This window comes from Camellia sinensis, chromosome 15 (assembly GCF_055761805.1).
Source record: "Camellia sinensis isolate YWXY chromosome 15, ASM5576180v1, whole genome shotgun sequence".
NCBI classification, from domain to species: Eukaryota; Viridiplantae; Streptophyta; class Magnoliopsida; order Ericales; family Theaceae; genus Camellia; species Camellia sinensis.
In genome coordinates, this window is record NC_138975.1 from 31,176,429 (window position 1) to 31,248,517 (window position 72,089).

At 41.0% G+C, this 72,089-nt stretch overlaps 1 pseudogene; it reads right to left on the minus strand.

The window, feature by feature from the left end:
* Positions 1–11,346: 11,346 nt before the first annotated feature.
* LOC145812899 (protein FAR1-RELATED SEQUENCE 8-like) lies at positions 11,347–41,044 on the minus strand (annotated as a pseudogene).
* Positions 41,045–72,089: the final 31,045 nt, after the last annotated feature.

The following is a 72,089-nucleotide window of genomic DNA, read 5'->3' on the forward strand; positions in this document are numbered from 1 at the left end:
AGCTCGGGCTAAGGCCTGGTTGACTACAGATAACTCTTCCTCAAGTTAAGCCTTCCTCTCCAGCAGTTGAGTGCAAAATTGGGAGACAGAGGAATATTGTCCCTTCAGCTCTGATATCTCAGCATGTACTGTTGAAACAAAGTCCTGATCTCTGACCAATTTCTCCTCTGTAGCCTTGGCAGCACAGCAAATATTGATGTAGAATTCAATAGTAGCTGCTGCCTGAGATAGATGACTTGAGACAGATATGCCGAATTGCTCAACAATTTTGCAATACTAAAGGAAGCCATTCCTTATTATAGGTCTCTCTAGGGCCTCGAAAGGAATCCTTGAAAAAGATGTCAATAGTTCCAGGCAGTTGTCCAAATCTATCAAAGGTGTAGAAGGCTTACTATTGGAAGAAGGACTCTGAAAAATTTCTAGTAAAGAGTCAGCCAAAACTAATGGCTCAGCTTCATCATTGGCTATTGGAGAAGTAGAGGGCATGTCGAAGAGACTGGCTAGTCTCGCTTCAAAGATATCTACCTCATCCGTGGACATGAGGGGTGCAGAAATGGTAGTGGTGGAAGGCACAGAAGACTGCATGGGGATAGGAGAAATAGGTGGAGTATCTTCAGCAGTCTCTATGGTCCTAGCCACCAATAGGTCAAGAGAAGAAGGGCTGGAAGTAGGTAAAGGTAATAAACCATGGGTTGGAGAGCTACCAGCACCCTCTGTAGGGGAATCAGCTACCATCAGAGATGGAGCAGCAGGTGGAACTTCCTTAGGAGGAGAGGGAAAAGCAAGGCTCGAAAGAGAAATGAATTGAGGGAGATCCAAAGACAAGTAAGGAAGATATGGATTTAATCCAAAAGAAAGAGATGTAGGAATGCTTGGCCTCAAGGAGGATACATTGAATGTAGGCCTAGGAAGTGGGAGCATTATCTGAAGAGTCCTCACATTTTGCATCTGTTCAACTTCAACTGAAACTAAGGGAGTCCTCATTGGAAGAATAGGCTCAGTAGTTGTTGTTGCAAAAGAAGAGAAGTACCAAGAATAGGCTCAGTAACGTCAAGTTCAACACCAAAAATTTGATAAGAGGAAAACAGTAAAGGCTTGAAAGAAGTTACTTGTTTCAAAAGTGATAGCAGCAATGGGAGAGCTTCGGAGGGAGTAGTGCTCAGCAATGTGTTGCCTTCTTGCAGCCTCCCTCTGGATTGCATCAGCAACAGCAGCTTCATCTCTTAAGAATTGCTGCTGCCGTCTCTTCTCAGCTCTCTCAAAGACAATTATGGCCCTGGAATGTTCCTGTTCCATTGCCTTAGCAGCCATCTCATGAATAGGGTCTTCGACGAAGTCAGAAGGAGAGACAGTCATTTTCCTTCTTTTTCTTATTGGTGCTGACATTTCCTGTTCTTTCTCAACCTCTCTCTCTTCAAGATGGGATTCAGACTCTTCAGGGGCAAGTTCTTTTTCTGCTACTTCGGTAGCTGTCCCAGGAGTAGGGTCTTCGACTGAATCAGCAGAAGAGACAGTCATCTGCTTCCTCTTTTTCCTCTGTAATGGTATCTCCTGTTCTTTCTCAATCTCCCTCTCTTCGGTGTGGGATTCAGATTCTTCAGGAGTAAGTACCAGTTTTCTTTTCTTTTTCTGCTGTTGTTTGTCCTTGAGAGCAGCTAGAATTTCAGTCCTCTTAGGTGATTCTTCTTGTGGAGACCCTGCACTAAAATGTATGAGTGTAAAGGAAGCAAACAAAAGAGTCGAAAAGAAAAGTGACCTAAAAATACTTACCCTTTTTTGAAGCAGCTCTAGTGACTCTAGCTGGAGGGTGTGATGCTGCAGGAACAGTTTGGGCAACTGTGAAAAAAGAAGGCATGTTCTCAGCTGTTGTTGATTTAGCCCTAGAAGGCACTCCTAACCCTATCAGTAAATCGTGAGGGTGTGCTGATAGGCGCACTTCCATATTGACTGACCACCAGTTTTGGAATCTTTTCAAAACCAAGCCATAGGGAAGAAAGGGGACAAATGTGAACTCATATAATTCTTTCAGCAGTCTGAATGTAGCTGCCTCTAGCTTTGATCTGGGTATTCTCAGGTCTCTGGCCGTAAGATGGACATTCGAGAGACTGCAAAGTGGAACAGGAATCCCCTGAGTGAACCCAAATTGCCTGGCAAACCGAGAAGGGCAGTACACCTCAGCTATACATTTATAAGCTCGAAGGTTTAAAGTGCCAATAAACAGCTCCCTTGGTAGCAAAATAGAAGCCCGCATATCTTTGTGAGGTGAGGTGGAACACTCTTTATCAGCCAAAATGGTTTGCAGCCAAGCAGGTCCTTTGTTGGCATCAAAGGGACAAAAGAATGTGGGAGATAGAGAAATAGGGAGTTGGTGAAAAAAGGTGAGGTAATAAGCAAAGGAAGCAGGATAAAGAACAATCCTAGCATACTTCTCCCCATAAGTGCTAGGGTCCTGAACAAGGAATCTTAAGCATTTGGGATGCAAATCAGTGAAACAGGCGAAGAGCCAAAGTTGGAGCACCCAAAGGGGACCCCCTTGGTTCACATCAAGAGGTTTCTCACAAAATTGGGAACAGGCTCTATAAACATGGCCTAAGAGGTAAGGAGCCAGGGCTATACGTTTTTTTAAAACAAGTGCCTTCGCAAGTGGAGCGAACTCAGGCATAATCCTCTGAGATAATGTACAAAAAAGGAATTTACACAACCAGTACAAAATGAAGGAAAAAAGTTTTCTATCTCTCACGGGACCTACCATTTTATTTTCGGCCTTTACAAAATCACTGTAGGAGGAGTTTAAGGGTGGAAGGGAGAACTTAACAGGGAGGTCTGGATAACTGGGAGTGAAAGGAGAGCCAAGGGGTGAAAGTCTTAAAAGATGGCAAAATATCAAGAACAGTGGGAGCCATCATGCCACACCGAAATTGGAAAAAATTGAAGGCCATGTTCCAAAAACAAAGAACAACAAGAATCAAGAAAGGGTCTTCAGGAATGATAAACCTGGAAAGACGGAGGGCATCGAGAATACAGAGCTCTTGCAGGTCGTCTTCTCGCGCAGGTATAACTCTGTCATACCATTCTTCCCATTCAGCTCTCAATGTTGGCCAGCAGCGATGAGGTTGGGTCACCCTCCAATTTCCCCAATCGAGCCCTCCTTCGTAGAGAAGAAAATGGTCCTCCAGCCAAGGGTATAAAGCTGGAAGTTGAGCAGGAGCCTCTTGAAAGATGGGGCCCAAGACATATTCTTGTTTGTTGCTGTGGCGTGGGACGAAGAGACAACCGTCTATGGCGCTTGACTCACCAGTTGTTAGCTTGGCGATCTCTTCATCGATGCATTTTTTTAAAGCCATGGTTGGGCTTATATGATCACCAGCAAGCACTTTGAGAGAAGAAGAAGCCATTGGTAATAAGCAGCAAGGAAGAGGCAAGGAAGAGAGGGTTAACAGAGGAGAAGGGTTTGTGTTTTGAACGAGCGAGTGATTTCAGAGTACGAAATAAAAGGGTTTTAAAAGCCTTTGTGTCTGGAAAATATATTGCATAATTTGTTAAGTACTAAAAGTACGAATACGAAGAGTTTGCTTCAATATTGATACTTTTGGAGGGAAAAATACAGCCCAGATGATAATACCAGCTTCGGAATAAAATATTTGTCTTCGAAACCAGATTTTGGCGCCAAAAGTCAAATAACAACGGCTTCGAAACTACAAAGCCGACTTCGAAGCACATTCCATACCTAATGGGTGCAAGAATGCTCAAGTATTCATTTACTTCAAAGGGATTAAAGACCTGTTTTAGGTTTCTCAATAAAGGTAATGTTCTTCGAAGCAAAACTAGAGATCCCTTCAGAATGGAAATTAGTATTCAAAACATCAAAACCAATAGTTGGTTTATATATATCCAAAAAAATTGTCTTTTCAAACTAGAATAGTGTAGCCCTAAAAAGGGGTTTCCATATTTTTTGAAATTATGGACTGTTGTTCAAAGCAAAAGGATCAATTTAAAACTGATTGATCATATTAAATCATTGACCATATGTTGGTTATGATTGAAACAAGTTTTGAAGGGTAAGGCTGTCAAATTCGAAGCATGGATCTTGAATAAAAATCGTCAAAAACTATTAACTGCATTCCATAAATTGGAAAAGTTCATAGTCGTTTTTGTTAATGTTCATTTAAAACGATTGAGTCCAGGTTCGAAGGATAAGATTGTTCAGTTCGAAGCTCTGAAATTACTTTTAAAGACAAATGGAGACAAGATCAAACCATACCAAACAAAGAAAAGTCTTAGTGGTATTAAAGCAAAAGCAGTTACATCGAATGGCCCTATTTGGGTATAAACTCAAGCTCATAAAAATAGGGAATGGAATAAATAACAAGATCATGAAATTTAGTCCAACTATGATCAATGAATTTCTGTTCTTTCTTTATTCTGTCCTCTATTTCTTCTAACATTGGCTGCGTGAGTTGATGTGCTCTTACTTCGTAAAAGAGCTCTTCAGCCTTTATTTCGAAAGCTGTTTCTCTCAATCCTTGTTCTAATTCGTCTATATCCAAGTTATCCCAGTACGCAAAATCTTTATTCTTGAAATCATTGAATTCTTCAATGAAGTTCTCTGCTTCGTACTGGGTATTAACTCGAAAGGACGAGAGTTGGTCTAAAGATTGTGTGGTGGCCATAGAGGTCCGATGCCAGTGGAGAAGCAATGGAAGTTGGTCCAAAAACATGTGAAGCTTTGCTTGGGCGAGGGGATTGAGGACATGACCCTGAGTCAGAATATCACAAGCCCATCGAAGGTTCTTAAGAGGGACTTCGTCCTCAAGAATATTGAAGGGCAAGTGGGAGAAAGCCGCGAGCAGAAGTTGAGCTTGCTTTCGCTCAGCCGGAGTAGGGGAAGGTGGAGGCTTGTAAGGTGGAAAGACCTTATCCGTGGAGAGGACAAGCCTCAGTCTCTCTGTCTAGCAAAGATTGGGCGGAGGAAAAGGTGTGGATGCTTCTATTTCAGGAGAAGAAGCAAGGGCAGAAGGAACAAAGGCATTAATATAATCAAGCCAGTTAGAAGAACAAATCTTTGCCTTCTGGGCTAAGAATGATGGATTGTACCCTTGTGCCTCTTCTAGATGTCGGGCAGGGTGCACTATCTTTGTAGGCATGGAAGATGTATACCATGCCACAAGCAGATTCTCCTTCAAACTGCGTCGATGGTTAATGGGCACGTAAGGATATACCACCGAGCTTCGCTTTGACCAATTTGCCCAGCCAGAAGCCCCAGAAGAGGAAGAAGTTGTAGCCTTATCCCATGCAAAGGTTTGTGAAGAAGAACTTCCCATGTCCATATTTGCGACTTTCTGAATCAAAGGATTGAGAGTAGTTTGTTCGTAGTCCAAGGGTGAGGCAGAAGAAGAACTTCCCATGTCCATATTTGTAAGTTTCTGAATCAAAGGATTAAGGGCAGTATGTTCGAAGTCCGAGGGTTGATAATTTGCAAAGGCATCCATGACCTGAATATAGAAAGGGGGATAAAGGTGGGTAATTAATGCATGGAGGTTCTTTCGAGGAGGAACAACATCGTCATATGACTATTTGTGTGCTCAATCATTGGAGGAAAAAATTGATTCGGCCATTGTAGGCGTCCCCGAACGCCCCGGGAGGGTGAGTCCCGTTCCGTTCATTTTGGGGTCACTACAGCTCGGACTCGATTTGTGTCACGGTTCTTAATCTTGAACCAAAGAGTCCAAATCTGGCAAATCGTTTTGAGAAACAGATTTTTTAGAAAAAGAAGTGCCAAACATGGACTGCTTTGCCAGATACAGAGTCGCCACCTAAATATTTTTTATGGGGGAATTTAGGAAACCCTAACTCGGTGCCGAAGGCCACATGTCCGTCATTACCGGAGTTTCTCGGCTCGGGAGCTAGGGTACGATTGGGGAAGGTCAGCTATGAGCACCCCCTCTCGCTCGATCCGAAGATCGGCCTCTACTAACCGTGATATCCGTTTTTGAAAACATTATGTGTTTTTAAACCAATTATTAGCCTAGCGTTACTATGTTATGCGCGCAGCAAACAAGTATAGACTAGATTGTCTAATTTGGAAATAAGCATTGCATATCCGTTTGTCTTAAAAAAGTACTTTGGACTTTGCTACTCGCAAGTAGGCTAAAATACGAATTTCAACGAGTTTTTCCAACTCAAACCATCCAACCTTCACCCACAGGCATTCAAACAATTTATAACACATAAGCATCTAGCCACATGGTAAGCATGCTATCATGTTAACATTCACACGCATGCGAGATGCTAAAGCGAAAATACTTACATCGTACTCCATGCCAAAATAATAAACTAGTTAGCAAACATGCATGTCCTAGTTCATGTCAAAATGACTAATGCAACACAAGCAAAATGTGATTAGGATGGGCTCGGCTAATCTACGATGACATGTGAAATGCTACAACTAACACGTATTCAATTTGAAAATTGAAATACAGATGCAGTTAGAATGATGCGCCGAGCCCGGTGCATGTAAGACAAATGAATGAATGTACGCATGCATTGCATGAGGTATGCTAATTTAGACGTGCCCTAATACTAACCATCAAAGCAGGTAAATAAAAGGGAAGAAAGAAGTGGGGATTGGAAGACATACACACCACTCACACACACTTATTACAGATTTGCCCTCGCTCGGAGGGACCAAATAAATAATACAAATTAATTAACTACGCAAGCTAATTAAATATTACAAATTGCCTAATCAGTTAACAAACTAATTTAAACTAGGAAAAGCAGTAAACCGCCTCGGGAGGAGAGCCAGATGCAGCGCATGCTCGGGTCCTGCTCGGAAGTGCATGGCCATGCATAGTCTGCCTCTGTTTTCCCTGCTCTGCCCCTCTGAAGACTGCCAAAGTCTCAAGGATGCTTCTCTAGATACTGGGAATCACCACCGGCTGAGTAGAATTACCACCGGCAGTGAATTGTGGTCACTGGCACAAAATGAATCCATCGGCTGGTAGTTTACTGCCGGTCGGCAATGTATACTGCCGGTCGGCAAAGAATGCCTGCAGAACCTGCAACTCACAGCAGCAGAGGACAAAACTTGCATGGCAATATAATTCAAGCAATGTATGCACCAATCATGTCCCCTATCATGTTTGTGACTCAAAAGGGCATGTGTCTCGATTCTCGAACCGCCAATCACGCATTTCCATGTATGACGGCCCAAAGAACCAAGTGTGCAACTTTCATGTCAAATGAAATGCAAACCAAACAAACGAACCAAGGCCCAATTCCTATCACCAAGTCAAGGAACAAGGCATGCATGCAAGATGCAATGCAACCTAGGCATGCAAGCTAAGGATGCAACATGGCATGGCAAGACACTTATGCAAGCATACAAGCAAACAATGAGGCAATGCAAACTGATGAAAATGTGGACTTATACATGATTTAGGCAACTCTAAATAGGCCTAAAACAGTGGCCAAAAACCAAGGAATTGGGATCAAACATACATACACACATGCAAGTAAGTTGGACCAACACTTAGGCATTAAATAAGCAACTCTAAGGCACACTTGAAAAGGGATATCATGGACAATTAGCATGCAACATAAGCTCTAAAAATCATGTTAAAACATGGTGCCAAATCAAGCAACAAGGCAAGCTAAACATGCAACAATGGTCCAAGCATTCAAGGCTCACCAAAGAGGCAATGGACTACACTTAGTACAACCACACATGGCAAGACTTAGGCAACCAAAAACAGAGTTTTAACACATGAAACTAAGCCCAAAAGACCAACTAGATAGCATCTAGGTGGTTTGAATTTAAAAGCATGCATAAATGCTAAAACATGGAGCATGCAAGGCAAGCTTCCAAAGCTTCAAAGAGGCATCCAAGGCAAACACATGAGCATGTCAAAGGGACTGAAATAACATGTAGGGTGGTTCCAAACCACCGAAATGATGCAAGCAACACATACTACACATTCACATACTTGAAGCATACAAGCTCAAATACAAAGGAGCTATGCTACGCATGCCAAGATCAACCCAAACAACTATGGACAGACCTAAAACATGGCAAAATGAGCACAAAACCTTCACAAGGCTAAACCTAAAACATGCTAGAGCAAAGGCTAACAACCCAAGGCATATTAAGGCAATAACAAGGCATTACATGGTAGGTATGCTAAGTATGCATGGTGTACCAAAACCAACACACAAAAAGGTTATATCATGGCATAATAAGCATGGAAAACAGCCAAGACATGATCAATACACACTCTAACATGATGCTCCCTTAAGAGGCCAAAAAGGGTCCCTTTTAAGGACAACAAGGAGAGGGGGTGGCCCTCCCCTTTTGGAGACTTCAAGGCACCATCTCCGCCACTGAAATCCCTCAAGATTTCAGTGGTAAAGAGGCCCAAACACCAAAGTCTCGAAACTCACTCAAAATAGCACAAAATGGGGCCTTTCAAGGCCTAAGAGGGGTCAAACACCTCCAAACCACAAAACACTCTAGACAAACTATTTAGAGGGCCTAAAAATAGAACTTTTTTGTATTATGCACTAAGCACAAAAACAGCTCTAAGATAGGTAGAAAAGCAATGCAAAAATGCGGAATAAAAGGGAAGTTTCTCACCCTTGTAGATCACCTTCACAAATGATGCTCCAACAGCGTTCCTTGGCTTGAATCTAGCTCCAAAACACCAAAACTAGCCCCTTAGAACCTCAGTAGCCAAAGGAAGGTGAAGCACTAGGTGTTTGTGTGCAATAGTATGGACTAAAACACCTAGAACACACACAAGAGGGAGATATAGAGATAGAATGTGTATGGATTCTAACCCTAGAACTCAAAACCCTAATATGGCTGTCTAAAATCTCTAAAGTGTCTAACCCTAAGCAATGGAGAGAAGGGCTCCTCTTATAGAGCTTCTTGTCTTGTAAAGCTTACAAGACAAGCTTCTAAAGAGAGAGATCCCTCCATACACATATGGTGGGGAGCCAAATGCAAGACAGCTGTAATAAAATATCTGCAAAAGCAGATGAACAGTAGTCGGCTTCCCAAAAATGCCATTTTGGCAAAAGAGAGTGTCGACCGGCAATAAATAGTGCCGACCGGCAATATACATTGCCGATGGCAGCAAAAACCAGCCGGTGGCCTCTGGCCATGGCCGGTGGTGTGTGGGGATGCCTCACAAGGCATTCTCTGCCCCTCCAAGGCAAAACACAAGTGTTTGGTGCAAAACTAGACACTAAATAGTAAAGTTCGGAGATCCTGAGGCAAGGCGCGTAGCCGAGACCTCCGGGAACTCCAAACGAACACAAACAAGGGTAATCACCAAGTGTTCCAATGGTGACGTCCAAGTCTTGAGGACGGTCAAAAATGGGGTGTCTACAGCCATAAAATGTATCAGTCTGTTCGAATGCTAAGGTGGTGGGGGTGTTCAAAAGATTGAAGGAGAGTTTAATTTTAAGATGTGGGAAAAAGACCTTGATCCACTAATATCACCAAGTATTGGGTATATTAGTGCGGGGGGTAATGTTGGCTACATATTTTGTACAAGCCAATTACAATTCGACGCATGGCAAAATAAGGGTGATATAGGAAGACTATTCAAGTCTTCGATCCTGATCATACACGTGGCAGTTAGTATTGGTTATTATGAGATCTGAGTAGCAGTGGATCAATAAAGAGATGCAAGGTGATGTGGCTTCAACGGTTACTCGCATTTCAAATTCAAATTTATGAGGGAAGCTTAACTGCGAGTAATGGCGTAATGGAGCTAATATTGGGGCAACACGATTAGCGATCATGGAGGAGCAGTTCGACAGTTGGAAATGCAATTCGATGGTCATCCTCGAGCAATATAAATAGCAGAGAAGGCTCCAAAAAACCAATCTTATTCTACTTTACTTAGTTTTACATTTCTTGTTCCTTACATTCCAGTACTTTAAATTCTGCACTGCACTTCATTCATAGGAGTAGTTTCAAGTAGATTGTTGCTGTAAACCTCTACGAGGCTGAGTTTGAATCATTGTAAGTTTTTATTCTAATGAAATGCTTCAGTTGTTCTTTATTTGATTGATATTTTGCTTAATTCTCCTAAATCAAGCCACCAGTAAAAGTCCTCTTCATTGAGGCTGAAAGAACTAAAACACAATCGTCTGATAATTAGTTGGCAATTAAATTTCTGTAAGGACTGATTGATCCTTGCTGGCACGCTCGTAATTACAATAATAACCTTCGAAAGCCAAAAAGCCAACAGAAATAAGTAGAAAAAAATGAAAGGAAACTAGAGAAGTAGTTTGTTGCTGTAGGGAATGGTGATGCCAACACCGAAAATATTAAGGTTTGTAGAGGATGAGAAACAAGAAGAGAATAGAGATTGAAATGAGTGAGAGAGAAGCATAAGGAGTTGGAGAGTAGTTGGTGATAGTAAGAGAGGAGGATGTCAACATTGGAAACGTTAGAAAAGAGAGAATAGAGAAAAAAGGAAAGGGAGAGGAGAAGCGATGAGGCCAGACGTGGCTTTGGGAGTGGTTGGCGATGATGGGAGAAGTGATAGGGAGAATGTTGTTGTTAATTAGGATTTGTAGAGGATAAGGAAGAAGAAAAAAAGGAAAAATGGCTAGTGGCAAAATTGTAATTTTCACCGGTCTTTTTTTTAATTATTTTTTAAAATTTCATGCATGGTGTAATCATTTTAGATTCTCACATTCTTTTTCTACTTTATTTTTATTTTTTTTGTGTAATTATTTAATCTTTTTTCATTTTCCTGTAGTTTTTCCTTTAAAATTTCACATTATACAAATTTTCAACACACGTTAAAAGGGAGTTCATTTGTAATGTAGATTGGAAATAACATTGCAAAATAGGTGTTTTCCAGTTTAGTTGTTGTGTAGAATTTTTATAATTTAGGTCCTAGCTACTTGATTCTTCTAATTTCCTTTTATTGTATTTTATAATGTGATTGGGCTAATGATCAAGTAATAAAGGCCTAATACTTTATGGGCAAAGTGTAAAAAAATGGAATCAAAATTGATCCAATCAGTTATACCCATTTCAAGGCTAGCCAATTACTCTGTTTTCATAAACTTCAGTGCCAAGCATTCCAAAAACGTACTCATTATTTAACTCTGTACAAATTTATTTATTTTACAAAAAACACAAAAAAGAACAAGAACAAAAACAATTATTCAACTGTCTGTACAAATTTATTTATTTTACAAAAAACACAAAAAAAAGAACAAAAACAAGACCTCATGAAAATAGATCCATGGAAGTCTTGCACTGTACATATAAACACTTTGAAGCCTTACACCATGAACAAGGATAGGATTTTACATTATTAGTCATACACGCTTGTCTCCTACAAGCCGAACCTTATTTAACGTCTCCTTGAAAGCTTGCCAAGCAACCATGGAATGTTCTTCAGATCTCATCCCTTTCTTAACAACTTGTATCGCTTGTCTATACAAGTGATCATACCATTGAACTGGGTTGATAACATCAATGTTATCGTTGCCCAAATCCGAAACATAAAACCGCTTCAAATCCTTCCTCTATCGTGGTAGAACATACTGTTTAGGGATTTCCTCCATGCCATTGTAATTATGAACACACAATGTGTGTCGGCATAGGTAGCCTTTGAAGTTGAAACAACTACAAATGCAATGAATTTCCACTCCTTTATCGTACACGACTTCAAAGTCCCTAATTCCTCCGAGTTTCCAATTTTGACCCTCTTCTTCTTTGACCGGGTACGTGATCATGATTGGATTGTTGTCATTTTGAATTTCTATTACATTTATACTGTGTTTGATTGGGGGATTTGAATAGGAATTTGTAAAGGGAAAAGGAAAATATAGGTGAAATGTGATTAAAATATACTTACATTTCACTTAATTTCACACACTTTTTCCTTTTTCCTTTCTAAATTTCTTTCCAAATTTCCCAACCAAACATAGCGTTAGATAATAATCCATCATTTCCACTTCCTCTTGAAACTTCAAGAATAGTTCTTTCGTATATGCTTGAGAGAGTTGTAACTTGTAAGGGCATGTAGTTTTTAAAATGGGTTTGATTCTTTCGACTCCAAATCATCAAGGGCTTCTTTTTTACACTTGTTTTGTAGAACTAACTCATACATGTTGAAAAATTCTTTCAAAGTGGTTTGCTTATTGACATACCCGTCAAAAAATAGGCTAATGAATTTACCTGGTTGAGAAAACATTCTTGCAAAAAATGTATCTTTTGAGTAAACTAGAGCCTGTTGTACTCGATCTTCCTATAAACTTCAAAGCCACTCATGATCCTGGATTCCAAAACACTGGATCATATCCTTCCAAGCGAATTCAAATTAATCCACTTTTGTACAGTTGTGAACTATTCTAGTTAATACTGTCTGGAATACCTCAGATTCCCATAGTTCTCCCAAATTCTCAAGAATGCTTTGCATGACAAGTGGCAAACAAAGACGATGGTGGACTCGAGAAAAAACCTTGGCGATTGCAATTTGCAAGGTCTTACATGGGTCTGCAAGGATGGTTTCAGGAGGTCGTCCCAAAATATATGTTAGCCATGTCCTCAATAACCAAACATATGTTTCCAGTGTTTCATCAACAAGCAGAGTGCAACCAAACAAAATAGATTGTCCGTGGTGATTTACTCTAACAAATGCCAAAAGTGGAATCGCATATTTGTTTGACAAGCATGTTGTGTCCAGTGCAATTACATCACCAAAGTATCTATACACAGCCGTTGACCTAGAATCAATCCAAAGCACATTCCTCAAATGACGTCCATCGTTGAGATCCATCATATAGAAAAAAATAGGATTACTTAGCTGCTTATGGCAAAAGTAATTGAGAAAGACTTGTGCATCTCCTTTTTCAAGCTTTAAGCGGTTGGACTGATCAACCTGGTTATTGATTTCTCTTTTATTTGAGCTTCCATAACCCGCAGTATCTACAACTGGTGTTCTATATAACTTGGATTTTTACACTTCCACTTCAATAGGTTGATCCAACTTTTTCTTGCCTCCAGCATCCATCTTTGTGTGCGACTTGGATTTCTGTGCCCTTACAGGATTAAATAAATGATTGTGTTCAAGTTTAATTGTTAGAATTATGGTTTTTATACACTTATTTTGGGCCAACTTTGAGCCCAAATTTGAGTGGATCCCATACGTCGTTTGGGTTGGGTCTAAAGACATAACGTGTTCCTTACTGCGTGGCAAGTTACACGGTGCAAACGGTTCGTTAAAACTATTTATGTGTAAATGGGAACTTGAAGTCATTTTTGAGTTCGTGGAATGGACAATTAAAGAAGTAAATATGGATTTCCTTAAAATGGATTGTCCCACATTGAAAACTTAAGAGAGCTTGTATATGTTTATAAATTCTAAGGGGACAAACTTGGGTTGGGCCCCAAGGGGCACCCCAAGTTTGTAGAAGGGAGGAGTTATAGACAAAGTGGGCTTTGGCTCAAATCACCACACCCGCCGCCGCCGTTCGACCGGGTGTGGGTTGTGGGATAGGTCGGTCCTACTATTAATTTATTTGAATTTTTGTAAGAAAATTATTTTTTCTGAATGAAATTAATTCAAAATTTGTGCCAAATTTGAATTCAATTTTTTGTCCAAAATAGTGCCCCTCCGGTCCAAGTTCAAACTATTTTTAACAGATTTAAAACTGCTAGCAGTTATGGACAGATTCACACTATTTTCCAGCAGATTTGTTCAAATTTGAATCATATCTGTTCAATTCAATATTGTACCTGTTCGGCTCTTTCCATCAGTCACCTTCCTTGCCTATAAATACTAGATCTTTCCAGCAAAGTTCTTCATCCAAAAATTCATTTGTTGGTTTCAATTTTTGCTCTCTTGCATATACATTCTTCATATTAAGGGGTTGTTTGGGATGAGCTAAATAAGTGCACTTTTTATCTTTTTACGAAAAGATATGTAGAAAAGTAGAGAGGTGGTGTGATGGAAAAAAGATAAAAAGATAGATTATTTTAAGGATGCCAAACTTGGCCTAATTATTAGAAAGTTTTTGAGAGTATGGAACCCAAGTTCTAGTTCGCCGTACAGATTGTTTGGAATGCTACTACAATCTATGTAGATTATTGTATCTTGAAAAATAGACGTCATTTATCCATAAGCACTGAAGCGGGGCAAATTTGTCTTAAGGACAGAGTCTCACACACTCGACTTGATCTTTTTGTACTTATTCAGTTTGGTAAATAAATTCTGTAAGTAATTTTTTTTTTATTTGTTTGATTTGGTTTCAAATTTTTTTTTATATTTATTTTACAGAGAAGATTATTCCAACAATCTTAAGACGGATTCGAATTATTCTGTTTATACAGAATTTTTCGTTTGTTTCTCTTTCTTCATTTCTTCTTCTTATAGAAATTATTTTTTGTGATTATACAAAGTAATATTCTAGTTGAAAAATACAAATAGTAGTAATATACTGTTTGACAAATAGTAGTAATATACTATTTATTTTCTTTGACAACTAGCAGTAATATACTGGTAGTCATTAACAATTTCAAAATATTCCTTTGTAAAGTTGGTCAAAAATTAATATTAGTTTTCAAAAATAATTTCTGAGTTTTCATTAATTAAAATTCTATTTCAGTATTTTAATTTTTGAAGTGTTACAGAAATATTTTTTCTGTGTGGAATTAATTTGTTTAAATAAAATTCTATTTTATTTTCAAATTAATTGGAAATAAAAGTTACAATTCTTATTTCTTTTATTTTTACAAAATTAAATTATATGTTTATGGTTTAAATTTTCTGTGTAGCATAAAATTCTAATTCTATTTTTTTTTTATAGTTTAAAATTCATGGCTACTGAAACTAATACTCAAACCAGTACTGGTATGGTGACTGCAATTGTTGCAACCCCTTTTCCTGTTGTGATTGTGCTAGTCAACAATGGGGAAAAGCCAGAAAAGTTCTTAGGAACTAATTTTAAAAGATGGCAGCAAAAAATGATATTCTATCTTACTACTCTCAACCTAGTGTGTTTCCTCCATGAGAATGCTCCTATTCTAAAAGAGGATGAAACCAACCAGCAAGTGGTTGCTGCGGTCGATGCCTGGAAACATGTTGATTTCCTTTGTCAGAACTACATTTTGAACGGGCTTGATAACACATTGTACAACGTCTACAGCCCTATCAAGACAGCAAAGGAACTTTGAGAGTCTTTGGAGAAAAAGTACAAAACAGAAGATGGTAACTCAAAGAAATTTGTGGTTGGCAAATTCCTAGATTTTGTGATGACTGATTCTGGAAAGAATTCAAGAACTACCTCAAACATAAGCGCAAAGAAATGAATTTGGAGTAATTGATAGTGCGTTTGAGGATTGAGGAGGACAACCGCAATTCTAGGAAGCGGGTTGGTACGCATCCAATGGAGTCTAAGGCAAATGTGGGGGAACATACTCCAAAAGCAAAGAAACAAAAGTATTATGGAGAAAGTTCCTCACAAGGCTCTAAAGGAGAGGAAACTAAGAAGTACAAATTTAAAGGCAAATATTATATCTATGACAAAGAGGGACATTGGCCCAAAGATTTCCGTAGTAAGCGCAAAGGTAAAGGAACATCAAGCAAGAAGCCTACTTAAGCCAATATGACCGAAGTGGACAAAATTTCCAATAGAGTAAATGACATAAATCTTCTTATAGTTATTTCTGAGGCAAACCTTGTTGGAAATCCTAAAAAATTGTGGGTAGACACTGGTACTACTCGCCACATCTGTGCCAACAAAAATATGTTCACATCTTATTTTGTGGTGGACAACAGAGAACAACTTTTTATGGGCAACTCCTCGACGTCTAAGGTTGAAGGATAAGGAAAGATTATTCTGAAGATGACATCTGGAAGGGAACTCACTCTTAACAACGTGCTGCATATACCAGACATTCGCAAGAATCTAGTCTTCGGATCTCTGTTGAGTAAAAATGGGTTTAGGCTAGTGTTTAAGAGTAATAAATTTGTACTTACTAAGAATGTGATGTATGTAGGACAATGTTACATGTCTGGTGGCCTTTTCAAAATAAATGTAATGACTGTTGTCCCCTTTGTTATTAATAATAATACATCTTCTTCTTACTTGCTTGAGTTTTCTAATTTATGGCATGGTAGACTAGTTAATTATGGATCTTTGCATAGATTAATTAATATGGAATGTTTACCTAAATTTGACATTGATTTAAATCATAAATGTGAAATTTGTATTGAGGCAAAATTAACTAAAACTCCTTTTCATTCAATTGAATGAAGTATGGAGCCACTTGAATTAATTCATAGTGACATTTGTGATTTTAAATCAATTCAAACTAGAGGTGGGAAAAAATATTTTATCACTTTTATAGATGACTATACTAGATATAGTTATGTTTGTTTAATTCGAACCAATGATAATGCTTTGGAAACTTTCATTCAATATAAGAATTAAGTTGAAAATCAACTTGGTAAAACAATTAAAAAATGAAGAAGTGATGGAGGTGGTGAATATGAATACCTTTTGGTGAGTTTTGTAAAGAACATGGAATAATTCATCAAACCACTGCTCCTTACTTACCTCAACAAAATAGAATTGCTGAAAAGAAAAATATGACTTTAAAAGAAATGATGAATGCCATGTTAATAAGTTATGGATTACCTCAGAACTTATAGGGGAGGGGAAATAATACTTTCTGCTAATTATATTCTAAATAAAGTATTCCGAAAGAAACTAAATCAAACACCTTATGAAATGTGGCATATGAGAGTACCATCTTACAAATACTTAAAAGTGTGGGGGTGTTTGGCTAAAGTGGCTATTCCTAATCCTAAAAAGACTAAGATAGGTCCTAAAACTATTGATTGCATATTCATTGGTTATGCCAAGAATAGTAGTACATATCGATTTTTATTTATAAGTCAGAACATTCCGAAATGCATGTAAATACTATTATTAAATCTCAGAATCCATCTTTCTTTGAACATATATTTCCAAATAAGACTGGACAAAAGACTAGTACTAATAAAAGATCTTTTGATGCTATTACTAGTTATAATCAAGTACAAGAGCAAGAGATAGATCAAAATGAGGAAAAGGTACCTACGCGTAATAAATGTGTTAGAACCTCAAAATCTTTTGGTCTAGATTTTCTAACATTTTTGTTAGAAAAATGAGCTTTTAACTTTTAAAGAAGTTATGTTCAGCCCTGAGGCTCCTTTATGGAAAGAAGTTGTAAATAGTGAAGTTAAATCCATCTTGCAAAATCACACTTGGGAATTAGTGGATCTACCACTAGGTTGTAAACCTCTTGGGTAAAAGTGGATTTTCAAGAGAAAAATGAAAGTAGATGGATCAATTGACAAATACAATACAAGACTTGTGGTCAAAGGATATAGACAAAAAGAAGGTCTTGATTACTTTCACACATACTCACCAGTTACTAGAATAACATCCATTAGTGAGAGGGTAATTTATAAGTAAATTGGGCTGAGCTAAGAAATTGCCTTCTTTGTAAGTTGGGCCGCACATTGGGCCGGGGTAAGAGTTGATATAGCTCGGTCTAAGTTCTAACTAGTGGGGCCTAGTTGAGGTTTGGACCGAGCTAATTATCACACATAGTCGCGTTGAGGTAGCGACGTCATTCTACATAGTTAGCTCGGTCTTTAGTTGTTAACCTAGTTGGAGTACGCCAAACCGAGGTACATGCTATGAATGGAAGAACCGAGCTAGTTGGAGCTTGGTCATTTCTGCTGCTTTAGCATGGCCGTGTTAGCTCGGTCGTATTGTCAACCAACCGTGGTAAAACCATCTCACTTGGTTTAAGCAGTGAGGGGGGTGTTGAAAGATAAGTATTATCTTTCAGGAGTGTGATTCCTAGGAGGACTCTACCTGAAGGAATAAGAATCCTACTAGGATTGTGCCACACGGAACCTATAAAAGCTCATAACAGAACCTATGGAAGAGGTAACACAATTTTGATTCTCGAATACACAGAGCTTTTGCCTATCTGTCTATTTTGCTGATTTAGGCATCGGAGGGGTATCCGGCACACACCCGCCGGCTAGCTCACGTTTGTGTTTTCAGAGAGTAAAGCGACGACGTACGGAGGAGCACAGACTTGATCAACAGGATTATACGAGAACACTATTTCGTGCTCGTACAATTGGCGCCGTCTGTGGGAATTCCAGAAAGAACAAAACCTCTTGATCAAGTTTTTCTCTCTAATTGGAAGCAATGACGCACAATAAAGATTTGCCACAGTCCGCTATCGACGGGCAAACCCCAGAGGGGGGTGGGAGGCGCGAAGGTTTGCCTTATATCCCTCCCATGGCAGATTTAGAACTCCAGCGACAGAACCCCCGGAGGGATGCAAGGAGAAGGCGGGCTAACAACCTCCGTCGCTCCTAAAGTCTTGAAAGACAGAGGCGGAGGATCGACCCTCAAGCTCTGGAAGATCGCGTGAAGGAGCAGGATGAGTTGATACGAAGGATGGCGGCGGACATGGAGTCAATGAAGCGCCAGATAAAAGGAAAATGGGTGGCGACAGGAGAGGGGTGCAAAAGCAACACGCCCGCTCGCTACTTGGAAGATCGTGGTAGGCATACCACACCATCGCAGGCAGAGAGTAGGAGCCTGAGAATAGGCGACACTCAATCAAGGACTTCCAGAACTCGTCACTCCAGGTCTAAGAGAACGAGAACTCTGAGGTCGTATACTGAGGGAAGCACCTATCGGCCCTCGCACAAGCATCAAACGTTATCTAGGCACACGGAGATGCCCAGATCATCTGACTTGCGAACTGTGCTTGAAGAAAGGGCACGATGGAAGGAGGATGTTAGGGCACGCGACCCGCGTAGAATTTCAGCCCTCCAGCAGTTGGCCCCTCAGACGCATGGGAGCGTCGAGGTAGGAATGCCAGTACTGCGCCTTGCTTACGAAGCAACGGACAAAGCATTAGCAAGGTTGCAGAGCTCGCCGTTCACTCCGGCAAATTGAGAACGCACCACTACTTTCAGGTTTCCTCCAACCCAAATTCACTACTTATGAGGGGAAGACGGACCCCTACATGCACTTAAGCCACTTTCGCCAGGTTATGGCAGTATACCGGTGGAACGAGGCTTTAATGTGCATCTTTTTCCTATCAAGCCTTGGCGACCTAGGTTTAACCTGGTTCAAAAGGCTACCAGAAGGCAGCATCGCCTCCTGGGCGCAATTGGCAGAGGCGTTCATGACTAGGTTCAGAACGAATACCAAAACACCAGTGGAGATCGATCAGTTACTCTCCATTGACATAGGCGACAAAGAGACATTGAGATCCTACAATAGTCGTTACTGGGAAACCTTCAACCAGATTGGGAATTGACCTACGAACCTCGCCATTGCACAATACAAATGGGGCCTGCTAGTCAGCAACAAATTGAGGGATTCAATTACCATGACACCACCCCTCACAATGGAGGCCTTGATGGAAAGAGTGCACCAGCATATTCGGGTGGAGGAGGATGGCACTCGTGCTAAAGCAAAATCTGGTGCAACAGCAGTGCCAGATAAAAAGTCTACGGTAAAAGTCAATGTGGTAGAACGACCAAGCAGGAATGGGCGAGGCAGGCGGGCCAACAGAGAGGACCAAGACAAAAGGTGGTTAAGAGTCCGCACTGCCATTACCACAGTGTTCAAAAAACCAATCTACCAGATTCTCAGTGAGATACGCGACGAACCTTTCGTCCAATGGCCAACTAAGTTGGGAGAAGCGCAGAAAGACTATGAGGAAAGGTTCCGGTGCACCTTCCATGATGAAAAAGGGCACCGCACTAAAAATTGCACGCCGTTGAGGGAGCATCTGGAAGAGTTAGTGGCGGCTGGGCATCTGGACCAATACATAGAAGGAGGGACACAACCAGCCCCCCAGAACCACAACAACCCAAATGGAATGCCGGTCGACGCCCCACCTCAAGGCGTAATTAACGTAATACATGGAGTATTCGAACCTGAGCGAGTATGTGAGCTTAGGGAAATGATCAAAAAGGCTGAGCACTTAAGGGAGGTATTAAGCGCACAACCTACCATCAAAAAGGGGAGAACAGAGGCCACGAAAGTCATATCTTTTTCAGACAGAGATTTGGCAAGGATATATTGCCCTCACAATGATGCACTGGTTGTCACTCTCTGCGTCAAGAATTTCGACATCAAGCGGATTTTGATTGACCAAGGGAGCTCATGTGAGATAATGTATTACGAAACCTTCAAACAACTGAAACTGGAGGAAAAAGACTTGGCACCTGCAACATCTTCCCTGATCGGATTCAATTCAATGCCAGAGTGGCCAGTGGGCAAGATAATCCTCCCAGTCAGAGCAGGAAGCATGACGAAATAGGTGAAATTTTGGGTATTGAAAGTCCCTTCCACTTACAACATAATCTTGGGAAGGACATGGCTGCACGCCATGGGATTGGTAACGTCAACCTACCATCAAGTGTTATGGTTCCCCAACGAAGCTAGAGTAATTGAAGAGGTCTTTGGAGACCAAATTATGTCCAAACAGTGCTTCGTCACAGTAAATGGCAGCCGCGCTGCCAAAGGGTATGTACAAATGGTGGAAGAACCATAGAGTAATGAACTGTTTGCGGATGTGGGCAAGGCAGCTGAACAGAAGGCGGTAGAAGACATGGTACAAGTAAGAATAGATGAAAAAGATCCAGAAAAGTTCTTTTTGCTTGGCTCGTCTTTGTCCAGCATTGAGAGGATAGAGGTCATGGAATTCTTAACCTCTAACATCGAAGTGTTTGCCTGGACACTGTATGACATGCCTGGCATAGACCCAAAATTCATCTGTCACCAACTGAACGTCCACCCAACTGCCAGACCAATTATACAGCGCACTCGCAGATTAGCACTCCACCATGCCGAGATAGTGGCGGAAAAAATGGGAAACTTGCTGGAGGTAAGAGCTATCAGAGAAGTGCACTATCCCAGATGGATCTCTAATACCGTAGTAGTACCAAAGAAGAACGGAAAATGGCGTGTCTACGTGGACTACAAAACAGTCAACAAGGCATGCCCAAAGGACAACTTTCCCCTACCACGGATAGACCAACTGGTAGACCTGACGGCAGGACACAACCGGCTTAGCTTTCTTGATGCGTATAGAGGTTACCATCAGATTGCTATGTATGAGCCAGACTAGGAGGTCATATCTTTTACAACTCCTAGAGGACAGTATTGTTACAAGGTCATGCCCTTTGGCCTAAAAAATGCAGGGGCAACATTCCAATGGATGGTCACCAAGATGTTTGAACCATTGTTAAGCAGAACAATGGAGGCTTACATAACAATGGAGGCTTACATCGACAACATGGTGGTTAAGAGCAAGGATGAGAAGGACCATCTCAGGGACCTAGATGAAATGTTCGAGCTATTGAAGAAGAACAAGTTACGCCTAAATGCATCCAAGTATGCGTTCGGCGTAGGATCGGGCAAATTCCTAGGCTTCCTGGTGACCAACCGGGGTATAGAGGCAGACCCCTCTCAGATCAAAGCAATCCAGGATCTAGAGAGGCCTAACTCAGTAAAAGAAGTACAGTATCTCACTGGCATGGCAGTTGCGCTCAACCGGTTCATAAGTCGATCGTCAGACAGATGTCGACCATTTTTCGAAGCATTAAAGACTAAGTTTGAGTGGGATGAAGAATGCGACCGCACCCTAGAAAGCTTAAAAAAATACATGTCTTCTCCACCATTGCTAGTTACCCCAATACCTGGAGAAGAGCTCTTTTTGTACCTGACAGTTTCACAACACACAGTTAGCACGGTGTTGGTTAGGGCCGAAGGAATCCAACACCTGCCCATCTTTTATGTCAGCAAGACATTGCTAGGCGTAGAAACTAGGTACTTACCATTGGAAAAACTGGCCTTAGCCTTGATAGTGGCATCAAGGAAGTTGTCGCATTACTTCCACGCCCACACCATAATCGTCCTCACAGCTTTTTCATTAATAGCTTTGTTTGAGAGGGTGAACTTTTCTGGGCGAATCTTAAAGTGGGCAGTGGAACTGGGACAGTTTGACATCAAGTTTCAATCCAGAACCGCAATAAAAGCCCAAACTTTGGCAGACTTCGTGGCAGAATTCACACCAGGAAGTCATCACATCTGCCTAGTCGACTTGACGGGTACAACCGAAATGGGGATGGAAAGCGCTGCAGGAAATGCACAACCCCTGATACGGGCTGCCCAGCCATATCCCAAAACAGATCGGAGTGAAGAAAGGGAGGAAGAAGCAAACCATGCTACGCCAAGCAAAGACTCATCAACAAGTAAAAACTTGGTACAATCAGATAGTGAGAGGCAAACAGTAAGTGTGGACTTGGAATAAAATACCAGCAACACTCATAACCCCAAGGCATCATCTGATCCCTCCACTTGCTGGAAGTTGTTCGTTGGAGAGATGTGGAAGCTCTTCGTGGATGGAGCGTCCAACAGGCACAGTGCAGGACTTGGCATAGTCCTTATCTCACCAGATAGCCTAATAGTGGAACAAGCAGTCAACCTTGGCTTCCTAGCATCAAACAACGAAGCGGAGTATGAAGCGCTTCTGGCAGGACTAAAATCAACACTCTACATGAAGGCCATCGAGCTAATGGTTTACAGTGACTCTCAGCTGGTGGTAAACCAAATTTCAGGCGACTACGAGGCAAAGGATGAAAGGATGGCTAAGTACCAAGAGTTAGTCAGAAAAGAGATCATGAAGTTCGAAGTAGTGTGGATAGAGCAGATTGGCCGAGAAGAAAACAACAGAGCAGACGAACTAGCAGGCTTCGCTTCGATGGCAGATACATCCATCCCATATGCATTACTGATCGACTTCCTACCAAGACCAAGCATTGAAGAACCCGAAGTAGTAGAGGTATGTTGCGCCGAATTAGGCCCTTCATGGATGGATCTCATTATAATGTTCTTAAAAGACGGCGTCTTACCCAAAGAGAAGAAATAAGCCAACAAGATTAAAACAAAGTCGCTGCGATTTTGGCTCTCCCCATCAATGGCCTTGTACAAAAAATCCATCACAGGACCTTACTTGAAATGCGTCCATCCCAGCAAGGTCGAGGCATTCTTGTTCGAGATACACGAAGGCGTATGCGGAAGCCACCAAGGGGGAAGATCATTGGCTTACTGAGCAATTTCTTAAGGATATTGGTGGCTTTACATGCAAGCAGATTCAAAGAAGTATGTCAAGAAGTGCGAGAAATGTCAGAAGTTCGCACACCAAATACATTAACCAGCCAGAGAGCTTCTACCATTAACTAGCCCATGGCCCTTCGCAATGTGGGGCTTGGACATAGTAGGACCACTTCCAACGGCACCTGGCAACAGAAAGTTTTTTCTTCCGGCAACAGACTACTTCACAAGGTGGGTGAAGGCAGAAGCACTAGCATCAATAAAGGAGAAAGATGTGAACAAGTTCGTCTGACAGAATATCATCACTCGATTCGGCATACCAAAAACTCTAATATCTAACAACGGCACTCAGTTCGATGGTAAAATTTTTAGAGACTTCTGTGAAGAATAAAAGATAGAATTCTATAACTCTACACCGGCATACTCCCAAGGAAATGGCCAGGCGGAAACATCAAACAAAGTCGTCTTAGATGGATTGAAGAAAAGGCTGGAGAAAGCAAAAGGCAAGTGGGCGGATGAGCTCCCTCATGTTTTATGGGCTTATCGTACCACACCTCGGCGGTCTACCAGAGAAACACCTTTTTCCTTGGCCTATGGCATGGAAGGAGTGATCCCACTGGAAGTCGGCCTCTCCACAATTAGAAGTGAAAATTTTGATCCAGACTTAAATGGAGAAGCCATAGCATTGGAGCTCGACCTTGCAGAAGAAAGAAGAGAAAGAGCATTGGTTCACATTGCCTCATACCAGCAGGAGTTATCCAGAAAATATAACAAAACAGTATATCCAAGGCAATTCAAGATTGGAGACTGGGTGCGGCGCAAAGTAATGGGCAACACCCTAGTACCCGGAGATGGCAAGTTAGGGCCTAATTGGGAAGGACCTTACAAAGTGGTTGGATTAGCAGGAAAATGGGCATTCCATTTAGAAGATGAAGACAGTAAGGCCATTCTCAGGCCGTGGAACACTGTCAATCTCAAACTATTTTATTTTTAGCTTTTCTTTAAACATACTTGTAATTTTTGTTTTTTCAATAAAACAAGTAGTTTCTTTTCAGTATAATTGTTTTCTGCTGTAAAAGCCGTTTTAGTGAGCTAGGGGCATTGAAAGTAGAGTTGGCCGGAATAACCAACTCTGCGTTCTCTTCAGCTGAGATTAGGATCTAGGCTGAAGAGGTTGGCTGAAAAAACTAACACTTCTCCTAAGCCGAGGATAAGGATCTAGGCTGCAGGACGTTTGGCGGGAATTACCAAACACTTCGCTCTAGGTTGGCAGGAATAACCAACTTTGAGCTCTCTTCAGCTAAGATCAGGATCTAGGCTGAAGAGGTTGGCTGGAAAAACCAACACTTCTCCTAAGCCGAGGATAAGGATCTAGGCTACAGGACGTTTGGTAGGAATAACCAAACACTTCACTCTAGGTTGGCAGGAATAACCAATTTTAGCTCTCTTAAGCTAAGATCAGGATCTAAGCTGAAGAGGTTGGCTGGAAAAACCAACACTCCTCCTAAGCTGAAGATAAGGATCTAGGCTGCAGGAAGTTGGCTGGAAAAACCAACATTTGTTGATCTTCAGCCGAGATAAGGATCAAGGCTGAAGAGTAGTTGGTTGGAATAACCAACTTTTAATACTCTTCAGCCGAGATAAGGATCAAGGCTGAAGAGTGGTTGGCTGGAATAACTAACTTTTAGTACTCTTCAGTCGGGATAAGGATTAAGACTGAAGAGTGGTTGGCTGGAATGACCAACTTTTAGCACTCTTCAGCCGAGATAAGTATCTAGGCTGAAGACTGGTTGGATGAAATATCCAACTTCTAGTACTCTTTAGCCGAGATAAGTATCTAGGCTGAAGACTGGTTGGCTGGAATATCCAACTTCTAGTATTCTTCAGCCGAGATAAAAACCTAGGCTAAAGAGGTTGGCAGATATGGACAAAATAGATTACAAGTTCAACACCAGGATAAGTATCTCGGTTAGAAAATGCTCCAACTACGTATGAACCGAAGTAGAAACTTCATACAAATCATAGTTGAAAAGTACATATAGGAATGGAATAAACTGAGCAAAAAGATGAAAAAACTGAAGATTTCATTCCAAAAGTGCATTACAAAAGGAGGGGCCGTAGACCAGTTACAAACTTCATTGATAGCAAAAGAAGAAAAATACAGAATCAGGCAAAGAGATCTTCCAGATCGGTGTCCAAATCAACACGGGCTTCACTCAAAGGTAGCTCGGTTGCGGCAGACACACCTTCGTTGAGCTCGGTCGAGGGCACCGCGTTTGTCACAGTAGGGGAAGGCGGGATGGAGACCACCAGAGTGGGAGAGATAGACTAGCGACCGAGCTGGACGTCATCTTTAAGAGCAGGATCTTCATCGTCGTCCTCTTCTTGAAGAAATTTTTGCTGAATGGCAGTAGCATACTCCACCATGTAGCTCGGTATAAAATGAGGAGGAGGGTTAAGGAAGATCTCGGTCTCTTGGATATGACCGAGCTGCGCCACAGCCGCCTTCCATCCACATTTGAAGAATATATCTTTCGCTGCTTCACATTGTTAGATGTAAGTGGCCTTCCCCTCCTTGTAACCCCGGTTTTTGGCGTCTTCCACGCTTTTCTCCAACCGAGCGATCTCAACATTCTTCTTTCCCTCGAGCTTGGCCAGCTCGCATAGATATTTGTCTTTCAGCACGGCCGCAGCCTTTTGTTTATCTGCGTCAGCCGAGCTGACAAGACCAGTCAGGCGGGCCATCTCAATATGTAGCTCAGCCATTTTCTTCTTGGCCTCTTCTAGCTCGGCCGATGTAGCATCTGCCTCTGCCACGGCCTGCCTTGTGGTTTTTCGAAGCTCCAACACGCGCTTATGAGCGACGTGGTTCTTCTGTAAGGCCTGCAAAAGGAGAGAAACAAATTTTGAGCAAAACTGAGCAAACAGATGTACAATTTAGGACAAGAGAAGGGAGAACTCACCAACACCATCGATTTGGTGGCCGAGCGGATGGCTTTTAGCTCGGTAAGGTGGTCAAGTGGAAGACACACACTTTTTGCAAGGTTAAAAGCAAGTGAGTGGTCTTTGTCTGCCATGACTGAGTCAATGTTAGTAACAGTGCGGTTCTTGTAGGTGATCTTTGGCACCCACTCAAAGGAACTAGCTCGGTCAGAGTGTTCAGGTTGGGGGCTCGGCGGTGTGGTTTGGGGAAGTACGGTTTCATCCTCGTCAACAAGGCGTGGCTCAGTTGTAGAAGTCTGAGAACGCTTGCTGGGCCAAGATGATGAAGGTCGGGCAGTTGGAAGTGCTACCACGGCCTCTTGTGTTTAGCCGGTTGGTGGTATCTCAGCTTGGTTTGTTTTGGTAATAAGCGCCCTGACAGCTCTCTTCTTGGCCATCTCTTGCTCCGCTGTTAAAGGAATGAGGTTGATTTGTGGAAGGGAAGGATCAGGTTCTGGTAATGGCTCTAAAAGGAAGTCTGTGACCCTGGTCTTCCTCCTACTGTTGTATTTGTAGGTCGGTTCGAAGTTGAGTAGCTTGGCTCAACCTCGTTCACGATACCGGAGTGCCGCGCGGAGTGCGTCAAGATTGGGGTAATTGTATTGTGACTTTAGAAAGTCCAAATCTGCACAAAGAAAAGAGCAACGGTTAGTACGGTTCAAAACTTACAAACAAAGTAATGAATGCCAAAAAGTGAGACGAGGTATGTATACTGGCTACTCCTTTATTCCAATTAATTTGGTCTCCCGGGATCTAGGCCTCTTGGTCTTCAAAGTTGCCCGAGACCCAGAAAAAATCATTGTCATTTACATCTTTGTCTGGGGTGTTCTTTATTATCTTTTCTCGGCATCTTCTTATTCTTAAATAATAGACCTAGCCATCTCCGTTTTGGCCGAGTGAATACTAGTGAAATAGCTCAGCTAAACCGAGATTAAGGCCAAGCCGGCGGTTTAGCTTGGCTATGCCGTTTATTATTCTGTATGAATTTGTGGAAAGATGGGTTGGGCAAAGATTTGTTTGTCTAAGGAATTCACAAAGAAAAGGCTGTACAGGGAATCGGAGTCCGGTTTCTACAATGGAAAGGAGGGTGAAGGGAATGAAGCCAGGTTTACCTCAGGGAGTGGTGTCTAGTTCGGCTAAACTAAGGTGAACATCATCAGGGATGTTGTAGTCCCTTCGGAACTTGGCCATAGCCCCTGGAGAGTTTACTAAGAATCTATACTTCCCCATGTCGACTTAAATTATGTATAATTTAGCTCGGTGTTGAGATGAACTTCAGTATCTCGGTTGAGCGTGCAAAGGTGTGCCTGGCCAACCTAGTCAGTCTGCAAAGTGAAAAGGAAAAAGTGTTAAGCACAGATCGTTGGACCGCGCTAAAAGTAAAAAAGGTAGAATAAATGTTGTCCTAGCTTGGCTACGTCAGATACTATCCATTCTTAGCTCGGTTTGAGCAAGGGACTTTAGCCCGGTTAAGTGAATGGGAAATTCGTAGCCTGGTTGAAGCTTATGATACAGCATTCTTAGTTCGGTTTTGACTAAGTCAGGGCTAGTTTGGCCCCAAGTTATAGCTCGGTCATCGGTTGAGGTTGTCTCGCGCGGTATTGCACAAGCCTAATACAGTTCGCTAGTTCGACTAAGTGAAACAGAAGGTACTTAGACCTATTGAAACTACAGGTATGGCGTGAAGTTTTTGTCCGGTTGTTAGAAGAGTTATCTAGTCTGGCTAAGCTGGCACCTAGTACAAACAAGATCCTAGTTCGGTTAAAGTATTATTTTGGATCTAAAGCGTCGTTTCTCAGATTATACGTGAATCTAGTGGTTCTATTGCACGGTTTTTTCCTAGAAAAATAGAAGCTAAAAAAGTATGTTTTGAGAAACATATGAATAATATGCTATGTATCACAAAACAAATGCGAAATCAATGGAAAGGAAACAGGTTTGAGCTACATACCAGTTCAAGATGAAGGAACTGAAGATAGAAACAATATCAGCAAAAACACGAGCTCTACAGATGCAGTGTTGAGGAGTAATGGAAACTCAGAGAGTGTGAGAGAGAAGGTGAACAAGAGTGTCTTTGATTCAAAAAAGAGGTTTTTTGTATAACGCAAAGAAAAGACGGAACTGCTCAAAAATTTCGGAGTACGAGGGCGACGTTGACAGCTGTACTCAACCAGTAGGGGTCAGTCATGTGTCTATGGAATAGCAAGCGATTCAGATGACAGCGTGACTGAAGAGACATTTTTTGACTGAACCAATCGATAGCTTGGCAGCAGTTTATCTCGGTTGAAAGACTAAAGTTTTTAGCTCAGCTGGTAACAGGTAATCCCAATTATGCTACGCAGATGGAATTAAGGGGCAATTGAAAGGGTAATTTATAAGTAAATTGGGCCGAGCTAAGGAATTGCCTTCTTTGTAAGTTGGGCCGCACATTGGGCCGGGGTAAGAGTTGATATAGCTCGGTCTAAGTGCTAACTAGTGGGGCCTAGTTGAGGTTCGGACCGAGCTAATTATCACACATAGTCACGCCTAGGTAGCGATGCCATTCTACATAGTTAGCTCAGTCTTTAGTTGTTAACCTAGTTGGAGTACGCCAAACCGAGGTACATGCTATGAATGGAAGAACCGAGCTAGTTGGAGCTTGGTCATTTCTGCTGCTTTAGCATGGCCGTGTTAGCTCGGTCGTATTGTCAACCAACCGTGGTAAAACCATCTCACTTGGTTTAAGCAGTGAGGGGGGTGTTGAAAGATAATCATTATCTTTCAGGAGTGTGATTCCTAGGAGGACTCTACCTGAAGGAATAAGAGTCCTACTAGGATTGTGCCACACGGAACCTATAAAAGCTCATAACAGAACCTATGGAAGAGGTAACACAATTTTGATTCTCGAATACACAGAGCTTTTGCCTATCTGTCTATTTTGCTGATTTAGGCATCGGAGGGGTATCCGGCACACACCCGCCGGCTAGCTCGCATTTGTGTTTTCAGGGAGTAAAGTGACGACGTACGGAGGAGCACAGACTTGATCAACAGGATTATACGAGAACACTATTTCATGCTCGTACAATTAGAATGTTAATTGTCATTGCATCTTTATACAATCTAGAAATTCATCAAATGGATGTGAAAACCGCTTTCTTAAATGGTGAGTTGGATGAAGAAATTTACATGGAGCAACCAGAAGGTTTTTCTGTTCCAGGAAAAGAAAAGAAAGTGTGTAAATTGGTTAAATCATTATATGGTTTAAAATAAGCGCCAAAGCAATGGCATGAGAAATTTGATAAGGCAATGATGTCAAATAGTTTTAAAATTAATGAATGTGACAAATGTGTTTATATTAAAAACACAAACAAAGGTTATGTTATAGTATGTCTTTATGTAGATGATATGCTCATCATAGGTAGTAATAATGACATGATTAAAATTACCAAGAAAATGTTGAATAAACATTTTGACATGAAGGACATGGGGATTGCTGATGTATTACTTGGTATGAAAATTACCAAAACATCAGAATGATATGCTTTGTCATAATCACATTACATTGAGAAAATACTTGACAAATTCAGTAAAGATGATGATCATCTTGCTAAAACACTTGTAGATGTTAATTTGTTTCTTTCTAAGAATATACAGGAAAATATCTCTCAATTAGAGTATGCCCAAATTATTGGAAGCTTAATGTACTTGATGAATTGCACTCGCCTGGATATAGCTTATGCAGTAAGTAAATTGAGTAGATATACGAGTAATCCAGGAGTAGAACACTGGAAAACGATTATAAGGGTTCTAAGATATCTCTGATTTACTCGTAACATTGGGTTTAATTATACTAGATATCCTGCAGTACTTGAAGGATACTGTGATGCAAACTGCATATCGGATACTAGAGACTCAAAGTCCACCAGTGGGTAAACTTGGTAGTGCAGCTGTATCTTGGAAATCTTCTAAACAGACTTGCATTGTTAGGTCTACTATGAAATTAGAATTCATAGCTTTAGACAAAGCTGGAGAAGAAACAGAATGGCTTCACCACTTCCTTGAAGATATTCCAATGTGGCCAAAACTAGTGCCTACTATATGCATGCATTGTGATAGTCAATCAGCAATAGGTAGAGCACAGAGTCATATGTATAATGGTAAGTCACGACACATTCGTCGTCGACATAACACCGTGAGACAATTACTCTCTAATGGAATTAATTCCATTGAATATGTGAAGTCTAAAGATAACATAGCAGATCCACTAACTAAAGGGTTAGCAAAAGAGTTAGTTGAGAATTCATCAAGAGGAATGAGACTTAAGCCTATTAAATAAGAGTTACCACAATGGCAACCCAACCTAGTTGACTGGAGATCCCAAGATCTAAGTTCAAAGGGATAACTGAGTTGTTTATGACTCATAAGGATCACTGGGAAGTGAAACTCCTACCAATTTCTATGATGAAATAGTGATGTCTGCAACGTTTTAGGTTAAATAATACTTTTATTGATTCTTGTATCTAGGAATACCTAGTGGAGTATAGCAGGATATTCTTCATAAGAATCACCTATTGAACTGGGCCGGTTCTATGAGATTTGTGAAGGGCTACAATTCTCTAGAGCACTTATGGAAGACTAGGTTGTTCAGGGCCAAAATGAACACAATAATGAGAACTAATATGTTGTGTGAGCTCTATTGTCTTGGTTTACACAAATGGCTAAACAGTTCAAGACATCATTCACTAGTTAGCTAGTAAATCCGATAGTGTTTTACAAGGAAAGGTTCAAAGCCAAAGCCTACCTATCCTTTGCAAAATATTTCCAATTTTTGTACTCTCTGTAATTAGATCATATTGTTGCATTTTCTCTCTGTCAAATTCCATTCATGTGGGGGATTGTTGGAATTATGGTTTTTATAGCCTTATTTTGGGCCAACTTTGAGCCCAAATTTGGGTGGGTCCCACACGCCTTTTGGGGTGGGTCCAAAGAGGTGACGTGTTCCTTGCTACGTGGCAAGTTACACGATGCAAATGGTTTGTCAAAACCATTTATGTGTGAATGGGAATTTGACGTCGTTTTCGGGTTCGTGAAATGAACAATTAAAGAAATAAATGTAGGTTTCCTTGAAATGGATTGCCCCACATTAAAAACTTAAGAGAGCTTGTATGTGTTTATAAGCTCTAGGTGGACGGAATCCCAAGTTTGTAGAAGGGAGGAGTTATGGACAAAGTGGGCTTTGGTTCAAACCACCACACACGAGCTCGCACTGTCCATCCGTCTGACTGGCCGACCGAGCTGAGCCGTGCTGGGCATGCAAATGGTTCGTCAAAACCATTTATGTGTGAATGGGAACTTGACGTCGTTTTTGGGTTCTTGAAATGAACAATTAAAGAAGTAAATGTAGGTTTCCTTGAAATAGATTGTCCCACATTAAAAACTTAAGAGAGCTTGTATGTGTTTATAAGCTCTAGGTAGACAAACTTGGGTTGGGTCCTAAGGGGCATCCCAAGTTTGTGGAAGAGAGGAGTTATAGACAAAGTGGGCTTTGGTTCAAACCACCACACATGAGCGCGCACTGTTCGTCCGTCCGACTGGCCGGTCGAGCTGAGCCGTGCTGGGCGTGGGTATGGGTCGGGTCGGTCCTACTATTAATTTTTTTAACAAAATTTATTTGAATTTTGCAAATTATTGTTTTTGAATGAAATTAATTTAAATTTTGTGCCAAATTTGAATTCAATTTTCTGTCCAAAACAGTGCCCCTCCGGTCCAGGTTCAAACTGTTTTTAACATATTTAAAACTACCAACAGTTATGGACAGATTCAAATTGTTTTCCAGCAGATCTGTTCAAATTTGAATCATATCTTTTCAATTCAATATTGTACCCGTTCGGCTTTTTCCAACAGTCACCTTCTTTGCCTATAAATACTGGATCTTTCCACAAGAGTTTTTCATTCGAAAATTCATTTGTTGCCTTCAATTTTTTCTCTCTTGCATATACATTCTTCATATTAATTATTAGAAAATTTCTGAGAGTATAAAACATATGTTCTAGTTCGTCGTACAGATTATTTGGAGTGCTACTACAATCTATGTAGATCATTGTATCCTAGGAGATAGACGCCATTTATCCGTAAGCACCGAAGTGGGTGAATCTGTCTTAAGGACAGAGTGTCACACACTCGACTTGATCTTTTTGTACTTATTCAGTTTGGTAAATAAATTCTGTAAGTAATTTATTTTTTTATTTATTTGATTTGGTTTTAAGTTTTTTTTTTTTTATATATATTTTACACAGAAGATTGTTCCAACATTAACTTCATCCATCCTCTATCTATTGGATTCCGCCAACCTCAATCTTATCATTGCTAGACAACCAGTTTTTGTTTCGTTCCTTCGACTGTTTGCTTCTTTTAATATCTTGAAACCCTTACAACTGCAACAAAGTACCACACCACGCTTCTCTTTGCTATTACGTTTTGTTCATGAAGATTTGGCCCAGATAGCCCTTTCCTTGGGATGGACCATTTTGATCATCAATTATTGCATCACAATTTCCACCATTCTTATGATAATTGCCTTCAATCTCGAGAAATTGATCACTTCTGCTTTCATGTTGGCTGTTTTCAACCTCAAACACTTGCTCATGATCATTGCTTCCTAATTTAAGTCCTTGTTCAATGTTGTCCACGAGGTCATTGCTTTCAATCCCAAGAACTTGCTCATTGCCATCCTCAAGGTGATTATTTTCATTCCCAAACAATTCTTCACTGTCAATTTCATACACACTACTCTCTTCCTCAAGCAATCGCTTACTTTTTTCAGAACCTTCTGCAATGTAAACAAATCACCAATGTTATTAATTTATTTATGCAATTTGGAATGAAAAACAAACCACAACCCTCACTGTCAGTGATCAACTACATTACCAAAATTGAACATAACCAGCAATAGTGACAATAATCATTACCAAGAACAAAAGTAGCAAGCCACACAAACAAGATACATGAAGAAAAAAGATTATGCCTATCAAGCTTGTCTTTTACCATCTTTTTTTTGTTCAGTTGACTCAAAGGATGAAGTTTTTTTCTTTTTAGAATCTATTAAATTTAAATGAAACTAAAATTGGTTGTATTCTATCATTGAGGAGTTACTCTAATGTGTTGCACCATATCATTACCCAACACAATGTACTCTAATCTGATGCACCTGTAATCACTGCCAGCCTTAATGTTGCACTGAAAGCCTGCCCAGCTTCTAATGTATGTACTGTTGGAACAATCTTCTGTGTAAAATAAATAATTTGAAACAAAATCAAACAAAATAAAATAAATAACTTACAGAATTTATTTTACCGAACCGAAAGAAAAATTAAAAGATCAAGTCGAGTGTGTGACACTCTGTCCTTAAGACAGATTCGCCCCGCTACGGTGCTTACGGTTAAGTGGCGTCTATCTCCTAGGATACAATGATCTTCACAAATTGTAGCAGCACTCCAAACAACTTGTTCGATGAACAAAAACCTGTGTTCTTACTCACTGAATTTTCCCTAAAATTACTATGAAGATTATATCATGCAAGAGAGAAAAACTAGAAGGAAATAGTGAAATTTTCAAATCTGAAAGACTGCTAGAAATGGCCTCTATTTATAGGAAAACAACCAGTCCCAAACAAGTATGAAACACAAACTGAACAAGTGGTTTTTTGAATGAACAAGTGCTATTTCAATTTAGAACAAATAACTGAATCTGTCCAGAAACTGTCTGGACAGTTTTGAAACAGATAACTGCTGAACATATCTGTTGGTAACTGCTGGATAGATTTGAATATGTCTGGAAGTTTTAAATCTGTTCGGGTTCCAACAGTTTTGAATATTGTTTGGACTGTTTAACCTGTTTGGAATCTAGTGGAATTCAGAGGTTGGACAAAAATTTGAATTCAAATTAAATTTGAAATTTGAAATACAAATAATTTCCTGCAAGAATTTTTTGGAAAAATTCAAATAAATTTTGCCAAAAAAGTTAATGTTAGAATAGACCCGACCCACAACCCGTGTCGGGCACAGCTCGGCCAGACGAACGGCGGTGGCGCACATGTGGTGGTTTGGGTTAGGGTTCACTTTGTCCATAACTTCTCCCTTCTACAAACTTGGGGTGCTCCTTGGGGCCTAACCCAAGTGTTGTCACCTAGAACTTATATACACACATAAGTTCTCTTCAAGTTTCAATGTGGGACAAGCCTTATAAGGAAACCCATATTTAAATCTTTAAATATCCATTCCACGAACCCAAAAACAACGTCTAATTTTCATTCAGTCATAAATGGTTTTGACGAACCATTTTTACCGTGTAACTTGTCACGCGGCAAGGAACACGTCACTTCTTCGGACCCACCCCAAAAGACGTTTGGGGCCCACTTAATTTTGGGCACAAAGTTGGCCCAAAATAAGCCTTATAAAACCAAATTTTTTAACAATTCCCCACATGAATGGAATTTAACGGTGAGAAAATGAAACAACATGATCTCATTACGGAGAGTGCAAAAATTGAAAATATTCTGCAAATGATAGGTAGCTTTTGGCTTTGAACCTTCCCTTGTGAGACACTATCGGATTTACTAGGTAACCAGTGAACATGATGTCTTAAACTATTCAGCCGTTTGTGTAAACCAAGACAATAGAACTCACACAGTATATTATCAGACACAGTTTAGTTCTCACTATTGTGTTCATTTTGGCCCTGAACAACCCAATCTTTCATGAGGGCTCTAGAGAATTGTAGCCCTTCACAAATCTCATAGAACTGGCCCCAGTTCACACTCATATAGGTGATTCTTATGAAGAGTATCCTGCCATACTCCACTAGGTATACCTCGATATAAGAATCATTAAAAGTATTACTTAACCTAAAACGCTGCAGGCATCACTATTTCATCATAGAAATGGGTAGGAGTTTGACTCCCCAGTGATCCTTATGAGTCATACATAACTCAGTTGTCTCTTTAAACCTAGATCTTGAGATCTCTAGTCAACTAGGTTGGGTTGCCGTTATGGTAACTATTATTTAATAGGCTTAAGTCCTATTTTCCTCGATGAATTCTCAACTAACTCTCTCGTTAACCCTTTGGTTAGTGGATCCGCTATGTTGTCTTTAGACTTCACATATTCAATGGAAATAATTCCATTAGAGAGTAGTTGTCTTACGGTGTTATGTCGACGACAAATGTGTCATGACTTACCGTTATACATATGACTATGTGCTCTACCAATTGCTGATTGACTATCACAATGTATGCATATAGCATGCACCGGTTTTGGCCACATTGAAATATCTTCTAGGAAGTGGCGAAGCCATTCTGCTTCTTCTCTAGCTTTATCTAAAGCTATGAATTCTGATTCCATAGTAGACCTTGCTATGCAAGTCTATTTGGAAGATTTCCAAGATATAGCTGCCCCACCAAGAGTAAAAACATACCCATTGGTGGATTTTGAGTCTCTAGTATCCGATATCCAATTTGCATGACAGTAACCTTCAAGCACTACTAGATATCTAGTATAATTCAGTCCAATGTTACAAGTAAATCTAAGGTACCTTAGAACCTTTATAATTGTTTTCCAGTGTTCTACTCCTGGATTACTCGTATATCTACTGAATTTACTTACTGCATAAGCTATATTTGGGCGAGTGCAGTTCAAGTACATTAAGCTTCCAATAATTTGGGCATACTCTAATTGAGAAATACTTTCCTGTACATTCTTAGAAAGAAACAAATTAACATCCATAGGTGTTCTAGAAAGATAATCATCATCTTTGCTAAATTTGTCAAGTATTTTCTCAATGTAATGAGATTGTGACAAAGCATAACCTTCTGATGTTTTAGTACTTTTCATACCAAGAATTACATCAACAATGCCCATGTCCTTCATGTCAAAATGTTTATTCAACATTTTCTTGGTAGTTTTAATCATTTCGTTATTACTATCTATAAGGAGCATATCATCTACATAAAGACATACAATGACATAACCTTTGTTTGCGTTTTTAATATAAACACATTTGTCACACTTATTAATTTTAAAACCATTTGACATCATTGCTTTATCAAATTTCTAATGCCATTGTTTTGGCGCTTATTTTAAACCATATAATGGTTTAACCAATTTATACACTTTCTTTTTTTTTCCTGGAACAGAAAAACCTTCTGGTTGTTCGATGTAAATTTTTTCATCTAACTCACCATTTAAGAAAGCGGTTTTCACATCCATTTGATGAATTTCTAGATTGTACAAAGGCGCAATAGCAATTAGCATTCTAATGGAAGTTATTCTAGTAACTGATGAGTATGTGTCAAAGTAATCTAGACCTTCTTTTTGTTTATACCCTTTGACCACAAGTCTTGCCTTGTATTTGTCAATTGATCCATCCACTTTCATTTTCCTTTTGAAAATCTTCTTATATCCAAGAGGTTTACAACCTAGTGACAAATCCACCAATTCCCAAGTGTGATTTTGCAAAATGGATTCAACTTCACTATTGACAGCTTTTTTCCATAGATGAGCTTCAGAATTGGACATAGCTTCTTGTCACGACCCAAACCTACCCCTATAGGTTTAGCATCGTAATCGGCCAGTAATCCTTAGATTACCGAAGGCCTCTGGACAGATTAACCAAACTAAGGGGCTAGTGGAAGCAAATACATAAATATAGTTGTCCAATAAGCTGTGCTGACTTATATGAAACGGAATATTTAAAAACTTTATATACATAATCAAAAGTCATTCATACATTATACCCACACACATTACAGTATTTTAAGTCCAGCCAACAGAATTAAAACAAGTCATACATATACATAGAACCAACAGAACTTGAACACAAGACACTTCGGGAACCTACACGTGAGGCACAATGGTTGGCTGACAACAGAACACAGATCTAGATAAAAGCCTTCAGGCTCAAGCTCTAGAATGCTCACCTATACATATATATACACACAATGACCTAAAGCCCAATGAATAACATTAAGGTAAAGGGGTTAGTGAACGAATTCCGAACATATCATAAGCGTAAAACAGATCATAGCATAATCATTCTCATATCAAAACATAATAATGGTACATCCCATAGAACACATCACAGAATGTCTTCCGACTAGAGTAATCGGTTCCGGATACCGATTAAACACATATCACCACAATGAAGTGGCTAACGAGATCTCGTAATTACTTGAATGTCATGGACCTGCATTTTCATGTCGTCCCCCATGACTTGGGACTATCTTTGGATGCCATAATAGATTTCAAACTTGGGATGTTCGTTCACGTAAACAAATATCATTTCAGAAATCATAGCTTATCATATTTCATTTGGAACATAATTCATATCAACATATCTTTACAGAAATGTTACTCACAGTGGTTCCAGCAATGGTCAATCAACCCTCGAGTCTTGACCTACAATCACAAAATACATAACACAAGCACATCTTATGATTACACATTCATGTGGCCAACACGGCTTAGCTTCCATTACGTTGGTTCTTGTTCTTTCTTATCACAACGCTAAAACACACACACACTTGTAATTCCTTGACTTAGCACATTCATTCCTTGGTGTGTTTCTAATCCATAACCTCATTATCAAATCTTAATTAGGTCTTAGGAATGCCTAAGATGCAATGAGGATGCCAAAACATGAATTGGAACATTTAGTCAAATTTTCTGAAAATGAGGTCTACGCTCGAGCGTGGGTTTCCCCGCTCGAGCGGATATGCAGACAATGAAGCTCCGCTTGAGCATGACTTTCCCCACTCGAGCGGACTGTAAACTCTAAAAAGTACTGGATGCAAGGTTTTCATGCTCGACGGGCGCTTGACCCACGCTCGAGCGTGGTGCATGAATTCAGGGTTCATGCTCGAGCGTGAAAGTCCCCGCTCGAGCGTGGGTCAAATTTCTGGAAAATCCAGATTGACCTCCCAAGCTCAAAACTCGAATTCAACCATCCAAAACACATCTCTTGGGCCCCAAAACTTGAGATAACATAGTAAACTTGTAAAACATGAAGAATTTAGGATCATTTTATAAAATCATGGCCCAAGAGTTTGTTAAAAACTCACAATCTCAACTTAAAACATGATGAATGTTTATGAACACATCATGCATGAATTTTTCTTGTATCAAACTTCTCAAAACATTATCAAACACCACAAAACAACTTGAAACTTGATGATTTCCCCAAATGAAGATGAATTTCAAACATACAAGAGAGGATTCATGGAAATCATGTTCAATTTGTAAGAAAATGTACATGCATGCATTAATTGCCACTCAAATCTTCCTTCTAGGCTCAATACACACCCTTAAACACATAATCTTCATGTTGATAACTTAGATTCATAATTTAGGGGTTGAATTCATACCTATAGTCTTCAATTAGCTAGGTACTTGCACAATCTTTGATCAATTCAAGCTATAGCCTTCAATTCCTCCTTAATCTCTACCTTTCTCTCTCTAGAATTGTGCTCCCTTTCTCTCTAAAATGTTTCACCAGATTTTAGCACTAAGGGGCAAAAGGATTCAGCTAAAAAATGAGCTTAAGGCTCACATATAAAGCTATGATGCTAAAATACACTAATTAGAACATAAGGCTTGCCAAACGCGACTTAACGAATCAGACTGAATCAATTTTTAATTAAATTTGCCATGGTGTTCTAAAAATTCCAAATAACACACTAATGTAACTAATTCCGTTTTCAGATGCTGATAAGGCTTTCAATCTTTATATTAAAGCAGATTTCTAGACAGATATTTCTATAAGTAACAGATAGAAAGCCAAAATCATACAAAGTGCAGAGTAAACACATAATTTATTTTAATCCTCTCATTAACATCATTAAATACAAATTAGTGGCTAATTACGGATAGGGGTTATTACACTTCTTTAAAAGTTAGAGGTTCATTTTCTAACAAAAATGTTAGAAAATCTGGATCAAAAGATTTTGAGGTCCTAGCACGTTTACAACACCTAGGTTCCTCTTCCTCAATTTGATCTAACTCTTGCTCTTGTTCTTGATCTTGACTAGTAATAGCATCAAAAAATCTTTTGTTATTACTAGTCTCTTGTCCAATTTTATTTGGAAATGCATGTTCAAAGAATGATGCATTCCGAGATTGAATAATAGTATTTACATGCATTTTGGAATGTTCTGACTTATAAATCAAAAATCGATATGCACTACTATTCTTGACATAACCAATGAAAATGCAATCTACTGTTTTAGGACCTATCTTAGTCTTTTTAGGATTAGGAATAGCCACTTTAGCCAAACACCCCCACACTTTTAAGTATTTGTAGGATGGTACTCTTCCATGCCACATTTCATAAGGTGTTTGATTCACTTTCTTTCGGGGCACTTTATTAAGTATATAATTAGCAGAAAGTATTGCTTCCCCCCACAAGTTTTGAGGTAAACCAAAATTTATTAACATAGCATTTATCATTTCTTTTAAAGTCCTATTTTTCCTTTTAGCAATTCCATTTTGTTGAGGTGAGTAAGGAGCGGCGGTTTGATGAATTATTCCATATTCTTTACAAAATTCACCAAAAGGTGATTCATGTTTACCACCTCTATCACTTCTAAGTTTCTTAATTTTCTTACCAAGTTGATTTTCAACTTCATTCTTATATTGAATGAAAGTTTCCAAAGCTTCATCCTTTGTTCGAATTAAATAAATATGACTATATCTAGTATAGTCATCTATAAAAGTGATAAAATATTTTTTCCCACCTCTAGTTTGAATTGATTTAAAATCACAAATGTCATTATGAATTAATTCAAGTGGTTCCGTACTTCTTTCAATTGAATGAAAATGAGTTTTGGATAATTTTGCCTCACGCAAATTTCACATTTATAATTTGAATCAATATCAAATTTAGGTAGACATTCCATATTAATTAATCTACGCAAAGATCCATAATTAACATGTCCAAGAGTACCATACCATAAATTTAAAGACTCAAACAAAAAAGAAGAAGATGTATTTTTATTAATAACAGATGGTACAACGGTCATTACATTTATCTTGAAAAGGCCATCAGACATGTAACATTTTCCTACATACATCCCATTCTTAGTAAGTACAAATTTATCACTCTCAAACACTAGCCTAAACCCATTCTTACTCAACAAAGATCCAGAAACAAGATTCTTGTGAATGTCCAGTACATGCAACACATTATTGAGAGTGAGTTCCTTTCCTGATATCATCTTCAGAATAATCTTTCCTTGTCCTTCAACATTAGAAGTCGAAAAGTTGCCCATAAAAAGTTGTTCACCGTTGTCCACTGTAGAATAAGATGTGAACATCTTTTTGTTAGCACAAATGTGACGAGTAACATCAGTGTCCACCCACCATTCCTTAGGATTTCCGACAAGATTTGCCTCAGAAACAACTGTAGAAAGATTGATGTCATCTACACCATTGGAAATTTTGTCCACTTCGGTCATGTGGGCTTGAGCAGGCTTCTTACTTGTTCTTCTTTTGCTTTTGCTACGGCAATCTTTGACCCGATGTCCTTCTTTGTCACAGATGTAACGCTTGCCATTAAACTAGTACTTTTAGTTTCCCCTCCTTTAGAGCCTTGTGATGAACTTTCTCCAGAAAACGTCCATTTTTTTTTCTTTTAGAGCATGTTCCACTATATTTGCCTTAGACTCCATTGGATGGTTACCAGCCCGCTTCTCTGAATTGCGGTTGTCCTCCTCAATTCTCAAACGCACAATTAATTCCTCTAAAGATATTTCTTTGCGCTTGTGTTTGAGGTAGTTCTTGAATTCCTTCCAGCTTTGTGGAAAATTTTCAATTAAGGCAGTAACTAGAAAGGATTCACTGAGAGACATGCCTTCTGTGTGAATGTCATGCAGAATGAGTTGGAGATCTTACACTTGGCTGATCACAATCTTAGAATCAACGATCACAAAGTCTAGGAATTTGCCAACCACAAATTTCTTTGAGCCAGCATCCTCTATTTTGTACTTTTTTTCCAAAGACTCCCAAAGTTCCTTTGCCGTTTTGATAGAACTATAGACATTGTATAATGTGTTGTCAAGTTCGTTCAAGATGTAGTTTCGACAAAGGAAATCAGCATGTTTCCAGGCATCGACCGCAGCAACCATTTGCCGGTCAGTTTCATTCTCGTTCAGAGTAGGAGCACTCTCACGGAGAAAACGAGCCTGGTTTAGAGTTGTAAGATAGAATAACATTTTCTGCTGTTATCTTTTAAAATCAGTCCACAGAACTTCTCTGGCTTATCACCGTGATTTATCGGTACTGTCACAACAGGAGCGGGGGTTGACGCAATTGCAGCCACCATACCAGTACTCGTTTGAGCATTTGTTTCAATAGCCATGAATTCTAAATTATAAAACAAAATTATAATTAGAATTTTATACTATACAGAAAATTAATCCAAATTCACAGAATTAAATTCTGTAAAAATAAAAGAAACAAGATTGTAACTTTTATTTCCAATTAATTTAAAAATAAAACAAAATTTTATTTAACCAAATTAATTCCACACAGAAAATTAAATTTCTGTAAAACTTCAATAATTAAAATACTGGAACAGAATTTTAATTAATGAACACTCAGAAATAATTTCTGAAAATCAAAATTAATTTCTGACAAAATTCCACAAGTAAATATTCTGAATTGTTAATGACACCAATATATTACTATTAGTTGTCAAAGAAAAGAGACAGTATACTACTACTATCTGTCAAACAATATATTACTACTATTTTTTTTCCAACTATAATATTATTTTGTAAAATTAGAGAAAGTAATTTCTGTAAGAAAAAGAAAGAAAAATGGAAATAAACGAAAATTTCTATAAACAGAATAATTCAAATCTGTCTTAAGATTGTTGGAACAATCTTCTGTGTAAAATAAATAATTTGAAACGAAATCAAACAACATAAATTAAATAACTTACAGAATTTACTTTACCGAATCAAAAGAAAAATTAAAAGATCAAGTCGAGTGTGTGACACTCTGTCCTTAAGATAGATTCGCTCCGCTACAATGCTTACGGTTAAGTGACGTCTATCTCCCAAGACACAATGATCTTCACAAATTGTAGTAGCACTCTAAACAACTTGTTTGGTAAATAAAAACCTGTGTTCTTACTATCTAATTTTTTCCTAAAATTAATATGAAGATTATATCATGCAAGAGAGCAAAACTAGAAGAAAATAGTGAATTTTTCAGATCTGAAAGATTGATAGAAATGGCCTCTACTTATAGGCAAACAACCAGTCCCAAACAGGTATGAAACACAAACTGAACGGGTGGTTTTTTGAATGAACAAGTGCTGTTTCAATTTAGAACAGATAACTGAATCTGTCTAGAAGCTGTCTAGACAGTTTTGAAACAGATAACTGCTGAACATATCTGTTGGTAACTGCTGGACAGATTTGAATCTGTCTAGCAGTTATAAATCTGTTCGGGTTCCAACAGTTTTGAAAATTGTTTGGACTGTTTAACCTGTTTGGAATCTAGTGGGATTCGGAGGTTGGACAAAAATTTGAATTCAAATTTAATTTGAAATACAAATAATTTCCTGCAAGAATTTTTTGAAAAAATTTAAATAAATTTTGCCCAAAAAATTAATGTTAGAACCGACCCGACCTGTACCTGCGTTCGGATGGACGGTGGTGGCGCGCAGGTGTGGTGGTTTGGGCTAAGGTTCACTTTGTTCATAACTCTTCCCTTCTACAAACTTGGGGTGCTCCTTGGGGCCCAACCCAGGTGTTGTCACCTAAAACTTATATACACACATAAGTTCTCTTCAAGTTTCAATGTGAGACAAGCCTTACAAAGAAACCCACATTTAAATCTTTAAATGTCCATTCCATGAAACCGAAAACGACGTTACGTTCCCATTCACTTATAAATAGTTTTAACGAACCGTCTTTACCGTGTGACTTGCCACGCAGTAAGGAACACGTCACCTCTTCGGAACCACCCCAAAAGACGTTTGGGGCCTACTCAATTTTAGATTCAAAATTAATCCAAAATAAACCTTATAAAACCAAAATTTTCAACATGTACATTCATATTTATATTTGCAATTTTGTACATATTTATGCGCTCTGATCACACTCCCGCTCTCACGTATTTTCACAAAGCACACTTTTGCATTCTCGCTTTTGCTCCCTCTCCCACTCTATGGACTGGTTACTTATGTTACAACACCACGCCTATTTATACAATTCACAGTGAAACATGTCATGCACACACCAAGCATATTAAAGTGGATGCAAATTTTCCACATGAAAATGCATTCGATGGATTTGAAGGCAATTGACCTTGATAAGTAAGGTGGATGCAAAAAATTTAAATCTAACCCTTTTATAACTGTCACTGTTTTCACTCCTATGGTTATTTAATTATTTATTGTTTTGATAAGTAACTATGCATTTGACACTTATCAAAAGGTTTGGTTTATATTACAAAAACCATAGATTCCTCGAAACAGAGACTAACTTGGTTATTTTATAAAGCCACCGCCAATTTGTCGCTTGTATCAACTGAACCACTGTCCCAAAGGTTGCCGATATTGTCAATGGCTTTTCCAGAAGAAGATAAACACATCGACAATATTACATAAATTAGAAGACGGAAAAAACAGGCAAGAATCTTCGATTAGACAAGTTTTGCATCAAGCAAGCGGCACATGAACACTATTTGGGGGGAATCCATTCAGGCAAATGTGTTTGGTTGGAGGATTTTGGGAAGGATTTGAAAAGGGAAAGAAAAAAGGTGTGTGAAACTATGTGAAATAATACACATTAAAACATCATACATTTGGAACTTGAGATCATAATACTAGATTAATTTCCACAAATTATCCTAAAATTATTTTTCAGCTCTAGTAAATTAAGCAGAGTTTTCAATAGACTTGGTCAGTATCAATTCAATTTTCTGTTTTAGTACAATTTTGAGCTTTCACTACCACTTTTCTTCTTCAAATTTTCTCAGTAAACAAATAAGGATTCATGTAGTGTAAAATCTCAACTCAAGCCATGAAAAACAATTATTATTATTATTTTTAATAAAGTGAGCTTTGAATTAAAAAAAATGAAACCCTAGGAGATGTTGAGAGAGGGAGGGTTTACGGTGAAATCGAGATCAGGAGTGGGGGGGAAGGGCTAGCCGGCCGGAGAGAAGCCGTGTTCGCCGGCCATGGCATTGGCTGCTAATGGAGTTACATGTCACACAGTCTCAATATTTATGTCCAAATTTTCACTACCATATTTTTAGTAGGTAAGTTACAAATCAGTGACACTTTTCCAAAATAATTAGATATTCAAGTTTATAACCGTTTGGGGACTTACTTTTTTAGTCAATTAGCCAAAAAGTTACTAAATTAGTCAAAAAGCCAACAATTCATACCAAAAAGTCAAAGATTCTCTTTTCTCTCTACTTTTTGCACATCTTTTCGTAATTAGCCAAAAAGTCATCCCAAACATACAAGTTTTTTTTACCTACCTTTTTAGCCAAATAGCCAAAAAGTTACTAAATTAGCCTGTTCCCAAACGAGTATAATTTATAAATACTTCCTGAGATTTATTTAAAATATGAATTGTCTCGTATACATATCCCTTGTTAGAATTTTTTATTTAACAGAATCAATAGAAAAAATGAAATTTCTAACTACTATTTTATAGAACAATAAAATTACTTAAATTATTCATTGAAATAAATTTATCATATTATTAAAAATTATTAATTGAGTTGATAATTTTTTAATAAAATGAATCATTTGTTATGGAATTATAAACTTTAAAGGATGGGATATAATTTCTAAAACTATAGGGGCAATTTGTATTTTAGGCAAACCTCAAAAGATGCATTTGTAATTTAACCTAAATTTAATTATTAAAATTTATAAAGTTTACTACTGATTTGTAATATTTGTTTTTTCAAACTTGCACTGATTTGTTATTTTTCATTTTATTATATGGGTTGTTTTGGGTATAGTTTATAAACTGATTTTTTTTTATTACAAAAGATATGCAAAAAGTAAAGAAGTAATGTGACTTAAATAAGTTAATAAATTAACTTTTTAAAATGTTGTCACAAAGGTCATGTGTCAGCATTTAATTGGTAAAATACAATTTTATAACGTATGCTCCAATTTGCTTGCTAGGATATTTTTGGCGAATTTTGAAGTTTAAATTGTGAATGTTTAAGTATTTTTTATAATGTTTATAATTTATTATTTTTAATTAAAAAAATATTTACTATCAAAGTGTTTAAAAAATTTGTTTCGAAAACAATTGTAAAGGGGTGATTGTGAGTGGTAATTGTCAACAATTAAAAATAGTGATGAAAAGTGGTTGTCAATTATATCAGGTGGTTGAAAATGGTAATCGATCGATTAGCTAAGGTGATAGTTGAAGGTGATTTTCAACCAAAGGTCACGGTCAAAAGATTGCCGCGAATAAGAGGTGGTCAAATTTATAACTATGTTTGACATAAATATTTTTATATTTTTAATTAATCTCCTACTAATTAGTTTTTTTTTTAAAAAAAAAAAAAGAAGAAAAGACATGGCAGTCTATGTGTTAGTCATTAATTTGTCAAAATCTCTATTATGTAAGATTCAATTCAATTATAAGTGAATTGTGATATTTAAATTGTGAATTTTTAATATTCCTCTTTTCAAATTTAATCCTTGTAATTTGTTGTATTTACATGGTGAGTGGGGATTTGTGAAATAATTGAAGGCACAAAGGGGTCTGTGTGAATAAATAATTAACAGATTATTAAGAGATTCTTACTTTTGCTTTTAAGAATGGGACTGTCCGGCCCATTGGGCCCTTTTTATTTCGTTTCGATTTTTAGAATTCGTTGAATATATCATTCTTTAAAAAAAAAATCAAGTCAATTGGATAACGACAATCATGTGTTCAGATCAATTTTATATTAAAAATACAAACGGTTAGAAAATAAACGATTAATACCAAACTTATCAAAACACATGGTTTCCGTTATCCAATCAATTTGATTTTTTACAAGAATAGTGCATTCAACAAACCTTAAAATGTGAACGATTTAAATTATTTAAATGGGATCCAAAAGTGGACTCAATGGATCAGACTGAACTGTTCAATCCAATTTAGGACTAAAGACCATTCAATTTTTTTTTTTAAAAATAACTCATTAATGTGCATTGTGATTTTGTAATAATCTAAAAAATCACATAAATAAATAATATCACAACATACTTTAAAAAAATCGAATAAACTCTGCGTTCCTTTGTTTTACATCACCCATCAATCCTCTAAATTCAATTCTCTCACTAAAAATTCATAAAGTTTCTCTCTTTTTTATTTTCAACTCTTCCTTCCATTGTCTTATATCACCCATGAATTCTATGAGTGTTTATTTGAGAAATACTTTTTTAGCTAATATGAAGTAGAAAAATTTGAATGTTTGAAAATAGTTTAATTTTTTACAAAATAAAGTATAAAAATAGAAAAGATGAAAATAAAATTTTAACTTTTTAACTTTTTTTAATCACTTTTTAACTTTTTAATTAAAATTTTCTCATCCCAAATAGGTCCTGATTCTCTCTCTATAAAATTTTAATTATCAACAAAAAAAATATTATTTCTCATTAAAAAATTTAATTATTTTTCTCAAATGACATGTTAGTGAGCTTTATATTCCCAATTTCTCTGTTATGTTATCTATTGAGATAATTATTTGAGCATATTATAGGTAAATATTTTGAAAAGTAAATTCCATTCCTTGCTTTTGGAAAAATAAAATAAAGCTTGTGACTTCATTGTTATACTCATCATTAATTTCTAGCTTTATCTTGTTTTTCTCTTTTTTTTCTTTTCTTTTTTTTATTTTTTATTTTTTTGCCAATAAAAATTAAATAGAGAAGACAAATAAAAAGACATGAGAGAGAGAAAGTGCATGTCCAAGTAAAGACAGTATGACTTATTTAAGGGTAAAAATGTAAGAAATTATTAACTTATGTAGCATAACAAAAAATAAGGGCAATGATATAGTTATGATATTTGTGGGATTGATTATCACAAATATCACAATTCAATGTTATGAGAGTTATAATTAATTTATAACTAAATATTACATAAGGTATAACCAAAGAGTTTATAAATTATAATTAAATAATATCATAACCAACATTATAATAAATCATAACTACCGCCACAATAGAAAACCCTAAAAATTCTTCTTGTTTTTCTCTCTAAAACTTCTTGCTAGGGGATAGGGAGATGACAGTGGTTCCACACCCCTCTGATCTCCCTCTCCTCTCATTCCTTCTTCCTTCTATCTTTCTATGATGTTTACCTCACCAATTCGGCCATCACAGCTTTACTTTCTCTAACCTTGATCCCAAAACTTTAAGATCTAGCTTTAGAACTTTTCACAATCCAAAGGTCAAAGTTGGATAACAAGTTTGTTTTATGCTAGACAACAATCTCAATATTATATGACAGACAAAACCTTGTCTTCCAGGCTCATCTGATCGCCGTCTATGGCGAACAATGACAAGATTCCGTTGTCTGCCATCGACAGAGTTACCCCGGAGTCAGGCAGACGGAGAGAAGGATATCTCGCCATCCTTCCTATGTCGGACCTAGAGACTTCTCCAGGGGGACATTCAAGAGACGCGCGGGATAAGCGCGGAAGAAGCTTTGGTCATTCACAGAGTCCAGACGGTCACCGGTGGTGGAGAGAATCGCATGCCAGACGACTGGAACACAAGCTAAGGGACCAAGACGCTGTCATCCGGCGAATGGCGGCGGAGATGGAGGATCTTAAGCGGCATGTCAAAGGGAAGGGTGTAGCTGGAGTGGGAGACCACAGTGACCGCACCTAACCCCGCCGTTCATGCAGTCAGAGCCAGCAGCATACTCCGTCCATCTCAATCACCAGAAGTTATAAGGTTGGAGATTCCGATGCGCATGTACAAAGGTCCAGCGCGCAAGACAGCGCCTATCAACCTTCACGACCGGCGACGACGTCGAGGTATTCTTATTCCGCTCGTTCAGAGGATTTGCGGGTAGTCTTGAAGGAACAGGCTCGCCGGCGGGAGGCTCATAGGGTGCCGGCGTTCCAATGGCTATCTTATGGGGTTCACGCCAGTGAAGAGGTCGGAATGCCTCCACCCCGCCTAGCAGCGCCACTCCTTCTAGACACAGACTTGGTAAGGCTGAGCGCCACCCCTTTCTCCCTGGAGATAGAAACAACACCGCTTCCGGCAGGGTTCCACCAGCCAAAGTTCACGCTCTACGACGAAAAAATCGATCCTTATATGCATGTAAGCCACTTCCGACAAGTCATGGCCAGACATAGGCGAAATGACGCCCTTATATGCCTTATCTCCCCGTCAAGCTTGGGCGAGCTGGGCTTGAAATGGTTTGAGAGGCTGCCGGAGGGGAACATAGAAAGGCGGCATCAGTTGGCGGAAGCCTTTGTGACGTGCTTCAAAACCAACATTAAGACGCCGAAGGAAGTTGACCACCTTCTCAGTGTCAAGATGGAGCCGAGCGACACGCTTAAGGCATACAACTCCAGATACTGGGAAACCTTCAACGAGATTTTGGATTGCCCGGTCAACCTTGCAATTACGCAGTACAAGCGTGGTCTCCCGGTCGGACATAGACTGCGGGACTCGCTTACGATGCGCCAGCCGACATCCATGGGCCAACTAATGCAGCGCATCAATGAGCACACGAGTAGAAGATGATGCGGCAGCATCTACCATGAAGGCAATATTGGTAGCAACAGACAAGAGGTCGGCTGGCAAGGTACACGCAGTCAGACAGGAGGCAAACCGTTCAAATGATCGCGCAGAGGAATCAGACCGTAGCTCAAATCGCAAAAACTGGGGTAGGGTCGTCAAAATGACTGAGATGACTACCCCCTGGATGACGTCGCTGATGCAAACAGAAGGTTGAAGGCCAGGACAGGCATTACCACGGTTTTTAAGATTCCAATTTATTGCATACTTAGTGAAATCCGTGACGAGGATTATGTCTGGTTTCCTGCTAAGTTGGGCGACGGATAGAAGGGTTTCAATCCGCGGTACCGTTGCACATTTCATCGGGAGCGCGGCCACCACACAGATGTTTGCCTTTGAGGCAACACTTGGAAGAGCTAGTCGCAGCCGGACACCTGGACCTTTACATTGACGGCGGCGTGAAGGCAAATCAAGCCCCGGTTGATCCGCGTGCACCGGGCGACTTGGAGGCGCCCCCTCAAGGAGTGATTAATGTCATCCATGGCATAGTGGAACCGGTACGTGTATGTGAACTCCGAGGTATGATCAAGAAGGCGGAACACATGAGGGAAGTTTTGTCGGTCCAGCCCGCGATCAAAAGGGGCAAGACCGAAGAAAAAGACGTGATCAGTTTCTCCACAAGGGACCTAGAGCGCATTCAGACGCCGCACAACGACGCCTTAGTGGTCACACTCCGCGTCAAAGAATTCGATGTCAAATGTATCTTGATTGATTAGGGAAGCTCAGTCGAGATCATGTATTACGACGCATTCAAACAGCTCAAGCTCCGGGATACAGACTTGGCTTCGGCAACTTCGCCACTGGTTGGTTTCAACTCACAACCTGAGTGGCCTTTGGGAAAAATTATCCTGCCGGTCAAAGCGGGATCCGTGGTCAAGCAAGTGGAGTTCTGGGTGTTGCAGGTGCCATCTACTTATAACCTGATCCTTGGAAGGGGATGGCTTCACGCTATGCAAGCCGTAGCGTCGACCTTCCATCAGGTGATGAGATTCCCCTCGGCTATGGGGGCAATTGAGGAGATTTGGGGCGATCAAGTCATGTCGAAGCAATGCTTCGTGGCAGTCAATGGGAGTCGAACTACCAAAGGCTTCGTCCAATGATCCAGGGACCGGAAGACCGAGGAATCTTTGACGATGTGGGCACTAGGGCTGAGAACAAAGCCATCGAAGAATTGGTCGAAGTGCGAATTGATACAGAGAGTCCAGACAGATTCTTCTTGCTTGGCTCAAGCCTTACCGCACAAGAAAGGACCGAGATGGTTGAGTTTTTGATGGCCAATATCGAAGTCTTCGCATGGTCTCCTTATGACATGCCCGACCTCGATCCGAGTTTTATTTGCCATCACTTAAACGTCTTCCCCGGAGCCAAGCCGGTCATTCAGCGAACAAGGAGATCGGCGCTACATCATGCCGAGGTAGTTGCAGAGGAAGTGAAGAACTTGCTTGAGGCACGAGCTATTCAGGAAGTGCACTACCCTCGGTGGATTTCAAACATAGTTGTTGTACCAAAGAAGAATGAGAAGTGGCGAGTTTGTGTCGACTATAAGACCGTCAACCGAGCTTGCCCTAAAGACAACTTTCTACTGCCTAAAATAGACCAACTCGTGGACTTAACGGCTGGACATAACAGGCTCAGTTTCTTGGATGCCTACCGCGGTTATCATCAGATTGCCATGCATGGCCCCGACTGCGAGATCACCTCCTTCACTACACGAAGGGGACTCTTCTGTTACCGAGTCATGCCTTTTGGTTTGAAGAACGCCGGGGCAACTTTTCAAAGGATAGTGACCAAGATGTTTGCTCCTCTGCTAGGTCGGACAATGGAGGCTTATATTGATGATATGGTGGTTAAGAGCCGGCATCAAGCAGACCACTTGTCCGACTTGGTTGAGATGTTCGCCATTCTCAAACAACATAAGCTACGCTTGAATGCATCTAAGTATGCCTTTGGCGTGGGATCTGGAAAATTCTTAGGCTTCCTAGTCACAAACCGAGACATTAAGGCAGACCCCGCACAAATTCGAGCCGTACAAGAGTTAAAGCAGCCTAGTTCGGCTAAGGACGTGCAGCATCTGGCCGGCATGGCCGCCGCGCTTAACCGATTCATAAGCCGGTCATCAGATCGCTGCCGCCCTTTCTTTCAACCTTTGAAATCAAAGTTCTCTTGGGATGAAGAGTGTGACCGGGCTTTGACCACGCTCAAGGAGTATTTGTCTTCAGCGCCACTGTTGGTAACACCGAAGCTCGGCGAAGAGCTCTACCTTTATCTGGCCGTTTTACAGCATACGGTCAGTGCAGTGCTTGTCCGGTTGGAAGGAATCAAGCATCTCCTTATCTTCTACGTCAGCAAAACCTTGCTACCGGCAGAGTCGAGATACTTGCTGCTGGAAAAACTTGCATTGGCATTGATGATGACCTCCAAGAAATTGGCACACTACTTCCATACCCATACCATTATCGTTTTGATCGAGTTCCCCCTCAAAGCTTTGTTCGAACGGGCGGACTTCTCCGGTCGAATCCTCAAGTGAGCGGTTGAATTAGGACAATTCGATGTCAAATTCCAGCCACGAACTGCCATCAAAGCTTAGACATTGGCCGACTTCGTTACTGAATTCTCACCTGGAACTCATCTGGTATGCCTGGTGGATATTACCGCGGCAGATGAGGAGGTGAATGCAGGCCAGACCACAATAACACAGCTAGGCGATGACAACGACGCGGAACTTGCACGCCCCGCCGAAGAACCTTTGGTTAGTACAATACCACAGCTCGGCGATGCGATGACTGAATTGGGTATCACCGACCAACCTGCTCCGTCCGGTACCACATCACCAAGGGGAGAAGAAGTGGAACCGTTCAGCGATGAAGTGGAACCGCTCAGCACAGAGCCTGCAGCCGGCATAATACTGCAACTCGGTGATTCGCCTACGGCCTTAGGCATTACAGATCAACTTGCTGAGTCCGGCGCCGAATCGCCGAGGGGGGCTGAAGTGAAACCGCTCATTGAAGCCGAACAGCCGAACAACCGTGATCCCATCAACCTTCAAGCCTCTCAGGACCCCTTGGACTGTTGGAAGCTCTTTGTTGGTGAAATGTGAAAACTTAGTTCTGATGGAGCCTCGAACCATCACGGTGCCGGGCTAGGTATAGTTCTGATTTCGCCCGACGGGCTGACTATCAAACATTCTATCACCCTCGGATTCCCTGCCTCAAACAACGAGACTGAGTACGAAGCGCTTTTGGCCGGGCTCAAGAGTGCGCTTCAGATGTACGCATCCGAGCTAATGGTTTACAGTGATTCCCAGCTTATGGTTAACCGAGTTTCTGGGGTTTACGAAGCAAAGGATGACAAAATGATGAAGTACCAGGCTCTGGTCAGAGACCACATCAAGCGATTCCAGGCAATAAGGGTCTAACAGATTGGCCGAGAAGAAAACGGCCGAGCAGATGAATTGGCCGGCCTTGGTTCCATGGTCGATAGCACATCTCCCAACCCGCTCCTGATTAAATTCCTTCTGCGGCCCAGCATTGAGGAAACCAGGCAGACAGAAGTACTCTGTGCTGAGCTAGGTCCTTCATGGATGGACCCTATTATCCTCTTTTTCAAAGACCGGACCCTTCCAGCCTAGAAGAAGGAAGCACATAAAGTCCGGGTGAAGTCAGAGCGGTTTTGGCTCTCTTTGTCAGGCGCTTTATACAAGAAGTCTTTTACCGGTCCTTATCTAAAGTGTGTGCACCCGAGCAACGTGGACACCTTCCTGTACGAAATTCATGAAGGCATCTGTGACAGTCACATAGGGGGCAGATTTTCGGCCTACCGAGCTATTTCGCAAGGCTACTGGTGGCCGTGCATGCAAGCCGACGCGCAGAAGTATGTTCGCAAGTGTGAGAAGTGCCAGAAGTTTGCCTCCCAAATTCACCAACCGGCCAGAGAACTTCTTCCCTTCACCAGCCCTTGGCCCTTTGCGATGTGTGTGCTCGATATAGTGGGGCCACTCCCAACTGCACCAGGCAACCGAAAGTTCTTCATCGCGGCCACAGACTACTTCACCAAATGGGTTGAAGCAGAGCCTTTGGCAACAATCAAGGAGAAAGACGTCAAGCGGTTTGTCTGGCAGAATGTGGTAACGCGGTTTGGCGTTCCAAAAATTTTGATCTCTGATAACGGCACCCAATTTGACGGTCGCCTATTCAGAGGATTTTTATAAAGACTTGAAGATTGAATTCTACAATTCTACCCCAGCTTACCCCCAGTCTAATGGTCAAACTGAAGCATCAAAATGGGCCGAGGAACTTCCCAACGTCCTTTGGGCATACCGAACAACCCCGTGGCGATCTACCGGGGAAACACCTTTTTCTTTGGCATATGGCATGGAGGCGGTCATACCTTTGGAAGTTGGAATGCCCACCCTCAGAAGTGAAAGTTTTGAGCCCGAGCTGAACGCCGAAGCCATTGCCCTAGAATTGGACCTCGTGAAAGAACGCCGGGAAAAGGCTCTCATCCATGTGGCCGCCTACCAACAAGAGCTCTCAAAGAAATACAACAAAACGGTGCACCCCAGACCGTTCAAAGTAAGTGACTGGGTCTTGAGGAAGGTCATGGGCAATACCCTGGTGCCAGGTGAAGGCAAACTAGGGGCAAACTGGAAAGGACTCTACAAGATAATCGATCTGGCGGGCAAGGGGGCATACCACTTGGAGGACCTGGAAGGCAGAGGAATACCTCGGTCATGGAATGCGGCTAACCTCAAACTGTACTATTTTTAGCTTTTGTTTTCTTTTTGTGTTCTTTTTGTGCAAAGGAATTTTTTGCCTTACACTTCAGAATGTAATATTCTTTTTTTCAATATATAGAAGTGTCTCATCTTTGCCTTAGCATTCTGATTGTTGCTTTTCAATTTTGAGATTCTCAACCATGATGTTTTACTTCGGTTGATTTTGAGATTAAAACCAAGATGATTTACTTAGGTTCATTGAGTCGATGATCAGATCAACTGAGATTCTCAACTGTGATGTCTTAGTCCGGTTGAATGAGTTGATGTTTTGCTCAACTTTTAGATTCTCAATCGTGATGTCTTACTCCGGTTGAATGAGTTGATATTTTGCTCAACTTTTAGATTCTCAACCGAGATGTTAACTCCGGTTGAATGAGTTGATGTTTTGCTCAACTCTGAGACTCTCAACCGAGATGTTTTACTCCAGTTAATTGAGTTGATGATTTGCTCAACTTTTAGTTTAAAACCGAGATGTTTTACTCTGGTTAATTGAGTTGATGATTTGCTCAACTTTTAGTTTAAAACCGAGATGTTTTACTCCGGTTAATTGCGTTGATGATTTGCTTAACTTTTAGTTTAAAACCGAGATATTTTACTAAGTTGACGATCTATTCAACTTCGTGAGATTTCCAATGGAGATGTTTTACTCCGGTTGAAGGAGCGAATGATTCGCTAAACTTTGCAAGTAAAACCGAGATGTCTTATTCCGGTCGAAAGAGTTGATGATTTATTCAACTTCGCGAGACTTTAACCGTGATGTTTTACTCCCGTTACTCAAGCTGGTTAGTCTTGCCTAGGTATTTTGTTCGGTTGAAGCTATTTCGCTTGAAGACCGTACAAATGCTTGAAGGAAATTGAGTTTTTTCAATGATGAGAAAAATAAGTACAAAAGTTGGGGCATTTAGCCCGGTTACATGTTCAGGCAAAAAGAGAACAAAGAAAACTAAACTAGGGGAGAAAGGTCAGTGAATTCATCCCCGGTTGGCTCCAGGCTGATTGTTGCTGTTGGGTCTTGCGCGCGCGGGCTGTTCTGGATGATTCTCTTATTGAGCATTATCCTCAGCTTCTTCTTCTCCTCCTTCCTCGGCCTCAGCCTGCATTGCACTGAAGATATCGTTGGGGTATGGCACAAGATAAGTCAGCAAGAAGATAGCTAGAGGAGAGGCAAATATGTCGGTCCCAAGTCCTTGGCCGAGCTGTTCACAAGCAGTCTTCCAACCTGCCTTGAAGTAGATATCTTGGGTGGCATGAACCTGCTTTGTGTAGCTCTCCTCGGCCTCCTTGAAGCCGACATCATTGGCGCCCTCCAGATCCTTCTCCCTTGACTGTTTCAAGGCCTCCAGCTCGGCCTTTATTGCATCCCTTTCCTGCTTGGCGGCACCAAGCTAGCCGAGCAATTTGTTGTTGTTCGCATTTACAATTTGTAGAGAAGACTTGGCCTGCCCGAGCTCGGTTTGGAGGCTTGCAACTTGGCTGGCAGAATCATTAGCCTTCTGTCGGAGTCGGTGAATGCGCTCCATGACCAAGTGCTGCCTTTGGATGACCTACAAGAAGAAAGTTTGGTTAGAAAGGAAACCGAACAAACACTTGAGAAATTTTGAGAGAAGTTTGAGATTCTTACTCTAGTCATAGATTTGACCGACGACTTCACCAACCGGGTGTCTGGCACATGGTCACTGCCAACCACATCACTCGGTAGCAAGAGCGCTTTGGTGAGGTCAAAGGCGAGCATATGCTCTTTGTCGCCTTTGATAAAAGTTGTTGTCGGGATCTCCTTGCCCCGGTGTTTGAGCTGCGGTTTCCACACGGGCGTTGGGTCGACCGTGACGGTAGGTTGCTGGGTATTGAGCTCCGTAACCAGCTCGGCAGATGGGTCTGTACGAGGCCTTTTCCCAGCGCGGCGGATGTCTTGGCTTGCTTGCCCAGCGGCGGGAGATGCCAATGCCACCACGGCCCCGTTGGATTGACCGGCAGTAGGAGAGCGGGTTGGTATGCTCGGTATCTCGGTGGAGGTTGCTGTGAGTAGGTTCTTGATACGGCTTCTCTTTGCCATTTCTTCTGCCTTGGTTAAATGGATGAAGGAAACGTCTGGCAGTGTGGGATCTGGAGGAGGTGATGGAGCACGAAGAAAGTCTGTGACCTTACTCCGGTGTGGAGCTGAGTACCGGTATGTTGTGTAGCCGAGCAAGTCATGACAGTCCCGGTTGCGGTATTGCAGCATGGTTCTTATGGCAGCTTCGTTGGGGAAACGGTAGTTGGCTTGCAAAACGTCGATTGTTGTAAAGGAAAGAAGGAAAAATGCTAAGTACAGAGCAATGAAATATAGCAAATCGACCGAGCAATTAGCACGGCTTACATGTCTCGCCGAAATTTTTGCTAATATACCAGCCCGGCACCTCGGCCGTTTCATAATTGCCGGACACCCAGAAAAAGTTGTCGTCGTGTAAGTCCTTGTCTGGGGTGCCGGTCACTATTTTTTCTTTGCCCGGTCGAATTTTTAAGTAATAGGCGAAGCCGTCGCCCGTGTGCCAAAGGGTGTATTGATGGAGTATCTCGGCTAAACCTAAGTTGGTTCCTAGTCGGTTGTTCAACTCGTAGACCCCGTTGATTATTCAATAAGTGTTGGTTGAGACTTGAGTGGGTGCGAGCCCGGTGCGGGGCAAGAATTCGGTCATCAGTGGGTTGACCAGGAAGCGGAGGCCTCCTTCAATGATGGATAGCATGGTGAAGGGGCACTGGTCTAATCTGCCCCAAGGGGTTGTCTCAATTTCGCCGAGCTCTAGGTGGACGTTGGCCGGGATACCATACTCTTCTCGATATACGGCCAAGGCGGCCGAAGTGTCAACAAGGAAGTGGAAGCGCCCCATGTGTAGCCGGCTGGTTTAGCTCGGTTGAGGTGGTTTGGCACAGACTGATGCTTAATGGTTGCTCGATCTTTGAGAGCCTCGGTAATTAGTCAGTGGTCCCCTTGAACTCTACAGGAAAAGGATGACAAGTGTAAGTGGAAGCGCGGTCGCGCAAACGAGCTTGACTTTAGCTCGGTCATGAAGAGTGCCAGACCACCCTGGTCGCAAGGAGCTCAGTCGCTCAAGCGGAATAGATGTTAGCCCGGTCGAGCGACCAAGTTCTCTGCCTATCCCGGTTTCTTCTAAGGTTTTGGTAAACTTGAATTTGCTCGGTCTTAATGCTTTTTGGGATCAAAGGAAGACCTGGAGCCTGGTCCGCCCCAAATCTTCAGTGTTCATCAGAGAAAATGAAGAACAGCAAGGAGAACGAAGGGTTAGGGAAGGTTTTGGGGGGCCTATACCCTAAAATCTATGATTTATGCCCTTAAATGTGAAGTATAAAGCGAAAAAAGTAATCAAAAAAGGATTCGAAGGACTTACCAGTTGAGGGCAGGAGCTTGTTCTTCGATCACGAACGCAAGGGAGGGCAGGAACGAAGCTCGCAAGAGGTGCAGGAGCTCTGGAACAACTGGGGGGCTAGAAAGTCAGTAAGGTTGGAATGAAGTGAGATAGGGCATGTTTATAGAGGTAAAAAGGCCGCCAAAAATTTGAATGCCAACGGACGCGGTGGTTGGCTGCTCGAGGCCAATCAATGCATGACACGTGTCTCTATTGACGGCGGCGTCAGTACTGAAGAGACAAGATGGCAAGTTGAGGCGTTGACCGGGCAAGTTCGGAAGCCAGTCATGTCAACTAGCCCGGTTGTCGTCTTGCAAATCGAGGACCGAGGAAGAGTTTACCCCGGTCAGAACAAATAATCCCAGTCACGCTTGCGCAGACGGGATGACTGGGATTAAGGGGCAATTGAGAAGGAGATTTATGATCTGGATTGGGCCGTGGTAATGGCCGGGCAGATTTGGGCTGAACACAGTTGGGCCGTGGTAGTATGGGCCTCTCCAGAAGGTTTTGCTCGGTTAAGGCAAGGCATGGTTGGACCGAGCTACTTGGCTTCAGGGTGCAGAAACCGGTCGAGTGATCGTTCGGCCGAGATGTCCGCCGCCTCACTGGGTTCCACGGCTCGTGGGTTAGCCCGGTAGGAAGGCCGATGGCTAGCCAACATGAGCTGTCATGAGCTCGGCTATGCCGGAATACAACCGAGCTCGGTCGCCATTGAGCTTGGCGAGTGGAATGCTCTGGCTAGTAACACAGCACGGCCTTTGGCAGCCGAGATGTTGCAGCTCGGCTGCTGAGCTCCCAGTAGTGTGGGCTGGCAGTTTGGTTAGGTGATGTTCAGCTAGATTTGCGTCGACAGATGGGATAGCAGCACCACGTGTCGAGAGACTAATGGGAGTAGATTTGGGGCGCAGAAGGTATATAAGCGAGTCTGCGCTCCCCATGCTGAGACAGATGAACATTTGGTGAGATTTACACTAAATACTCAATCCTCTCTCTCTCTCTATCCCTTTGTGTGTCTAACTTGATCGTCGGAGGAGTATTCCGGCCACACACCGCCAGGTAGCTCACCGCCGTTGTGCTCATAGGACGATCAGACAGGCAGGAGCTTAGAAGAAAGGAGTACGGGCTTGCTGGAATATTTGCTCCCCGTACACCAGCGAAGGTGGGATTTTCAAATCTCAAGTTGAAAGCTGCAAAGTAGTAGAGTTTTCAATGAGTTCAGTGGTGACTTAGATCTATTTTATTTTTTTAATTTTTTTTGATTTTCTTAATTTTAATTTGTTGATATAGTTGTAACGAGTTGAATCAAATTGAATTTATACTTTAATCTAGTTGAGGATTTATTTTAAATAATTAAAATGAATTCATTTTGGACCCAATTGATTGAATCGTGGCTTGTTAGTAACTATGAAATATTGTTGTCGTTTTATCATTATTATTTGATTACCATAAAAGAGTTGTGAATATTTATGGTGTGTACCATTAAACGAAACATATTTTGTGGTGAGAAAATATTATATTTAGTTTTATTATTAAAGATGTTGAAATGTATTTTTAAATTGATATATATATATATGGTTAGATATTTGTATAGTTATATATTTGTTTAGTCAAAGAAAAAGAAATATTTATAAATAGAACTTAAGAGATATTTTTTTATACTTTGGGTGTTCTTTCCTAGTTATTTCCATGGAGAAAAGAAAGAAAAAAAATTCTAAGTTAGTTTTTTCATGGGTTTGATCTACTGCAAGTCATTTTTTACCCCTAGTGCTTTGGATCAAAACGTAGAGAGCGGAAAAGGCGTCGTTTGGCTACAAGAAAATTTAATTTCTGTTGCCGAAAAATTTGAAAGCTTCTTGGCTTGAGGTAGTGTAGATGTCCCCGAACGTCCCGGGAGGGAATCCCCTGTTTTGTTCATTGGGCTCACTACAGTTCAGGACTCAAACTCATGGTCTTGTATCTAATCTTGCAGAGTGCAGTGCAAGACCGATGAATCATCAAAGAGTCCAAATCCGGCAAATTGTTTTTGAAAACAAATTTTTTGAAAGAAGTGTCAAACATGGACTGCTTTGCCAGATACAGAGTCGCCACCTAAAAATTTCATTTTGGAAAATTTAGGAAACCCTGACTCGTTGCCTAAGGCCACCTGTCCGTCATCACCAAAGTTGCCTTGGCTCGGAAACTTGGGTACGATTGGGGAAGGTCACTTCGTGAGCAGCCCCGCTCGCCCGATCAAAGATCGGCCTCTACTAACCATGATATCTAGTTTTGAAAACATTATACGTTCTTATTCCGGTTATTAGCCTAGTTTTACTATGTGATGCGCACAGCATATAAGTATAGACTGAATTGCCTGAATTGTAACAACACATCTCATGTTTGTTTATTTTGAAAATGGTTTGATGGTGTTACTCGCAAGTAGGCTAAGACGTGGATTTGCCACCCTTAGGTAGGCTTAGAAAACAAGATGATTTGCCACTCCCAAGTGGGCTTAAAACTCGCAGTCGATGAATTGTTCCAACTCAGATAATCCAACCTTCACCCACAGGCATTCAGGCAGGTATAGGTAGCCTCATGGTAAGCATGCTATCATGGCAGTCACTCAAACATATGCAAGGATGTTAAAGCATAAACACTTACCGAGTACTCCAAGCCAAAACAGAAGCTGATTAGAAATCATGCATGATCCTAAATATACAAAAATGCTTAATGCAACACATGCAAAATGCAACTATAGTAGGCTCGGCTATTCTAAGGATGGCATGTGAGATGCTACAACTAACAAGTATTCAACTCGAAATTGAAATACAATGCAGTTAGTATGATGCGCCGAGCTTGGTGCATCTAATACAGATGAATGATGCAAACATGCAAGCATAAGTATGCTAATTGAAACATGCCCTAATCTAACTATCATAAGCGAGTAAATAAAAGGAAGAAAGACGTGGGGTTGGAAGACATACATCACACACACGCACACTTATTACAATTGTGCCCTCGCTCGGAGGGTCTGAATAAATAATACAAGCCGCCTAATTAACTAGCTAACAAGCTCCTAATTATTACAAAACCCTATGAATAACTAGTTACAACTAATTATTACACAACTTAATTAATTAACAAATTAATTATTACAAATAACAAATGCTAACTAACTAGTAAGCAGTAAAAGAGAATTGCTCCAGCTCTGTTTGAAGAAGAGGAGGGTATGCATGCTCGCTTCGGTTCCTTGCCTCGAAACGCCTTCCGGTTGCTCTTTAGAGGCTCTGTTTGCAAGGTGTCTTCCAGTGTTTGTTGCTGCAACTTACCAAAACACTGCTGGGGAATTCACCAGTGGCCTGCCGGCCATGAAAGGAGAGATGTCGGCCAACAACAGGGCACTGCCGGCCAAGGGTGTGACACTGCTGGCCATCAGTGGTGCACTGCCGGCCACTAGCGTGCTGTGACACCAAACTGCAACAAAGCACAAAATAGAGGAATGAGAGGGTCTCCCAAGGGTATATACGCACTATGCCACCCCAAATCACCTCAAAACATCAAGGGAGAGGCCTAGTCGGATCCACGACCATCAATTACGCATCCCGATGCATGATGGCCAAAGATCCAACTTGTGCAAATCAATATGGAAATGAATGCACAAATAAAGCAAGTAAAGCCTAGAACTCTATCATGAATCATCAAGAGCTTCGGCGACCGAGAATTGAGACACGTTCCATCACTCGGAGTATGAAACGCCTCTCGTTCCTCGTGTTCGGATTAACACTTAATCCAAACAATGCAACGCGTAAGGATGGCAAACATGCAATGTGAATAACCTAACAAGGCTAATGACATGCAACAAGCATATAGGCATGATGTGAGGTGACAACCTTGAACAACATGGCAAAATGCAACATGGATATGCAAACATACAAGGCACGCAAAGGTGGACAAGCATGCAACAACATACAAGATGAAACAAGCATGCGACAACTTGGTAAGATGGGCTTATACCAAAGATGGACAGCTCTCAAATAGGTCCAAATCAGTAGCCATAAGTGATGAATTGATGGCATGAAAAGTATGAAATGGCAAGGCAAACATGTATGCCAAGTGGCTCAAGTATTAAGGCACAAAGAGGACAACTCTTAAGCACACTTAAGGAGCAACAAGCATGGATGTATGACAATGAGGTAAGCTCTGAAATTTCATGTAAAGTGATGTCAAATCAAATCAACCATGCAAGCATAGCATGTCATGATGCTCAAAGCTCAAGGTAAGCAAAGGGACTTAAGCCACGGCCATACAAGGCAAGCCCCAAGGGGCCGAGGGGACCTAAAACAATCCTAGGGTAGGTCCAAACAAGACCAAAACTAAGCTCAAAGCTAGCCAACAAAGGCTAGAACACAAAGCTAAAAACATGGAGCATGCAAGGCTTTAAAGAGGCAATGCACTACACCTATTGAAACCAAACTTGGCATGACTTGGGCGACATAAAACAGAGTTACATCATGGTATAATAGGACCCAAAATGCGCTGAAATGATGAGCCAAAGGCTTAGGCTTAATGGCATGCACAAAAGCTCATTCTTGAGACATAAAGCACAAGCTCTATAAAGCATTCAAGGCATGTCAAATGCAAGTGTATGACAACATTTCATGGACCAAAATAGCATATGGAATGAGAGCAAAGCATGCAAACATCACATGTATGGCATGGTAGGGGCCTCAAAACCCAAGACTAGCCTAAGCATTTACACTATAGCTATACAAAGCACGAGTGATATGGCCATCGCAGCCCAAAACAGTCCTAGAACACTTCGAAATAAGCATAAAATTAAGTTTGAGTAAAGCCAAAATATGCTAGTATGATGAGTCAAAACATCATGCACAAATGACTAGTAAACAAGATTTGTTCTACACCTATATGGAGCATGCAAAGGATGATCAAACCAACTATGGATAGGGTCATAACATGCCAAATGATGACCAAATATATGCTGAAATGTAAACCAGACAAGCTAAAATGACATGGCATGGCATGGATCATATGAAGCTAGTTTAGGAGATTTACACTACAAGTGCATCATGTAAGCATGGAGTGACAAAACCAACCCCAAACAGGTTCATGGCATGGTAAAACATCACCAAAAACCCACTAAAATGGACTCAACACAAGCTAAGCACACATGCTACTTGGATGAGCTATGGATGGAGTTACACTACACATACTATATGCATGCAAAATATGACCAAACCAGCCATGGACAGGGCTAAGGCAGGTCCTAAAAGTCACAAAAATAGACCTGAACCAAGCCTCAAAAATACATAGAAGGATGGTCCTTTGGAAGGCCAAAAATGAAAGCAAAGAGGAACCAAAAGTGAGGGGGCCACCCCCTCTGATTAAAGACCTCAAAACCACACCTTTACCACTAAAAATCCATTGGATTTCAGTGGTAGGAAGGCCAAACCAAGGCTAGCTCGGAGGCCTTAAGGCATGGCTTAAAACAAAGCCAAACAAAGCATGCAAGAGGGCTATGCACCCCTAACAGCAAAATGACCTTAAACAAACTTAAAAAGGACTTAAATACAAGACTTTTTTCAGTTATAAGCAAAGCCTAAATCAATATGCAAAGAGGGATAAAGTAAGGTGCAAGAAAATGTAAAAATGGGGAAAATACTTACCCTTGAAGACCCTCTTCGAAACCAGCAACTTCAGGGGGTGGAAACCAGTTTTCAGAGCTCAAGAATCCCTCCCAAGAAGCTTAGTCCAATGGTGGTAGTGTATCTCTATGTGTTGTAGTGTAAAAGTGCAAGGAAATTCAATTTCTAAGCACAAAATACAAACAATATAGAGAGAATGAGAGGTTTTTCTCTTCAAAATGGCTGAACCCCCTTCTAAGGAGAGTACTCTCTCCATATATAGAGGAATGCAAAGCTAAAGCTTTTTCAAGAAGGTTTACAAGGGTTCCATCCCTCCATACACGTGTATGGAGCGGAGCAAACAAAAAACCAGCTAGCTCAAAAGATCTAGAGGAAAACTAGCTGAGACAGGGGGGTGCCGGCCATCATCAATGGCCGGCAGTGGCTCACTGATGGCCGGCAGGGCATCACCAATGGCCAGCAGGAACAAGGCAATGGCCGGCAGTTCCATGCCATGGCCGACAGTGCACCAAGAAGGTCACTTTGAAAGGACCTAGTCAAGGTCCAAAAAAAGGCAGAAAGGATACAGGGTCCGGGAAGCTCGAACAGGTGACGTTCCGCCGCGACAATCGAGTACTCAGCGAGCAATCGAACTAGTTGTTGGGTGTATCTGTAAGGACAACCAAGTCTCCAGGACGGTCAAAAATGGGGTGTCTACAGTTGCCCCTCTTTGACAGAACTCGACAGTCAGAAAGTAATGGGAGTGAGTGTCAAAGCCCAGAGACAACCCATTTTTGACAAGGTCAAAGACTCAGACAATCAATCAATATAGGCATGCGGAGATGCGCCCGGAGGCTGGGGCAAAATGCAAACGGTATGCAAGATGCAAGAGCATGACTTATAGTTATGCCAAGAATGCTATAATGAAGCAAATCATGCAACAATTTTAAGCAGGTGAACAACAGTCCTACATATTTCGACAGGAAGGATGTAAGAAAATTATGCAAGTCTTACCACGTTTCACGCGGAGTGTATATAATACCTGTGCGGCTCGTCTGGTCGTGCCAGCTTCAAATGAACCGTACATACAATACCGTGCCTGAAAGAGAAACAAAACTTAATAGGTTCAATTTTGTTAGAAGTGTGCATAACAATGCAATGGAAAGTGCGTGACAACGCAAGTGAGGGGATGTATGACAATACGGGTGGAAGGGGGTTCATAACAATGTGACGCAAGCGCGTGCATAACAATGCGATTCGAAACAAGCATAACAATGCGGGAGGTTGCCTAAACACATGTAAGTAAAGCATACGTGGAAACGCATACAATGTGTAAGCAAGCAAGGTATGGACACATGTAAGTAAAGCATGCGGGATTAACGCAGGCAATGTGTATGGCAGGAATAAACACATGTAAGTAAAGTATGCAGTAACGCATACAATGTGTAAACTCCTGTGAGATGCATAAACACATGTAAGTAAAGCATACGTGGAAACGCATGTAATGTGTAAGCAAGTAAGGTATGAACACATGTAAGTAAAGCACACGTCGAAACGTATACAATGTGTAACCACCTATGAATACATACACACATGTAAGTAAAGCATGCAGTAATATAAGCAATGTGTATGGCAGGAATGAACACATGTAAGTAAAGTATGCAGTAACGCATACAATGTGTAACCTCCTGTGAGATGCATAAACACATGTAAGTAAAGCATACGTGGAAACGCATGCAATGTGTAAGCAAGCAAGGTATGAACACATGTAAGTAAAGCACACGTCGAAACGTATACAATGTGTAACCACCTAAGAATACATATACACATGTAAGTAAAGCATGCAGTAATGCAAGCAATGTGTATGGCAGGAATGAACACATGTAAGTAAAGTATGCAGTAACGCATACAATGTGTAACCTTCTGTGAGATGCATAAACACATGTAAGTAAAGCATACGTGGAAACGCATGCAATGTGTAAGCAAGCAAGGTATGAACACATGTAAGTAAAGCACACCTCGAAACGTATACAATGTGTAACCACCTAAGAATACATATACACATGTAAGTAAAGCATGCAGTAATGCAAGCAATGTGTATGGAAGGAATGAACACATGTAAATAAAGTATGCAGTAACGCATACAATGTGTAACCTCCTATAAGATGCATAAACACATGTAAGTAAAGCATACGTGGAATCGCATGCAATGTGTAAGCAAGCAAGGTATGAACACATGTAAGTAAAGCACACGTCGAAACGTATACAATGTGTAACCACCTAAGAATACATATACACATGTAAGTAAAGCATGCAGTAATGCAAGCAATGTGTATGGCAGAAATGAACACATGTAAGTAAAGTATGAAGTAACCCATACAATGTGTAACCTCCTGTGAGTTGCATAAACACATGTAAGTAAAGCATACGTGGAAACGCATGCAATGTGTAAGCAAGCAAGGTATGAACACATGTAAGTAAAGCACACGTCGAAACGTATACAATGTGTAACCACCTAAGAATACATATATACATATAAGTAAAGCATGCAGTAATGCAAGCAATGTGTATGGCAGGAAACTGTGACAACTCATGATGAGGAAGTGCATAACGATGTGTGACAAGAAAATGCATGGCGATGCAAGATAGAGAAAATGCATGACAATGCATTTTAGAAATATGCAAAAACAATGCATGTGAACTAGACAGGTGTTTACTGTAACAGACGAATGCTAATTGACAACAACAGAAGAGGAAGACGCTTAATAAGGACATCCTAAAAAGAGACCTCCGGTTTACCTCCCGGAGGGTTTGGGATGCGTCAAAAGGATACACCTCGTGCGCCTTGATTGGTGTAAATCACTGTATATTGAGGATGTGATTTCCGAGTTCCCACGGAGGCGATTCGAATCAATTTTCAAGCATTCCTCGGGATTGTTGGGGTCCGGGGACACATACCAAGATCAAATAGGCAAAGAAAGTTGATATGAGGCTGTTGGTCACTAGGGGCAACTGCCAGCCATCACCGGCCATCAGAATACACTGCCGGCCATCGACAACAGTCTGCCGACCATCGATGGGCACCTGCCGGCCATCGGTGGCAGATTCGGGCAAAGAGGGCTTTTAAGTCGTGGGTCTTTAAATAGGCTCAAAACCAACCCATTTCTTCACAAACTCTTCTATAGAAAACAATTTTCTTCCTTCTTAGGTGTGCCTTCTCTCTAGATTCGCCCATTTTGCGCGTTTCCCAACACCCTATACAACCTTGCATCACTAAGGATTCTTGGTATCCTTCGATTTGAACCGATCAGAAATTGCATCTGAGGCTTCTTTCATCATTTCTCGCATTCAAGGATCATTTCCCCCGATCTTCTCTCGAGGTTAGTTCACTTTCCCGGGTTTTTCAACTTTTCTTGAATTTTCTCTCTCTTAGGGTTCGAGTTTATTCAAAATTTCAACATTTTGCTCACTTTTTCTCATTTTTGCATCATTCTTTTGCATCCACCTCAGATGGCTGACGACATGCCTCATGGCGAGGGCTTCCCCGCACTTCCTCCAGTTGAGTTAGCGACAGAGTTTGCGGCTGAGCCAGAGGTTGAGCCTCAGCCGTTACCATTGGACGTACGTCCCTTCGACCCCGTGGTGTACCATCCGGAGACTCACATCATTCTGGTGGCGGGAGGCATCCATGCTTTTACCGATTTCGATGAGGATGTGCCAGGCGACCTCTTGTTGAGTGAGTCGATGTCTCACTTGTCGGCCATTGCCGTGGAGGTACCATCTCTATTTTTCTGTAGTATCACTTTCGAATACCTGCATTTCTTGCACTGTTTCAATCTGTTTGTGTCGCATGCTTTGATCTGACTGTATTTCATACATTGTTGATCTGCACTTGACTGTACTTTATACATCATTGCCCTGTATATACTGCACACAACCGCATCTCATGCATCACTGTTCTGAATTCGAATGCATTTTTGACACATCACTGTTCTGGATGCAACTGTATTTTCAATACATCACTGATCTGATCTGAATTGTGCTGATCTGATTTGAACTGTGCTGATTTGGTTTGAAACTGTACTGATTTGGTTTGAAACTATATTTTCAACAGGAGGGATCTCGCTCCTTTTGGGGCTACGGCGCTACGACCGCTCGAGATTGGTAAGATGTGCTCCCCGCAGGGATTCGCCGGATTGTCAACGAGACCGGCTTCGGTATATTTTGCTACAGCCTGACGCGGGTTACAGCGAGTCGCCCTCTCCTGGGGGCTCTTGTGGAGAGGTGGTGGGATACCACCAATTCCTTCCATTTTTCCACAGTAAGGGAGATGACCGTGACTTCTTTTGATTTTGCTATGATCACCGGTCTAGACGTGGGAGGTGATCCGATTCCCCTAGATCCCGACATGGGGGAATGGATGGCTGCATGGGATGTGTTGCTTGGAGTAAGTCCACCCCTTGCTCAAGCAGGTATGGTTTGATACTCTTGGTTCAAGAGCAGTTCCGCGGGGAGGATCCTGAGACCGATGAGGGCGTGGAGCAGTATGCCAGGGGCTTTTTCTTATTCCTTTTTGGTACCATCTTGTTTTCGAACAGGTGGAATACCGTGGGCTTGTACTTCTTGAGCGCCCTGGTGGTGCTTCCGCGGGTCTGCTCCTACAACTGGGGCGCAGCCAGTCTCACCACTCTTTATGGATACATGAGTTCCACTTCTCGGATGCGTGGGAGATTGATTGGAGGCTACTGGCGAGCATAGGAGGTGCACAACCTAATTTCCCCTTTTCATTACTTTGCTTAGAATTTGTACGTTTTGCTTTGTTCAACATTTGTACTTTCCGTACTCACTATCACATTGTATGCTTTCTGCTTTGCATTTTCTATACACCATACACTACACACTGCACACCATACACTACACACTGGATCTAATGTCCGCTTTTCTAGGCCTGCCCCTGTTATGTACTGTACTGCATTCTGCATTCTGCTTTCTGCATTCTTGTTCATACGCTGTACTGATTACATCTGTTCAACAGCTTTGGGTATATGCATACTTCCCAGCGCTTGCTTTAGATCCGGTGGAGGAGACTGCAGTGACAGTCCCGTTCTCTGATGTATATGACGGTCCGCTCCGTCGTAGGACTCGAGAGGGCTTCATGTTCTTTCGGCAGTACTTTGACACGGTTGCGGCGGGCGAGGTAAGTCTGCAATAGGATTATTTCAATTAAACCAATGCACCTGCCTTAGTTGTTTGACGACTGATCATCTTGTTGATTCTCTTTCTCAGATTACATGGCGACCATGGGAGGTGATTCCATCAGGACTCCGGGATCGGTACCGCGTTGCCCAGATTATGTCTCAGTACCGTATCCTCTTCGAGGGGCCGATCTGTCGGGCCTGGTTTCTGAGTGAGCGCTTTGTACGTCAGACTTTGGGGTTACCTGCCCCATTTATACCGATGTCGCCTCTATCATTGATGAGGGAGACACACATGTAATCCGCTGACTAGGTGATCCAGTTCATGGTAGGGCTGGAGATAGATTACTTCCATGCCGAGGGCGACTACACGACCTTCATTCAGACACATCTGATGCCGCCTTTGATTGGTGTCCGAGGAGGAGAGGGAGCGAGGGCTCCAGCTACGAGGGGCAGAGGTGGAGCGACCAGGTCTCATAGGAGGAGAGGTCCTGAGGAGAGACAGGGGTCTGGATGGCCAGTGCTACCTGCTACTATGACACTTCAAGGGCGAGCTGGAGAGATTTATCAGGTTCCCTTTGCTCCTTCTCCAGCTGGTCACGAGCTTGTCGGAGGTTATGGCTCGACTCCGGTATATACTACACTGTCATCCCTTGTACAGTCATTTGATTTCACTTGATATTCTGCCGAGTACTAATGATTTCAATCATTTTTGCAGGCTCCCATTGAGTATACTCGTCAGTCTTTGGCGATGACGGTTTCAGTGATAGGGATGTTGCAGACGAGCATGGACCTACTCAGTATCTACAGCATTCCAGTAAGTTCGCTCAAACTGCACTTCGTGCCATGAAGTCTTTTCTTCACACACCATCATTTGTACGGCTTACACACTGTATTGATCTGATACATTGTTCCCATACACCACTCACGACATACATTCACTGCAAATCATTCACTATTCACAGTACATCATTTTTTTTGCATCTGATACATTTTGATTACTAATGCATTTTGGTGGATTGTCCCTCTTTCAGATTCCTTTCTTGCAGCCAGGCCCATCGGGTGTTCCAGCAGGAGCAGGGGTGGGCCCTTCAGCACCTCCTCAAGCAGCAGAGGGAGCAGGACGAGGGACTAGTTCACGGGTGCCTGCCCCTGATGATGATGAGTCTGACGAGGAGGTGATGAGTCCGCAGTCAGATTCAGAGTCGGATGCTGACGGTGGAGGTCCTGGACCTTCTTCCAAGAAGAGGACCAGGACGGATTCCCGTACTTGAGGCCACTGGCGCTGATCCAGACATTTTGCTACTTCAGATGCTGATCCTCTTTTGTTTTATTTTCCTTTTTACTAGTAGTTTTGCACATTGTACTGCGTTAGGTAGATTTGGTTTAAAACTGATCTCTTTTGTGAAAAGAAACTATGACGGAATGAAAACAGCCTTTTTGTTGAAAAATTGTTTTGTTTGTGCATGCATCGCCTCGCATCGCATTACTTTACACAACAATGTAAATGAAGTTGAAGTTTTTGTTTTGAAAACCAAACGCTCAAATTGCACTAATCAGGTAGTGGATTGACTAATAACAAAATAACTCGATAAACAAAACAAAGCCTAGCAAGTTATAACTCGATAAGCAAATTGCAACAACTCGATAAATGAAAGGAAGATAATTACAACCTGACACAGAAAAAAAAATAATACGCCTTAAACAAGACACGACAAAGTCCAACAGGACAAAACAAGACCTTGAAAGACACAAGGGATAGGACTCCATTGCAACGGACAACTGGGTCTTCAGTGAGGGAGCCAATGAGCAAGAGGGAAGTACTACCGGCCATCAATGGAGCCCTGCCGGCCATCGGTGTGACACTGCCGGCCACTGATGAGCCACTGCCGGCCATCGATGGCAGACTCTCCAAAATGACGACATCTGTCCTCCACTCACTTCCTTATCTTCTATATGAGTTCCAGCTTCGGGATTCTCTTCATTTCAGCTCAAATTTGCACCAAATAGAAGCACTCCTTGCCCAAAACCTCACAAATTGGATCGCTTCTCTAGATGGCTCGGAAAAGTTGAACTTCCGGGGCTTCGGCTTGAATGCACTATTCACGCTGGGCTGTACTCTGCTGCACCTTCCTTTCTTCCATGCAACGACAAGGTTTTGGAATCTGGTAACACATGTCTTTAGCTTTAGCGGGCAAGAGATGTGTCCTACCTTCAAGGATTTCCAAGCTTTGATGGAATCCGAGCGTAACGAGGAAATCTTGCCTCAACTCCGATTTGGCCACGTCTAAGCCCTAGGACAAATGTGCGGCCTCACTTTGCATGATGCTCGATCATTGATTCACGATGGGGAGCTGGACATCCCAAGCTTGGTTTGTCAGTTTTCTGATGCTGGCGACTGTGGCGATCATTATTGGCAGGGCTATCGATGACACGCGCTTTGCCTATGCTTGCTATCTCATTTCTTGTTTGCCCCAGGCTCCGGAGGATTCAGTGTCCGGTTGATCGAGATTGCCCAAGGCTTGAAGGAGGGCAAGAGCTGCATTGTCATGACTCTGGCTGAGACATTGATGGGCTTAGACACCTTCTATCGCCGAAGAGACGACCAGATTTGCGGGGAGTCCACTACTACTGCAGGTAATGTTTCCCACCCAATCTTACATATGTATTGCTCACATCACTCGGCCCTCAGGCTCAGTTTTTCTTGCAAAGCCCTTTTCTTACTTTTATCTCATCGTACATCTCTCTATTCTTTATTCTCTCATTTTTCAACCCCTCCTCAGGTATGGTTGATGGACAAGTTACAGATTGTGGATTCTTGCCCCGCATACTCAGCTCACGGCTACTGTAATGCCCTCAAAAAAATATACATAAAACCCATCACTTTAAACATGCATTGATATAAAAGAAACCAACCATTTCTATTCATCCGAGTAATTCTTACACTGTATTACATGTTAACAACAAAAGCAAATGCCCTATGGGCTTACAGCTTTCCAAGTCAACACTTGGTTACACAAAAGAAGAGTACTAACTCTATACAAAATAAGCCCTTGGCTTGATATACATGTAATACAGACAAAATAAACAAAAGGAGTCTTCAACTCTCATCATCATCCAAGCTATGTCCTTGGAGGTGGCATACCACCTGTACTTGAAAATAATGTCCCACAAAGGGTGAGCCAACGCCCAGTAAAGATATGCTAAACACAGTATGAGCAAAGACTAAGACATTAGCAATTGATAAATGTTCGATTTCCATAAACCAATTCATAACCCATTTCCATTTCATGACCACTATGTTCATGTTTCATTTCAGCTTCCATTTCTTATCAATTTCACAATTTACATCAACGGCTCAGAACCTGGCCAACCACTTATATGAGACAGTGACTCATATTAAGCATTTCCCATTTTTTTTCAATAGATAAACATACTAGTTGTATCAACATCTCAACAGATAAGCATACAAGCTGTATCCACATTTCAACAGATATGCATATTAGCTATATCAACACTTCCAATGATAAGCATATGAGCTGTATCAACACTTCCAAAGATAAGCATATGAGCTATATCAACACATTATCTGACAAGCATATGAGCTGTATCAGTGGAGTCCATCCCCTATCTCCTCCCAAACAACATCCGGTTTAGAGGTCCATCCCCTATCTTCCCCTAAATCGTGGAGTACATCTCCTATCTCCTCTCACACACACATCGTATATACACAAAGGTCATATACACAATCAATCAATACATAACGTTAATGTATTCTATCAACCGTCATACTCTATGACATATCCAATTGATTAGTTTTAGTTTGCCTAATCACCATGCATTGTCTACAATAATCAAAACTACCCTTCACCGGTAGCCCAAGCAATTATTTCTAAACAGATAATAAAAGCTCCAACAGATAAAATATCAATGTTTTCAAAAGTGAGCGATTAATAAATCTAACTCCACTATTCAACCATATAATGAGTCAATTTCATTATTTCTAACTTAATTCCATACAACCACCATTTTCTCAAATTAATCATACCAATTAATTTATACAACCAATTAGGGTTTTCTACCCCATTTCCCAATATTGACCCAA